Source organism: Mytilus galloprovincialis, chromosome 5 (genome assembly GCF_965363235.1).
Source record: "Mytilus galloprovincialis chromosome 5, xbMytGall1.hap1.1, whole genome shotgun sequence".
Lineage (NCBI taxonomy): Eukaryota > Metazoa > Mollusca > Bivalvia > Mytilida > Mytilidae > Mytilus > Mytilus galloprovincialis.
This window is the reverse complement of record NC_134842.1, coordinates 2,441,660-2,506,674: the sequence shown is the minus strand read 5'-3', so window position 1 is coordinate 2,506,674 and position 65,015 is coordinate 2,441,660. Positions and strand designations below refer to the sequence as shown.

The 65,015-nt window shown below is 32.6% G+C and overlaps 3 protein-coding genes and 1 long non-coding RNA gene across 4 annotated transcripts; 1 reads left to right on the top strand and 3 right to left on the bottom strand.

Annotated features, from left to right (window-relative positions):
* Nucleotides 1-10,169: 10,169 nt before the first annotated feature.
* LOC143074958 (LHFPL tetraspan subfamily member 6 protein-like) lies at nucleotides 10,170-23,526 on the top strand. The gene is made up of 3 exons (XM_076250160.1): nucleotides 10,170-10,308; nucleotides 16,904-17,328; nucleotides 22,801-23,526. Exons 2-3 carry the CDS (start codon nucleotides 16,959-16,961, stop codon nucleotides 23,013-23,015), a joined length of 585 nt encoding a protein of 194 aa, XP_076106275.1. The 5' UTR covers nucleotides 10,170-10,308; nucleotides 16,904-16,958; the 3' UTR covers nucleotides 23,016-23,526.
* An 11,908-nt stretch (nucleotides 23,527-35,434) lies between these two features.
* LOC143074957 (uncharacterized) lies at nucleotides 35,435-36,933 on the bottom strand. Its single transcript, XR_012978193.1, has 2 exons — nucleotides 36,837-36,933; nucleotides 35,435-36,139 (listed from the first exon to the last, which is right to left on the bottom strand). It is a non-coding gene; the product is annotated as an uncharacterized LOC143074957 (long non-coding RNA).
* Nucleotides 36,934-43,436: 6,503 nt separating this feature from the next.
* On the bottom strand, nucleotides 43,437-49,875 carry LOC143074956 (uncharacterized). Its single transcript, XM_076250159.1, has 10 exons — nucleotides 49,842-49,875; nucleotides 49,368-49,423; nucleotides 48,579-48,743; nucleotides 48,075-48,167; nucleotides 47,359-47,559; nucleotides 46,891-47,121; nucleotides 46,431-46,529; nucleotides 45,818-46,006; nucleotides 45,327-45,465; nucleotides 43,437-44,812 (listed from the first exon to the last, which is right to left on the bottom strand). Exons 2-10 carry the CDS (start codon nucleotides 49,420-49,422, stop codon nucleotides 44,740-44,742), a joined length of 1,245 nt encoding a protein of 414 aa, XP_076106274.1. The 5' UTR covers nucleotide 49,423; nucleotides 49,842-49,875; the 3' UTR covers nucleotides 43,437-44,739.
* Nucleotides 49,876-54,282: 4,407 nt separating this feature from the next.
* On the bottom strand, nucleotides 54,283-63,609 carry LOC143074955 (uncharacterized). The gene is made up of 17 exons (XM_076250158.1): nucleotides 63,520-63,609; nucleotides 62,943-62,994; nucleotides 62,218-62,307; nucleotides 61,619-61,717; nucleotides 61,008-61,094; nucleotides 60,517-60,561; nucleotides 60,030-60,116; nucleotides 58,859-58,939; nucleotides 58,461-58,523; nucleotides 57,919-58,005; nucleotides 57,598-57,678; nucleotides 57,042-57,104; nucleotides 56,375-56,419; nucleotides 55,865-55,933; nucleotides 55,562-55,597; nucleotides 54,905-55,043; nucleotides 54,283-54,524 (listed from the first exon to the last, which is right to left on the bottom strand). The coding sequence occupies exons 2-17, from the start codon at nucleotides 62,989-62,991 to the stop codon at nucleotides 54,386-54,388; spliced, it is 1,260 nt and encodes a 419-aa protein (XP_076106273.1). The 5' UTR covers nucleotides 62,992-62,994; nucleotides 63,520-63,609; the 3' UTR covers nucleotides 54,283-54,385.
* Nucleotides 63,610-65,015: the final 1,406 nt, after the last annotated feature.

Here is a 65,015-nt window from a genome sequence, read left to right as displayed (position 1 = left end):
TTATAAGGAGTTGTTGATTGATTGCCACGGAAACAAATATACGATAGATGCTTGTAATTCCTAAATGTTGGTGTCTTATAACTACTGAACAGGGATCGTCTCGACATTGCCCTTATCATGCTGTCGTTTCAGTTTTATAGTCTTGAAATTCATGAATATTATCTATTCTAGACATACAAATAATTGATACAATCGTATACTTTGATATTTGCATTTCTTGTTTTTGTTATTTAATCCATGTATAACATGTAGACTCCATAATTCTCTATAGACTGTCCCATTTCAAGTCACTACTTTCTATCCTCTTAGATCAGGTTGATTGATAGAGATTTTGTTTTAAATCATATTCTCATATATGTATTGTCCTTTTTCCGAGGTTGGGTTAAATTAATTAATTGAAAGAAGACCGTCTAAAAAAATACATAATTTGGTTTTTTCTGAAAGAGTAGTCACAGTACATTTTTTAACACAGATCATTTTTAAGGGTGATCGGAAACAAGACATAAATAAAGGAAAACTATAGAATGTCAAAAACGACAATATATACCTCCTAAAAAAAGAACGAAAACATATAGATTCTTTAAAAAAACGGGGAGTGATATCAGTATTCCGGAAGGGTAGGATGATACATTTTTTGTTTTAGATACTGGTGCTCCGGAAGGTTTAGTTGATACGGCTTGTATTTGAATACCGGTTGCCCGGAAAGGTTAGCTGATTCAGCTTGTCATGAAATTCAGGTGCTTCGGAATGTCGAGGTGATCCAGCTGGCAATCAGATGCTGCTGCTCTGGAGGGGTAAGCTAATGCAGTTTTTGCTTCAGATACTGTTGCTCCGGAAGGTAAAGTTGATACTGCTTGTCATTAAATACAGGTGCTCCGGAAGATTAAGCTGATACTGCTTATCATCAAATGTAGGTGCTCCGTGGGTTAAGCTTATCTCGCTCAGGGGCAGATACTGGTGCTCCGAATTGTAAGCTGCAACTGCTTTGCATCAGCTACAGGTACTTTGGAACAGTAAGTCGACACTGCTCAACTTCAAATGCTTGTCATAAAGAAGGATAAGCTTATACCACCAGACATTAGATTCGGTGGATGACATGAGACGACTGACAGCAGAGGAAGGTTATTAGGTTATGTATCATATACTGTAAATGCTCTGATACCGCTTGATATCATATTTAGGTGCTCCGGATAGTTAAACTAATACTGCTTGGCTTCATATGTATGTGCTCTTGAAGGGGATAAACGGGTACAAATTGGCACAACGAACAGGTTAGCTACCGCTTTGTAAAATAAATTGTTGTATAACGTAGTGACAAACCAATAAATAAAAATGATACCTATGTAAATAAAAGCAACAGTAGTATACCGCTGGTCGAAAGTCATAAATCGATTCAGAGAAAACAAATCACGGTTACAAATTAAACTTAAAACGAGTGAAACACACTAACTTTAAGAGGAAAACAACTAAACAACAGAAACACGGAAGTGCAACACAAAACAAACGACAATGTAACACGCACAGAAACGAACTAAAACATAGCAACTGTCATTTGCCTGACTTGGTATGAGATATTATAAGAAGAAAAAAATGGCTTTAACCTGGTTTTGTGGCTATCCAAAACCTCGCACTTTTATGGTAATGTTAAATTTAACACTAAAACGATATCATAACATGACAAGGCTACAAAAAAATGCAAGAACATTTAGGACAGATTCAATATAAATCAACAATACAATAATACATTTCGATATGCTAATTGTTATCAAAGGTACAAAGCTTATAATGTAATACACAAAACGTGCGCCCCGTCAACACAATGCCCACCAGTGACGCTCAAATCAAAATAGTTAGAAAGCCAAACAAGAACAAAGCCGAGGAGCACCGATGATTCAAAATTACAAACAGTAAACGTAAACATTGCTTGCAAGTCTATTGTTTTTAATGTCCTCTGCTTTGAATTATATATTTTCTTCCATTTTTTTTTTATATTTGTTGTTTTTGGTATTTTTACTTATTTATATCACATAATACTTTCTCAATCTGCGCTAACCTGTTTGTATCATCGCATACAAGTTTCTTAAGTCACTTTCTGTGTCACAATTAGTTAATGCAAATCGCTGATGGCTTGTTAGCTAAAAAGACCTAAAATTCCTCTAACGCATGATTAGATTAGAAGTAGCTTATTAAATCACATGAAACAAAAGTTCTAATATGAATTCCCTTTAATTGTCGACAGAATGCATATGAAGTTCTAATATGAATTCCCTTTAATTGTCGAAAGAATGCAGATGAAGTTCCAATAAGAATTCCCTTAAACTGTCGACAGAATGCAGATGAATTTCCAATATATGCTATGCTTCCTGATAGAGGTCGTAGATAGTTTAATTTACACAATCTAGATTTTGGAATGAAATGACAGAGAAAATATATTTTCCAGTCGATAATTGTAAAAATATTTGTATAAAAATACTAAAAGAGTATGAATGAAAAGGCATATGGGGCTTACTGTACTAAATCAAATGACAAATAATTAAGTTCGTCTTTAAACTATCCAACAAACATTTAATGATATTTAAAACTGTGTTTGTTAACATAAAACTTAAAAGATAAATAATTTCATATCACGATTATCTGACGCAAAACTATACAGAAAAGCAACCTAAATCCTTTTGACAAGGAGAATGAAAAGTAACATATATGTCAATTGGAAAAAATTCTGATAAAGACAAAATTAACAAAGACAATAAATTCATCAAATTGACAAACTAGTTAAATGACGTAGTTCCTTACATGAAGGGCAAATGAACTGAAGGTGTGGTACTATTTTTTATTTTTCTAAACGAGATCAATAATCTCAGAAATTATATTTGCAGTCAATCAGAAAAAATCAAAAAAATCATGGCTTTTAATTCACAGCTATGTATTTATATAGCCGATACAGTTGTTTGAACACGCTTAGATTCTTCAAAACATTGAATAACATAATGACAGCATGATCTCCGAAAATCATACACTTGCGACAGTTTTTGTGTTATTTTATCTCGATGACAGGCATTTCAGGAATGATTTACATTTACTGACCTTAAATCATGGCACGACTTTTCATTATTTATACAATTCTGTCTTTTCTATCATCAAGTTTATTTAGTCTACAAAATTTGTAATTGTTCTGCTAGAACAGGGAACCATTGGAAAGAGTGCATACTATGTAAAAAAAGTTATAGTTTGAAATTCATACAATATCCCCTAATTACCCTGTTTTTATCTGATTTGTTTCAATCAAGAAAAAAATCATGACGACGTCGTTATTGCGTTTAAGATTTCAATTCAATAAACTACATTCGGTTTAACCATTTTTAATTTTAAAATCAATTCCTTGAACCTCAGCAGTAGTATTGATATCAGTCAAATAAAGTTTCCTGATCAAATCCAAAGACGATATCCATTGTATTCCTCATAAGTCAACGAATATTAGCTTTCAATATTCCGTGTATTTAAACCACAGTTTCATATACGAATTATAATATGAACAAATCAACATAAGAACCATTCAGATTTAAAAGGCAAACGATGTTTCAAAAAAAAATCACAAAACAATAAAATTTTAGACAGCAAACAGTGATCTAACAAATTTTCCTAAGCAGTTTTTTCAAGGGGTGCATTGCAATTAGGTCAAACACATTCATTGGTCGAAGACGGAGTAAAATCAACATTGAATATTTTAGACAAAATTATACCGAAAGTTGAGTGAAGTCTACGCTAGACCAAAACATCTGCACAAATAATAGGAGGATTGATCGTTCATAATCACGTTTAACCCTTTTTAATTCTTTACCCATATATCTATTCCAAACAAAGTGTGTATTATCGATTCATATCTTCCCTATTGTTGTTAGCTGTATATTGCTATTACTAGTACACTTGTACCTTAAATCAGGTCGTTACTTTTCCTTTTGAATAGTTTCACATTTGTATCCAGGGGCTTTGTATATATTATATTACGCTACTGGTATGGCTAAATGTTGAAGGTCGAGCGTTGACCTGTAGTTGTTTAGAAGTTGTCTTAGGATAGTACTCTCATTGTTAATCATACCATGCTTCCATCTGATAAAACCTTTGTTCTATTCAATACTTAGATATGTTGTTTATAAAACTGTCCACTTAATACCAATAATTTAGGGAAAAAAACATATACAAATAAGTTTATATTTATAGCACAATTTAGTAGTTCTTAGATGTTATTTACATACATGGGGTGTCGGAGTCTTAATCAAGGAAAATGGATCCATTAATAACACAATTGTTTTTATATTTTAATTAAGTTAGCGCTTTATTTTTAGTAATGGTATTAACTTAACTGGTGTTGCGCCTTCTTATGTAGATAAATAATATTGAGAATTTCAATGGGGACTATATCAAAGACACAACAACCCGACCAAAGAGCAGACAACAAATTTTCTTAGTATTTCTCCAAACACGGACATTTTATTCTTATCCAATAAGAGTTGTTTTATTATTCATTTATTGTATTTCAATATCAAGTCGTACGAAAATGTGTGTTTAATAATCGAGCGTTAATGTATTTCTACTGAGCAGTTTTTACTGGGGCGATGAGTAGAGATTTATCATTCTAATAGAAGCCACATCTTTACTATTCAACCAATTATATGGTGTTTTAATATAGAAAAATAGTTTATTTTCGTCTCATAATATGGATGAGGTGTTATTTGATGAAATTGATTACAATTCTGAGAAATGGCGGCCTTTTAATAGAACTGTCAAGTTTCGATATCCCCTATGGAATAAAATATTAAGTTCCAATTAAATCAAATGCACGTTAATGATTATTTGTCTTACAAGGACTATTAAAAGAGAAAAGTAAACAAATACAAATCATTCGTTCTTTTAAGTTTTTTATGGAGAAGCTTTCAGTAAAAAATTGAATACCGGCCAGATTTGTGAGGCAAGGTTTGGACCATGGCCATCACTTATTTGTGGCCTTCCAACTTTTATTTCCATGATATTAGTTTACGTATATGAAACGCGAGTCTAGCATACAAAATGAAAGGCTACTTCATTTGCAGCTGTTATTCGGACTGTGGATTATTTCAAAGTAAGTTAGTATCCCCTTAAACTAAAGATGAAGGATAGTACTGTCTCATTGACTAAATAAATACTTAAGTTACATCCCGCATTAAATAAAAAACATATTGACAATTCGGATTGTTTGCGATATTAATCTTACGACAAAATAAATGATTTGAATATCCTAATGTTGAATTTCAATTTCTCTATAGATGCTTTCTTGCAGACCCTGTTTATTGGAGTATATCATTCTTTGGACAAAAGTGAGTTTTCACTCGAAAATGTCATATCATGTAAACTTAAAACGGTAATCTTTATAAAGTAGACACCATACGATGTAGAAATGTCTTAAGTTTTTTATTTGGCCATAACTTTCGTGTGGGTCTTTTCCGTTTCCTGATGGATTTAACATAAGTGCAAATTTTAATGATTTTAATTTGCTTAGAATACATAGAAAACTTTTCAAGAAATATTCACCACGTCAGAAAATTAAATTTAGCATGAATAATATCATGAACAAATGCATAATACAACTTTGAGCATTTCTGCAACTTATGGCATTTACTTGATATAAATCAGTCATGCAGTTATTTGGTAATATTGTTTTGAAATTATTAATTTTAGTTGAAATGATAGGACACTTTTTGAGAGCGAACTCACTTTTGAATAATGACTGTATCTCCGAAAAATGTGGCCATTTTGTTCTTCTTTCGATCAGTAGTAAATATTTTGTCAAAGTGGTTGCGATTGGTGTACGTTGCCACGTCTGGGTCTGGGAATTGAGACTTTTACAGATGACTCATCATTATACATGTAAAAGATAAATGTGGTCATTTTGATCTTCTTTCAACCAGTTGTAAATCTTTTGTCAAAGTGGTTGCAATGGATGTTTAAGTACGCAGCCACGTCTGGGTAGATTTGATACTATTCCAGATGGCTTATCATTATACATGTAAAAGACTTATAGAAAGAAAATTCGGGGTCAATGGGCAATTGTTTTTAAGACATTCAAATGGATAAACCAGAGGAATTTGAAAATCTGACAAAATTCCAATACATGACAACCGAACATCCTTAAAGAGAGTTTCACGATTTATGTGCGTTACAAACCCTTGTCCGTACGTTGCTTTAAAATCGCAAACATTTTTATCGTTATCCAATAAACCCTCGTTTTAAAAAATTTCCCAGTGGCAGTCGAATTTTACAAGACCGTCATCCCCCATACGATCTCTATTACAGAACATACCTATTGTATTTGTTGACAAGATTTGTTCGTCTTGAAAATGGACAAAAGCATTTGCAATAAACGTTAAGCAACCAACAATCGACTAATCAATCAATCTAGATATTACTATTGGTTCTCACTTTGGTATCTTTTCCATTACTTTAACTGTTAAGTCAGTTTTTGTTATATCTATTTTACGTGTCTGTATTTATTTATCCCGTCATACTTTGAACGACAAAATTATTTCATGTCTGCCTGTGCGAATTTCAAACGCGCAATTTTACACCAGTACTCAAAACCCGCCATCCTAGATGGGTGCATTTTACATAGACAAATAAAATCGTATAATATAAGCAAAATGAGGATGTTAATTTGGTGTATACCTGTGTGTGCTACTTCGTTACATTTGTTGTTTTTATAGTGATTAAGATGATAACACAATGTTGACTGCTGTACCCCTATTTTTGACATTTTACCTATTGTGTCTGCTTGTTTTGTTCTCGCATCGTTGACAATATAATGGAATTTGATGCGACTGTCATACAAGTGAGAGGTTAATCTAGCTATAAAACCAGGTTCAATCCACCATTTTCTACATTTGAAAATGCCTGTACCAAGTCAGGAATATGACAGTTCTTGTCCATTCGTTTTTGATGCGTTTTGTTATTTGATTTTGCCATGTGATTATGGACTTTCCGAATTGTTTTTCCTCTACGTTCAGTATTCTTGTGATTTTTCTTTTTTCCATCTTTTCATAAAATCTTACAAATTCTGTATATTAAATTATTTAAAACTTAAAATCTTACAAATTCTGTATATTAAATTGTTTAAAACTTAAAATCAATTCCAGTGATCCGATGTTAACGAAATGAAGAACTGTTTGAAGGAACTGTTAAAACACTACAACGATTTTGTTAATAAAAGTTAGATCAATTATTTTTGTTCATGTGAAAACCAAACACGACCGTAAATATAAAAACATCATCAGAATTATGTGTGCATGTCCGTTTTATAAGTTGTATCGTTATCATTTATATGGTGTTTTCAGACTGGACATTTATTTATCTTTGATAACATCATTTATCCATGTGTTAATGCAACTAAAAAGTGATAATGTTTTACAAAGTTTCACTTGAAAAGTGCTTACTTGTCAAATGAAGTGAAAATCCTTTCGAAGTTGACTTTGATTGAATCTTTTATCGTCCAGATATTTCAACAAATGGTTTTCCCGCGGATTTATTGATCCTCCTTCCGATATCATTTAATTCTCATGTTAAACTTCCTACTGAGAATAAAAGGCGGCAGGAACATGTTTAATGCATTCGGAACCATTCCCTTTGATTCCAAATGTAATCAGTTTTTGAATCTTATACGTGTTAACAGTGTAATATGATGATCACACATGTAAATGTCACGAGACATTTCTTCAACCATTAAATCAGATAACAACAGGGAATATATCATATCTCAATTTATCTTATTCTAAAAATATATCACGAAATATTAGACAATATAGAGCAATTTTATGAATAAAGATATGGACAAAACAGAAATTGAATACAGGTGGTTAATAGAATAGAAAGGGAGACATTTGGTTATATGAAAATGCAAGGTCCGATCTCATCTGATGTCACATAGTGCACATGATAGCAACAATATATAATAAAATTGAGAATGGAAATGGGGAATGTGCCAAAGAGACAACAACCCGATCATAGAAAAAAACAACAGCAGAAGGTCACCAACAGGTCCCTACATGTAAATCTTAAATCGTCCGGAACATGCATGAAATATTTACCACTGGGTGTTAAAAATCAATCAATCAATTAATCAATATAAAACTTTTAAAACTTAAAACTAGAAAACCCTCATCAGCATGAAAAGTCATCGACGCTATCACAGTAATGTTGTATCTCTATAATGCTAGAAAAGAGAATAGAGGTTTCAGAGAGAGAAAAACTCGAAATAACCGACAACACCGTAATGACAAAAAACTCGAAACGACGAAATGACAAACAACTATCAGCAATACTCTATATAGAAAACTCAAGACTGAGCGACAAAAAAATTCTCAAAACGGGGTTATGTTTTAAAATTAGGCCCTTACCTCAGGGAAATTTGTTCTTTTTTTGTTGTAATAATAACAATAGAAAAACAAAGGATATGGGGTATTCGTGATCCATGACATAAAATCAGTACATACACTGCAAATGAACAGCATTTTGATGGCTGTTCTTCATCTAAAAGTAAAATGGAGGGCTTCAACACGGAGCAAAAAACTACTACCTCACTGCAAGTTAAAGACGACTAAGCACCAGCTGGAGCGGAGATTTTTGCAAAAACATCTTCTTTATGTTCTTAATATTCATCTCATTCACTTTAACTTCTGTGTCATTGCAGTTGCATATAGCATTTACATGTTAAGAAATTATTATTGGTTTCTACAGCACCAGAAAATACTCACGAAATATACTTTGGTTCATAATTTGAAGATATATAGTTTTGGTAAAAGGCGATATTGAGAGATTAAATCTTTTTGAAGCGTGTCACAGACGAAATATCACCACTCCATATGACACCCAAAAGAATAGTCTTCCCGAGAGAAACTATTGGCGTTTGTGATCTAATCATATAATTTGTCATTGTTATACCCTGGATGTATTAATTCGTCCACCTTATCGTGTTAAGTTGATGCGGGTCCCTGAAAGGAAAAGCTCTTGACCTGTTGTTATATTGCTGAGCGCGTCAAAAGAATTTGTATCACAAAGTTTTTCAGTGTAAGGTCGTATATTTACCATATTTTCTACGAAATAAAATTTAATTTTGCCAGGCAGACATGCAATAACGGAGTCCGAATGTTGTGAAGGACGGCCAATCCGAACGTTTTGAAGGACGGCCATTCCTAACGTTGTGAAGGACGGCCCATCCGAACGTTATGAAGGACGACCAATCCGAACTGACCTTTTCGATTTTAACCTCCAAATACCCACCAAAAGATCTTGGAATGAACACATAATAAACTACAAAGGCATTACCCCTTTTGTTGTATCAAATAATATTCGTGGATTTTATGTGAAAGAAGAAAACGAAACACTTAATTTCAACTTTATTCATTTAGTATTATAGATTACACGATTTTTTCTTGATACAAAAAACTTTTAAACTATCCAAAAACGATCCATAGTATTTTTAAGTGACTCTCTTTCTTATTTCCGATATTCCTAATAGAGACATTAAATTAGCATGGTCAGTTATATGTTCATGTTAAATTGGAAAATCGTATTTTGTATTCGAAGTAAATTATCTTATAAACGAGTGTCTGTATAGAAATAATAATAGTTTTCATGTTTAGTTTATGGTTTGTATGAAATAAAAGACAGCAATGTCTGAATTAGATAAAAATTTGATTGCTGATAGTATTAAGTAAAGAGTAACTATTGAACTATTTAAATGTTATCTGTTTTTACATCTTGTACGTAACGTGTTTCTATTGAACGATTTGAATGTTAACTGTTTTTACATCTTGTATGATTGAGCATATGTCAATGAACGTTGTATTTCTTCACCTTTTGATTCAACTATTTCCTGCATCTCAATAAAGAAGTCGATCAAGAAGTTTCAAATGCAAATTTTACACGTTTATTATCAATTTATCAAATTTAATTGAAAATCTTTCAGCATTTAAAAGGCTATGATTGAAACCTTTACTTCTAAATGTTGCTACAAATGGTTTTCCCGCGGATTTATTGATTTGTCCTTAGCTACAATTCTCCTGTAAAACTTATTACTGGATATTAAAGGCTCTAAAACATGTTAGTTACATTCAAAGTCGCTTCTGTCATTTAAAACTTATTACTGGATATAAAAGGCTCGAAAAACATGTTAGCAACATTCAAAGTCGATTCTGTCGCTTTCAGGATATAATGATTATTTGGTACAACATATTGAAGGTTTTGTTCACAGCATCAATGGATCTGTATATCTGTCTATACAAGGTAGGATATTTCTAACAGATAAAACACGTATGTCTTTCTTCTTTCAAGAGTTGTGAAAAACGTTAGCTGTTTACTAATATAAAATAACATGCTTAAGCTCAAGTGCACAAGTTTGTTTTTCTGTGAACCTTGTAATTGTAAATTATTTGGCTGGAGTCACCTCGACTTTAACAGTACAAATTGTTTCTCCTTTATGTTTATTCCAAATATATCCGTTTATAAATTAATAATTGTTGTAAATCAATTTCCTATATCAATCAAAAATTAATAAAATATATCAAATCTAATTCTGTTATACATTTATCATTTCCTTTCCCTTATACTTTTCGGCCGTTGATTTATTCTTTAGAAGAAAGAAAAAATAAAGGCAAATACAATACCAAAAATTTCTGTTAATTGTGTTTGATATAAAAGAAACAGTTTATTACAGGAAGATGATTTAGTCACTTCTTCTCAATAGAGGCTAGGGAAACCATATAGGGTATTACTAGCTCAATATGTAACTCTTATTTGATGACATGGAATATAATTATAACGACCAATTCAAGAAAACTTTAAGGTTATAATTTGAATTATTCGAAACTTTCAGATTTTTCTATCTCTTGATTAAATTTAACTTTTAAGAAATGGATTTCATTGCTCTTTGCTGTCGTATTTAAACTTACCTTTCCATTGTTTTGATCAGAGGGGACTCTGATGGGTGTTGTGTAGACTATAAGCGTTTCTAAAGTACATTTTTAGTCTGGTATCGTTCACATGTTAGTATTATTATCCGTGTAGGATACATACATGTATCGAATTTCATTTTTATGATGTAGTTTTTCTTTCAGTATGGTAATTCGTGTAAAGGAAATCAAAGCGTTGAAGCGAACGTTCGGGCTCGAAACATAGAAAACAAACAACATATAGTCGATAGCAAAAGTAACATTTATACTTATTAAATTACATCATATCTTTATACCACATACATTTGTTAATGTTAACATATTATATATTGGCTTTCCATCAACAACTTACTTACTCAAAACCATTTTAATTGCTTTTTCTTGTACTCTAATCATTTAGAGTAAGATAGACTTTTTAACTACGTTCGGAATGTTTACACGAAGACAATTAAAAGTAGATATTGCTAATTGCATAAAACAATTATAGTATTCTATAGTTGAGTGATAAGGACATTTCTTTCGCTTTTCGAGAAAATAACATTCTAAAGTGTCAGGAACTAGAACACAGACTGCATAATTTTTCTAGATCTTTACATTCAATTGACATATCACGAAATATTCCTCTTGAGGGAGTTAAACATACATAGTATGATTTGCTATCTCTTTTTTCTTTTGACTATATCCCCATTTCCTCCAGAAATATTAAAAGTTCACTCCTTAGCATTTAAGAGAATTTTTCAGATGATAAAGAGCCATGGCTACAATTGTATTTAAACTTGATCTGTAGTGAATACAGTATCAATGATATACTATATCCCAATATCATACAACGGTTATGAATAATCATCCGTTTACATATGTCTTTTCTGGATAATATAATAATCGGAAAACTATAATAGTAAGTGCTCCTGTTTCCGGGCAGCTTATTTTTATTTCTGTGCGTCCTTTTTATGTTTAGCCATGGCGTTGTCAGTTTATTGTTGATATATGAGTTTGACTGTAACTCTGGTATCTATCTTCCTTCTTTTATAGAAGCACTCAATCTTTCTCAAATAAAAAACAGTTAAAAAGCCGAAACATCAAAAAAATACTGAACAGTGACCAATAGTCAGAAGTACAAATCTTTAATCATTTAATTAAACAGGGACTATTTGAAGATTCCCGTAAAATTATCGAACTGTCTTGGATTATACGACTTCAAACAGCTTATCGCCTGGGTCTAAATGACAATATACTTGGACAAGGGAACATATCTACTACTTCCTCTATTGATATCATGAATATTATTGATAAACAAAACAACGAAATAATAGGTCTCATGGGAAACGTATCAATCGAAATCAACGAGTTAAACATCATATAAATTATACACTTGATAATCTCCTATCTATATTTAAAAATAATGGTAGGCATCAATTATTATGTAAACTGGGTCAAATACCCATTAGTAAATTACACGATATTTTCAAAGAGTGTGACACCATCTCACTCTTCATCCCACTGTATAAATATTCTCGTATAATTACAGCTTTTTGCCATCATAGGCTGTTCCCGCGTATCGACAAACCTGAAGATCATAAACGTCATTTTTTTTAAATTAAATATATTAGCAAAGGTATTGATTTTATCAACTTATCTAATATATTTAATGACTCTACCGTTCACAACTTTATACCTAACTATTTTGATAATATAGAACCACCTATTATTTCATACACATACAAAAGACCCAGCAGAAGTTTAATTTTTAATTATACGTCGGTTACAGCAGACGTGACTATAGATAGTAATACTCCCTTAACTTGAAACTGTGAATCGTCGATGTTTAGATATGTTCCCTATGGCCATGTTATTACAGGGGACCTCAATATCGTCCAGGACAGAGAGGTTAAAAGCTTCTTTTTTTTAAAAGGACCAAAATATCGTCCTCCATCTAAAATAGATTGGAAAGAGTGTCGTCAAGTCACCAAAGATGCTCTTTCCTCGTTTTGTAAAATATGGTGTAAACGGGAAAAATCTGATAGATAATATCTTGATTCTTATTTAAATAAATGTATAAATGTGGTAGCAAGGCCGTAACTACCCTTGAGGCAAGTGAGGCAATTGCCTCACTAAAATTTCGACACTGTTTTTTTTTATACATATATATATATAAATATAATAGTCATTAGTTGTTCTGTCTCAACCTTAATTTCTATAACTTGTCATCCTTCCTTTTAAACTATTCTTCCTGGATATAACTCAGCATCTCAACGGGTGATGTTTCTCGATTACATTAACCTAGTAACGATAATCATCCTGGATCTCTAGTTAAAAATAGGCTCTTGCAGAAAAAGGAAAAGCGACACTGAAGGTAAAGAAGGAATAATTCTAGTAAACTAGTTTTTTGTGAACAGAGTCTGAGTATTGCATATAACTTCATTAGGATAAGTAGACTGACAAATCAAGTACTGGTCTTCGGAAGGGGGCAATCCTGTCTGCGTATTCATTTCACGAACTTTAATCTTTCTCTTTACAGATAAATGAAATATAAATAATATGAAACATGAATGCATGGATTAGCTTTTATCCATGATGATGTTTCTTTAACCTTAAAAATTGAAAGAATATTCCATATTCCAATTTGATATTATTGAGGAATGGTAGAACCTTTAACACAGGATTTTGTCTTTACTTATTCGGGACTACGGAATTTCGTTTCTTTATATTCGGGGTTTCGGAATCGGACACCCCCAACCCCTAACCCCTAAATTTATAGATTCTGGAACTAAAATACCACCAACTATTTCCAGAAATAATTTGAAATTACGGAACTACATGTAAACGTAAAAAACTCCATTCCAATTCCCCTGTACCCATATCATATATACTTACTCTATAGATAGAATCATATACATTTATCTTATCTCATTCTATTCCTACTTTGTCTACCCCTTGTCAGCATAAAAGCGAGTTTAATATTTAGTAACTGCGACTGTATGATGGTGCTTACAGGAAAGCTTAATTCCCTTTTGCAAACAGAACTGTTACTACCGATGCTGCTACCGAATTGCTGATGGAGAAGGAATTGGAAGAAGACATTGATCATTGTGTTGATGATAATGTGCTACCTTTAGAAACACAGACTGCCCTGAAACGACTGAAAACTTGGAAAAGAGCATGCATGAGTGGCGAGAGATTGTGCGGTCTTGCCATGCTCCATGTTCATCGCGATAAGGATATCAGTAGACCAAATTATGATTCTGAAACGATTTGACTGAACCGGCCATAGAAAAATTTGGCAAACTCTACTGAATCGATGTTTGTTCTATGTTCTAGCAGCAGACTCAAATCAGTGATATTTGGATGATTATCTTACATATAAATTTAAATAAAGTTGTTAAAAATTAGGTGTTAGTAATTAAAAGTCTTAAAATATGAAAAATTTATATAAAAAGTGTCCAAATTCAAAACATTATCAAACTCTCTAAAAATGCCTAGAATGCAGGATTTTGCACCATTCATTTCATACCCTCCAGAAAAAATTTTCGCCTCGCTTCGCTCGGCTCAATTATTTTGCCTCACTAAAATAAGATGCCCAGTTACGGCCTTGGGTAGATAAGAGAATATCACATTTTGAAAATAATTTAGAAGTAAATAATAGAGTACATAATAGACCAATTTCAAGAATAAGAAATAAACTTCAAATACTTTCAAAGCTTTTTGTGTTTGTACCGGCCGACAAAGCAGCCAACAATGTGGTGGTAGTATGGCGTAAATACTACACGGACGTTCTTAAAAATGAAATTTTAAATTCATCTACATTCAAGTCCATCCGCTCCACAAAGAGTCATATAGAAACAAGCATATCACAACCACATCAAAGCTTAAGGCTTCTTCTGGACATTTGAAGGTCCCTACTATGTATTGGCTACCTAAACTACATAAGAAACCATTTAAATATCGTTTCATCTCGGCCTCTAGTAAGTGTTTTACAACTAATCTTTCAATGATCTTAACTAGTTCATTAACTACTATTAAAGAGCTTATCATAAACTATTGTAATAAAATATATGAACATAGTGGTATATAAAAAAGAAGATGTGGTATGATTGCTAATGAGACAACTATCCACAAAAGACCAAAATGACACAGACACTAACAACTATAGGTCACCGTACGGCCTTCAACTATGAGCAAAGCCCATACCGCATAGTCAGCTATAAAAGGCCCCGATAAGACAATGTAAAACAATTCAAACGAGAAAACTAACGTATTGCATTTTTGCGCCTTTCCCAAGTCAGGAGCCTCTGGCCTTTTTTAGTCTTATATATATTTGTTTATGAGCAAGCTGAAGAACGCATCCGGGTGCGGGAATTTCTCGCTGCATTGAAGACCTGTTGGTGACTTTCTGCTGTTGTCTACTCTATAGTCGGGTTGTTGTCTCTTTGACACATTTCCCATTTCCATTCTCAATTTTATTTATATAGTTGATTTAATATGATTGAAGATTTACAGATCTCTAGACAAATCAAATTTCTTCTCAAGATGCCAATAAGAAACTTTATCAATGCGCCAATCAATACTGATAAAGAATCACTTGTAGATAGACGACCTCTGGGAAACTTGTTGACTGTTTTACTGTTATTCACGTAAATGCAATTACTGTTTATAGGTAGTTATTGCATTCTCCCAGGGACGTATAATTATTCTTCTTAATATAGCTGGAAATTATCAAAGTCAATTTACTTAGCACTGTTATGTGAAAACTAACTCTAATTTACAATACCATATGTGAAGGACTAGCAATTTAAATCAAATTAACACATAATGAAAAGGCTTAAATGTAAAAAAGTCCTAGAGTCAAATCAAATTGTAGGGATAAAGCCCAATATATCAAATGAAATCTTAGAATTGAAGAAAACGCCAACGATATTTAATATGGTATTGCCAATTAGAGGCGATCGATAAATGTTTGTGTCCGGCGGCAAATCAAATGCATATTCAGGACGAGAATATATTAACGCAATATGAACATTAAGGGCATACAATACAGTTACAGGGGAGGTAATGACGTTGCTAATGTAAATTGTTATTTTAGCGACGTCAAACTATGACTTATCGGGAAAAGATGCAGCTTTCGAATGATTTTTATCATTCACACTTATCTAACTTGAAAACGAGTTCATGGACCCCTCTGTTTAAAAATGCCATTTTGTTTGATTACGTATGAAGAATATGTGAACAAAACTTTTCGTTGCTAGACATTAGTCGCTAGAAAGCCCGCGACCTCTATTTACAGAATCATGCCGTCTATACAATCGCTTGGAGACTTTATCGAACTTTTAATTTAAGATTGCCTGATTACACAGACTTCGTTTTTCCCAGAATAATTGTATTTTAAAGCATATCAAACCATATATCTCCATTATAACTCAATCTGTCTATCAGATTGCTGAATTACCAAACAAGATATAACATTCTTATGCAAACGTAAAACATTTATCATTCTTTAATAATCCGTACTCTATACAATGTCTCTGTATTTAAAGTAGAAAACATGAGGCTGAAATAGCGATCTTTACTTTAGATTCCATTAATGCTATCATCTATTCCTCGTTGATAATCGAACACAGACTACATATAATGTGAATCAACAGCTAGGCTCAGGATTACTGGGGAAAATGTAACAATTGTATTGATCTGTAGTATGATTGGGGAATAAGCACGTGGGATGGTTGGGGAATCGTCACTTTGCTTTGTTTGATTTAACAATGACGTACTTTTTTTATTGTACAAATATGGCATATTAACATTATAATATTGTACATACAACATTTGATTCGTGTATTCAGAAAGATGCATTCTTAATACATACACTTTATAGACTATATACTAATTGCTCATTATACTTTGTTAGTGATGTAATAATTGCTCAATTTACTTTCTAGAATATGGAATAATTGTTCGATGATGTAACAAGCCAACGATGATCTTACTAAGGACATGATATCACCCGTTCTAATAATCTGGGCTTTTCTGTCAGTTCTGGTTTCCGGTTTAACTACGTATGCATTCGTTCAGCCTGTGTGGCTTGTTGGTTCCAATCTGTTAGATACGTTTGGAATGATAAGTTTGTGTTTATCACGAACAGTATTTCCCGGAGGAAACTTAAAACAGGAATGTGAGTTTTATGGTGGATATTTCAATTTGGGAAACTTACCGTCTGGAGCTTGGCAGGCGGCGTGTGTTTTATATGGAGCAGGATGTGTACTACTTTCATGTGGAGCATTCTTAGCTGTATGTACATCGTGTATACCATGTGATGTTGTTAGGACGGTTACAGTTATGGCGGGATATGTACAGTTTGTAGCAGGTAAGTTGTTAGGGCTGTTACAGTTATGGCAGGTGATGTACAGTCTGAAGAGACATGTATTGTCGAAATGCGCATCTGGTGCAAGAAAATTGGTACCGTTAATTTTATTGTACCAGGTAAGTTGCTAGGACTGTTACAGTTATGGCAGGATATGTACAGTTTGTAGCAGGTAAGTTATAAGGGCTGTTACAGTTATAGCAGGTTATGTACAATTTGTAGCAGGTTAGTTCTCAGTAACGTTTATAGTCATATGTCCTAGCTGAAGGTTGTCAGAATGGTTACAGATATGGCAGGATATATATAAACAAAATTAATATGGCATTATTGCTAATCAAACAACCAAATGACACAGTAGTTAACAAACATATGACAGTATGACCTTCAACAATGAGCAAAGCCCATACCGCGCTGTTAGCTATGAAATTCCCCAAAATGACAAATGAAAAAACCTCAAACTAGAAAAACTAACGGCCTTATGTATGTAAAAAAAATAATAAACGAAAACCAAATTTGTAACCCAAAAACAAACAACAATGGCCTGTTTGTATCAGAAAGGTTGCAAAACCGTTACTGTTATGGTTTATATATTGCTACAATGGTCACAGCTAATTACCGAATTATTGAATGTGTAGAAACCTATATGTGATTTGTGCTAAACATATTTAATACACATGCATTTTCTTTGTACCCATAAGCAGCACAATACTCTACAATCAGACTAACTAAAGAACATCACATTCTCGAAAATACGTTATAAGTAATCATTCAAATTACTTTTCACTGAGTAATCACTCAGTCTAGATCCAAAGTCCTATTCGAAGCCTAGGCATCAATTTTTCAATTGAATGTTACATTAAAGTAAAACAGGTCTGTTAGACAATTCACATGGTACCAGTTACACATTAACGTTGTAAACACCCAGACAAATAATGTAATCTTGTGGATGGAGTAAACATAACCCAAAACAATTACTCATGATATTACCACTGCTTTAAAGGAAAATTGGAGAGAAAGTCATAGAAACATCGGTTGACCTTAATAAGATCAAATAACTGCCATTTGATATTGTATATACATGTCAATATGTATCTAGTTTATCGGATTGCAAGAAAAACAAATAATATCTAGAAGATGTTACACAACGCATGAGATAACAATTTTATTAATGTAATATATTTTTTTCACAATATCGTTAACACAACAATTTGCTACAGCGAATTGTCTACGTTTTTGTCATTCAATTGTAACAGCAATTACTTAACTAGCTGTTAACATCAGCATTATGATATGTTTCTGTAATCATTGCCAAGGGAAGGTTTTCGTGGCAAAGTGTTGTAAAATTGTACCATTTGTTAAATTGGAAATGCAAAAACATTACCGGTATCTTATTAAGATTTGACAATATTGTAGAGTCTCGTGTAGATTAACGATTTTCATATGAAAATAATCAAATTTAATGGTTTTGAAATAAACACAATTAATGGAGAGGAGTTTTATGTTCTAACATTCTATGTTAAGACGATACTTACATACACAGTTCATTCGTATATAAGGAAACACCTTGTGCGTGAGATAGATACTGTCCTGAATAATAATTAATTTACACGTGTGGTAGATATTTACTGACACGAATTACACTTGGACTTTACTGACACAATTTACACATAAAGCAGATACTCACTGACAAAATTTACACGTAAGGTTAATAATTACTGACATTATTTACACGTTAAATTTATACTTACTGACACACTTTTCGTGTGAGGTTGATACTTACTGACACAATTGGTTCGTGTGGTAGATATTTACTGACACATTTTACGCGTGAGGTAGAAACTAACTGACACTTTTTGCAAGTGAGGTAGATGTTCACGGAACAATTTATACTTGAAGTAGATACTCACTGACACAATTTACACGTGAGGTAGATACTCACTGACACACGTGAGGTAGTCATGATATTTACTGACAACAATATGGCACACGAGGTATGTGCTTAATAACACAATAACACGTGCGGTAGATTTATGATAAATAGATTAACAATGTCTTGAATTTGGGATTTTTGAAACTTAAGAAAAAATAATATGATAAAAAAACAAAGATGAACTATAATTATACCTTTTTCACGGTGAAAATAGCACTTAATTTAAATGAAAAATGGTTATTGTCTTATCATCTGTTTGTTTTACACTCAATAGTGTTGTGTTTGAAAATAAGGCGCTGATTGAGTATGTGAGGTTAGTTGGTGTGCAACCTTAACTTCAGTAAACAGAATGAACCTTTTTTATTTCAGATTTTTTGTCTTATGCTTAGAAATGAGAATTTCCTACAATTTGAGTTTGGAGGAGGACATTTGGAGGGGATAATCTTTTGGGGGTCTCTCTCTTCTCCATTTAAAACCCAACGTGTGTGTGTAACAGTTCGCTGAGTTTTAATGGAATGATTAAATACTTTGATCACAAATGAGATGTCAGAATACAAGTGAACGTTGCATTGTTTTGTTTTGCTTATGAATTCTTTATATCCTGCTCCATTTTCCGTTATTACGACCTAAATCTATTAGTTAATCAATGTCATTACAGCGTTTTTACAATAATCTATTTATTTGTTTTACAATGGACTGAACTGTTTGATAAAGGAGTTTTAATAATTGGAGTCCTTTGAAATATAAAAGAGCTCTATCAATAGTAATTAGCAATTGAATTTCAAGCACGTAAAGATATAAAATAACGTTGTTACACAGTTCATAAAGTTAGGTTATAGTCAGCAAAAGGATTAAAGTTTGATTTATCGCCAATTAATTAAATCAACCGGAAGAATACAAGCTCCTGTCTCGTTTGACATATTTCATAGTTTTCACGTCGTGACATTTTATAGCCAACTTTACGGCCTGCGTGTTTATCATGGTTGAAGGCCGCACAGTGACCCATAATTGCTTATAATCACTTCAGATGAACTCTGTTGTCTCACAACGCATCACCTTATTTTCATAAAGATTATTGAATCCATCCCAAACGGCATCGATTTTGAGTCCCAATTCCGACTACACGTGGCTGCGCATTTATACATCCGACACACGTCAAGCAAATCAACCGTTTAGTTTTTGGCAATCTGTTACAGTATATATAAAAAAAAATATTCTAAAATTAATAATGATTTATGACAAATATGTGACAAACACACTTAAATCTCTCATGCATAAAGAAAAAATACATTCAATATTTTAACCACAACATTTGATTTGTTTTTCTCACCTCAGAAATGTTTAAAACATAGAGTAAGGAACCGAAGAACAAGTAAAGCCACAATATAAGCCTTTAAGTTGAGTCTTTGATAAATGATTTTTTAGTCGGTAAACAACACTTGGAACGGTGATTACTCTCAGTATTATGTAATCTAGATTTCTATAATAAGGTATATTTTTCATATTGTAATATTGCATGTCTTCTATGATTGATGTTTACTTGTTTGTTTGAGTGTTACATTATAAGAAAATGATTATAGATTGGTATTATATAACATGCAATATTTACATAGATAGTAACACCACAGTTACATCTTACTTAATATTGAGAATCGTTTTTACATTTACTCGCGAAAAAAGAACATTGACATTTGAAAGTTCATTGTCCCATTGGTATTCCCGCCTCTTTAAGTTTGATTTAATGCAAATAAGACAATACCTATTCAGAAGCTCATGGCAGACATGCATACCCTGCGTCAACAGTAATTCATACTTGTTCTGCTATCCATCTCGACAAAGTGTTTTTCAGATAGTTAAAATTTATCGCTTGTCAGAAAGATCAAAATGGCTCAAACAGAACATAGTGTCTGGGCTACTACAGATTATTTGTTAAAAAAAACCAACATTAAAAAACAAATACAACTTGACATGCAAAACCTTGCAACAGAGAATGGCAGTTATGTGAATATAAAAAAAAACATACATACTGCATCACTCAGTGACAGTTTTTTCACTCTCATCATTAACCCTCTTACGATCGCTGATTTATAACGTTTGAATGGTGTAACCCGTGTCAGTATTTACAAGATATTTAGTTTTATGTAAAACATATCTTATAGTTCATATATCATGTATCACACAGATAACGTTTTACTGGCAATGCTTGTTACACGTTATCAGACTATAGTTTTCATGATTGTATGAACATCAAATAGTAGAGAAAATAAATTTGACAATAGCATTATCTTGATCTTTACTATCTGCTATATAGATGATGACTCAGACTTTGTGACTTTATTGAACGCTTCTATTCAATAGAACTCGAAATAAAGGATAACCTAGATACATGTGACTTTGTTGAACGCATTTATCCAATAGAACTCGAAATAAAGGATACCCCATCTACATGTAACTTTGTTAAACGCATATATCGCAATAGAACTTGAAATAAAGGATTCCCCAGATACATGTGACTTTTTTAACGCATCTATCGCAATAGAACTTGAAATAAAGGATACCCCAGATACATGTGAATTTGTTGAACGCATCTATTCAAAAGAACTCTAAATAAAGGATACCTCAGATACATGTGACTTTGTTGAACGCATCTATCCAATAGAACTCTAAATAAAGTATACCCCAGATACATGCAGCAAAGTTTGATTCATATATTGGCGACTTGCACCTTGTCTCTAACATTTGGATTAAAACACATTGAGCCGATAAAATAGCTTTAAAGTCATTTAAATTTGGGTGTCGGTTGGAAGGGTGGTGGTGTAGGAAATGTGTGTTTTGAATTGGTTGAACAAAAGGGCTTAAAATTTTGCTAATTTAATAACAATACAACAAATGAACAGAAACATACACATCCGGGCACTATCAATTATTCTAATCAATAAAACAGAAACGGTAGATGCTGCATTGCTTCACAACCGGATATGAGAAATTCTATCTTGTGTAAAATTATTCATTTCCAAAATTTGGAAGGAAATTCAAATGAAGTCAAAACAAGCAATAAAACACATATATAAAAATGACAGGATCTCAGATTGTTAATGAATTAGAACAAACGTTCTGCTCTTGATTCGAATTTAACTGAAGTTAAATAAGCTCCAGTGACAAGAAACCAAATAACCAAGATTGGAGTCCTCGAGTGTTCACTTTTATGTTTGTGTTTTTGTTTCTGGATTTAAGATTTGCTTGTCTTCATATTAACGCACACACAGAAAAAAAAGACACCATATTAAATCCCAAATCAACTCAACATACAAATAAAAGAAAGAAAAAACAAAAGCAGGAAAACTACAATTGTACAACAACTAAAAGAAAGCCAATAAAACCTATTGAGAAATGAATAAAATAAGTCTAGAAACAACGAAAATTTAAAACAGACAAGGAAACATGTTAACTTAATGCTTATGTCTGTGATCAAATTTATATTTTGTATTGTCCATTATCCTGTCCTATTCCATATTGATAATGTGCTAATGTTTTCTCTATTTCAGTCCTAGTAATGATTGCAGGGTTATTTATTTACCCACTAGGGTTTGGGTCATCGTTTATAAGACAATACTGTGGATCTAAGTCCGTCATGTATCAGGCCTACGATTGCTCTATAGGCTGGAGTTTTGTACTCGCTGTAACAGGGACGTGCCTAGCCATGTTTTGTCCAGTTCTTTCACGATTTACAGACATGAAAAGTCGCGACATAATGCCGTAATCGATATACTCTCGGGCGTTATTAGGAAAGACTAAAGCATAAAACAAAAGACAACCGAACTCCAAATAACTAACCTTGAAGATGTTGAAATGGATGTAAGCTCTACTAGAGGGTATAAATGTGTATGAAAAATTGAGAAGTCATTCACATAGAATTCCGTATAAATTACTGCTGATGAGCTTATCAACTATAGTTATTTAGAATAGTTCAAATAGTAAAATTAGATCTAGAAATAGTAAAACCACCGTAACCATCTACACAAGTATACATAATGATACTTAGCTGCATAAAACCAGAAAATGTTTAATTAGTAGTGAGTAGTGTACAAGCTTGATATAGAATGATTTGTTGTATAATGATCTCAAGGGCTCTATATGCCTTAATCGTGTCAAAGCAATAATTAAATTAACAATTATCGTTGGTATTTGTCAAGTTGTTTTATTGTTTTGTTTTATTAATAAAATTTACTTATATATACTGTTTCGTTATATTAATAAAATTAAATTATAAATGCTGTTTTATTTCACTGAATTATCTTAACATACAAGATGTTGGTATGCTTCAAAGATACAGCACTGCAGCAACACTGTCAAATTAAAAAGTAATCTTCTTCTATTCTTGGTAATAAAAAGGAAAAAAAACAATAAAACACAGCGAGGAAAAAGTAAAATCACAAAAATACTGAACTCAGAGGAACATCAATTCGGAAAGTCCATAATAACATGGCAAAATCAAATAACAAAACGCATCAAAAACGAATGGACAAGAACTGTCATATTCCGGACTTGGTACAGCCATTTTCAAATGTAGAAAATGGTAGATTGAACCTGGTTTAAAAGCTAGCTAAACCTCTCACTTCTATGACAGTCGCATCAAATTCCATTATATTGACAACGATGTGTGAAAAAAACAATAGGTAAAAATGTCACAAATAGGGGTAAATAGTCTAATTTGGTAGGTCACATTCGTGAAAAGGGAACGGGATTGTAGTTACGACATAAGGAACATATCCGATATCATCTGTGAAACGGATATTCCATAACGGCCAAACAACTCGTGATGGCGTCCGTAAAATTTACAAAGTGATGATTTCAACTTCACCATTTGGAACTCTTGGATTAAAAATGAAAATTCACACAATTAGGAAGCTGAAATCATCTCTTTTGTCGTAAAGTTTTGTTTTCAACCGACCCTCATAGTCAATTTCTAGATATAAGTCATAATCAAATGGCAAAATCAAAAGCTCAAACACATCAAACGAATCGATAACAACTGTCATATTCCTGACTTGGTACAGGCATTTTCTTATGTAGTAAATGGTGGATTGATCCTGGTTTTATAGCTAGCTAAACCTCTCACTTGTATGACAGTCGTATCACATTCCTTTATATTGTCACCGATGCGTGAACAAAACAAACAGACACAATAGTTAAAAATGTCAAAAATAGGGGTACTGCAGTCAACATTGTGTTATCATCTTTATCACTGTAAAAACAGCAAATGTAACGAAGAAGCACAAAAAGGCATACATCAAATTAACATCCTCATTTTGATTATATTATACGATTTTATTTGTCTATGTAAAATGCACCTATCAAGGAAGGAGGGTTTTGAGTACTGGTGTAAAAATGCGCGTTTGAAATTCGCACAGGTAGACATGAATTGATGTTCAGTAGTTTTAGTTTAATTTTGATGTGGTTCATAAGTGTTTCTCGTTTTTTATATATATATATTATACAGTTGGTTTTCCCGTTTGAATGGTTTTACACTAGTGTTTTGGGGGACCTTCATAGCTTGCTCTGTGGTGTGAGCCAAAGCTCCGTGCTTGTACTTGGCCTATAATGGTTTACTTTACAAATTTCAATCTAATTAAAACTAGATCTCCGCACTCGCTCATTCTTAAATGCTAGGTTTTTTAGACTGTTTGAACCACAATAGATTAACAATAAGAATAAGAATATTTATCTTTCCAATCAAGGGGCATTGATTGGCAGCAAGACATGTACATGTACACATAAAACAAAACATCATGATTGTAACAGAAAAAAACATTTTATAAATATTGAAATGAAACATCAAAAGTTCAGACAGGTGATATCATCTCCATTCCCCAAATAAATCTTATCAATTTAATTCTTGGCAGGACCAGGACCATAAAATCATTACAATCATCATTGTTATTTCGTACATTTATAATTTAAATTTCGTCTAAATTTTAATTTAAGAATTTAATGTTTCTTTTCATTGGGTTGTAAAAGCGTTGACCGAAATACATTTTGTATGAAGTGCGGAAGTGCCTCATCCTTAATTAATACGCAAGGTGAACGCTTTAACACCCCTACGAAAACGTGTGTCATCATGTTTGTTACAGTTCATGCAATTCATTTTGAAATGAAGAATGACACGAAATTGCTGTTCAAAATAACGTAAAATGATGAAACATACATTTTCTTATCGGTGCCTATTATAGCTGACTATGCGGTATGGGTTTTGCTCATTGTTGAAGGCCGTACGGTGACCTATAGTTGTTAATGTCTGCGTCATTTTGGTCTTTTGTGGATAGTTGTCTCATTGGCAATCATATCACATCTTCTTTTTTATATCTTGTTAGTCTACTAATCAAATTTTACCTCATTTAAAAGATATGAAAAATTAGGTAAAATATTGTTTTAATCCTTTAAAAATATCTCCCTACCATCCTTGTATGCCGGCATCAATATTATTCTGATATTTCACATAAGAAAGTCTCTTTGCTTTTATTTTGTTTTGTTGTTGCAGATAATGGCGTATTATCCGAACAACGTATATACAAATGTCTTCAGAGAGGATGTTATAAAACTACATCAACAGATAGACGATTTAGAAAAAACTGGACAATGGTCAGATCTTATAAAATTGATTGAAAGTAGTGACGACCTTGTAAATTCAAGCAGACTTCCAGTGAAGGGAGATCATAAAGGTCCTACCTGGTATACGCCTCTTCATTACGCAGCTGACTAAGGTGCAACGGAAAACAAATTTAACGATTTAATACGACTTGGTGCGTCAAAATGTATGAAGAATTCTGAAGGTCAAACCGCTTATGACATTGCAAAAAGTAAAGGTCTTGATAAAGTTATATTGGACCAATTAATGATTCCAAGGACAATAAAAGAAAACGATGCTGCAATTAAGAAAATGGAAAAAGGTTTACACGAGGTTATCAATAGTAGATTTAAAGACTTGATCAAGGGAAATAGACCATTTGAAAACGGTCACCTTACTAACGATGGTGTCATATATGACAGATAAATGCGTTTACAGAATGAGTAACGAGTTATATTTTCCAATGGCTGCCTTTTGGGTTACAGATAACTAGCATGCATATTTTAATAGATTCCATAGGATATTATAGGAGTTTTCTCCTTCCATAGTACGTTGATAATGCATTCTAGAGAATACATCGTCTGTCCCTCTCGTATCTTTCGCCCCTCTTTTTCACACATGGCTATTCAATCACTTCAGGTCGTGCAAAATGTCAACAATAAAATTGAGAATAGAAATGGAGAATGTGTCAAAGAGACAACAACCCGAACATAAAACAGACAACAGCAGAAGGTCACCAACAGGTGACTACTTAAGCCGTCCGGATCGTTCATGATTTCAATAACCATGGCTACTAATCCGTTCCCTTCTGATAGAACACGGTATCAATAAGCATGTCTTCTAATATAGTTTTGGTCGTGCGCGATGTTAAATCCTTTGTTATCCATTCCCTTCCGATTGACAACCTTGGTTATTAATTCTTTCGTGTCGTGCACCATGTCAACAACATTGGCTAATAATCCCTTTCGGGTGTTGTGTGCTTTCAACAACATTGGCTTTTCATACCATTCGGGTCGTTGACGATTTTAACAGCATGGCTACCTATTATATTCGGTTCGTATATGCATTAAGATTGTTTAAAGATCAGAAATCAGTGACAACTGCTGTATGCATTAATGGTTCTTTATTCTGCAATCGACATTTCTACTATTCAAATAAATGGAAGCGATACGCTTGTAGTGCCCTGGTATTTATAGTCTTGTGGTATCTGCTGTGTGGCGAGCGAGTGTATGGTTATTTGCAAATCAATGTTTAAATAACAAATATATTTGGGGCCTCATTACGGTCTGCGTTTTAATGTTGTCAATTTCATTCAAATTCAATTGAACGGGGACAGTAGTATTTTCTGGCCCTTTAATGATAATGATAGCCTTTTTAAAATTTTCTCCACTTTCTAACACTGCCAAAAATTCTACATAAACAGTTAACAGAAGTACTTTTATTATATTATTCAGAAATGAATGTGAATATGTATCATGACCGTTCACTTTTTTTTTCTATCTTTAAAAAACCTACGATCACTAGTGCTTTTATGTCTTTTAAATGGTGAAGTTGAAATCATCCCTTCGTCAATTTTACGGACGCCATCACGAGTTGGTTGACCATTATGGAATAACCGTTTCACAAATGATATCGGATATGTTCCTTACGTCGTAACTACAATCCCCTTCTTTTTCATGAATGTGATCGACCGAATTATACTATTCACCGGATTTGTTACCAGATAAGCAACACGACGGGTGCCACATGTGGAGCAGGATCTACTTACCCTTCAGGAGCACCTGAGATCACCTCTAGTTTTTGGTGGGGTTCGTGTTGTTTATTCTCTAGTTTTCTATGTTGTGTTATGTGTACTATTGTTTGTCTTTTTCATTTTTTAGCCATGGCGTTGTCAGTTTATTTTCGATTTATGAGTTTGACTGTCCGTCTGGTATTTTTCGTCCCTCTTTTATCATGCAGTGAATATAAAATTCACTAAAATTCGCAAAACATCATTTTCACTTGTATGTAAAATTGTTTCATATTTTTCACCAGTTAGAAAAAGTCTGTTCAGTTGATACAGTATGTATCGTCCAATTTCACTGTTTAAATTCACTGACTTCAGTATGGTACACAAAAGAGCAACCTAAATACTGGAATTCAAATACTACCGTGCTAACTTAAATGATTTGAATTTGGAAAAATATACGTTAAAGTTCAATGTTAAATTGCATGATCAAACCAAATATCGCTCTGTACTGTCGATATACAAACAAAATGTTGCTCTGTTCTACGATATACAAAACAGAATTATTTCATGTATTATGTTCCGCCAAGCTTGTGATATTCATAGACAGGTACTTCTAAATGTTTTGAAGAAATTGTTTTGAGTTTTGGTGTAACCAGATGCTCCGCAGGGCGTAGCTTTATACGACCGCAGAGGTTGAACCCTGAACGGTTGGGGCAAGTATGGACACAACATTCAAGCTGGATTCAGCTCTAAATTTGGATTGTGATTAAATAGTTGACACAGCATAGGTTTCTGACACAGAATGAATGTGTTCTAATGAACTTAAAATTTTTGTTTTCTCTTAGAGCAATTCACTATGCTGTTGAATATTAATCCTCTCAAAACAAGAATGTGTCCTCAGTACACGAATGCCCCACTCGCACTATCATTTTCCATGTTCAGTAGACCGTGAAATTGGGGTAAAAACTCTAATTTGGCATTAAAATTAGAAAGATCATATCATAGGGGACATGTGTACTAAGTTTGAAGTCGATTGGACTTAAACTTCATCAAAAACTACCTTGACCAAAAACTTTAACCTGAAGCGGGACAGACGGACGGACGAACGGACGGACGAACGAACGGACAGACGGACGGACAGACGCACAGACCAGAAAACATAATGCCCCTCTACTATCGTAGGTGGGGCATAAAAATGTTTGAAGAAATTTTCTTTTTTATTTATGAAATTTCAAATGAGAAAAATTGAACCCAATTTTTTTAATCACATCCCCCTTTCCCTTATTCCAAAACTAATCTAAATTAAAATTTCTAATGGAGTTTGCAACAATAACTACTCATTTAAATACATCATAAAATATTAAGATGTAAAAAAAAACTGCTTGTTATCACTAAATGTTATTTATTATAATTTATCAGTTGGTAGTAAAAAGTGAATATACATTGTATATTGCATATAACAAAGATTTAAGTTGATTCTGGACAAAGAAAGATAACTCCAATTAATAAAAAAATCTTGCTATTGCACAATATTTTGCAATTAGATATTTCTTGCTTACTATTCTGGACAAAGAAAGATAACTCTAATTAAAAAAAATTTGCTATTTCACAATATTGTGCAATTAGATATTTCTTGCCATTGCGCAATACTGTGCAATTGAAAAGACTTGCTATTGCACAACACTTAATATAATAATTTTAGATCCTGATTTGGACCAACTTGAAAACTGGGCCCATAATAAATCAAAGAGCAGAATGCTCTGAGGGATACGATTGCCATATAGTTTTCATTGACACATGTATAGCAGTTCTGCCAACTTTTCATTAAGCAAATTCGTGAGATTTGGCCAAAATAGAAAAGATCAAATGGGAAAAAATTGATCCAAGGATACTGCTGCAAAAAAGCATGAACATGCGCGAGTCTCACGCATTTTTGGCAGCCCTGGCCTTGAAGGCATAAAACTTTGCTCAGTGCTTGGAGCACAAAAATCATGCTCGAAACAAGAAATCAAGCAATTTCATTGGTTGATTTTCGAGTATGAGTACAAAAAAACTGACTCGAAAGTTTTATGACCGCAAGGTACAGCTGGATAGTATTACTTTCAAAACTAATTCAACTGCACATGCAAAGGTAATATAAATCTGAATAGTCACTCAACTTTAAAAATAGCTAATCCTGGATACAAGTGTACGAGCAATGTACTTATTGTGTTTTATTTGTGTGCTATCAATTCCAAGTTTACTTTCCACAGCAGTCACTGATAACTGAGAGCTTCGTGCTAATTTCCCTGCAACTGATCTGGTACAGTTCAACTGTATGCAAATTTCGGTATCTGTACAGCTAAGGATATATGTACATGTATCATTGATGCTAACTTGTAATAAATTGCATAAAGTCTGAAAGGGAGAATGGGAGAAAGGCAAGGTTCTTCATGTTCATTGTGTGTCTCATTCACTGCAAATATCTCAATTACAAATGTATTGTGTAATCAGTTGCTCTGTGCCTTCCAGTGGTGCAAGAAAAAAATCAGCATGGCAATCAAATTCAAGCGTACATATTTTTTCATTCTCAAATGGCTGTTCTTTTGCTGCATAAGTGTGGTCTGAATGTTCATATAACAAGAGGTCTCCTTTGACTTCTTCTGATGTAATAGAAATTTCCTCAGAACGTACAAACTCGACCAGAGATGTGTCATAATTGGATGATCCTTTTCATCTTCAGTGTGGATTGAAACTGCAACAGATATCTCCTCCATTATGGTATCAACAGCTGTCCATGGTCGAGGATTACCTTTCTTTTCTTCTGTCGACATCTAACGAGTTAATTTTTCTTGACGATTTTGACGGGAAATACTTCTGAAAGGGAGACAACTCGAAACGATAATATGGAAGACTCCATTTCGGCTAAAGGGGTGTTATAGGTAAAACTTCATTGATTTTAATTTAAATGGTGCATATGATTTTAAATTATGCATCAACAATATTAAACCCTCAATAGCAGGCAGACATAGAAAAAATCCAATGAGTTTCAAATTAATTAATAAGCGGGGAATCCAGAACAACCACTCAATCTGATACCCCTTGAAATCAAAACTATACGCATGCGCATTAATACATAAACAAACCCGCGACGAGAACGTTTATTTAATTTATGATATGATGAATGAGTCTCAATTTCTTTATGAGAGTACAGTATCAGTTTCATAACGGTAAAATATAAAAAAAACTCCACTTCAGTTCTTATATGACAGAAATAGAATTATCGGAATTCAAAGAACTCTCGGATTTATCAAAACTGGGGAATTCCCTCTGACGTGTGTCTAAATTTATAAAAACACTAAATATAAATACTGCTTAATTCTGATTTTCCGTGTTGTTAAAAACACGCATATAAGTCAAGGGAAAAATCAAACATGAAGATTATGAGAAGAACATTACAGGAAAGTTGTTTATGTTCAATCCTTTTGCTTGTTTTTACCTTTTAAAGCAAGACAATCATCAGAATATGAGATGTTGCTGAATGTTTAGAATAAAACGGTTGACGTGAGGGAATGAGCCCTGAGTCAACGGTAAAAGTCTACAGATTGCTTAAAAGCAATCGTATCCCAAAAATCTAAGTACATTTTTGGATTCAGCATATCAAAGAACCCCAAGATTTCAATTTTTGTTGAAATCAGACTAAGTTTAATTTTGGACCCTTTGGACTTTAGTGTAGACCAATTTGAAAACAGGACCAAAAATGAAGAATCTACATACACAGTTAGATTTGGTATATCAAAGAACCCCATTTATTCAATTTTTGATGAAATCAAACAAAGTTTAATTTTGGACCCCGATTTGGACCAACTTGAAAACTGGGCCAATAATCAAGAATCTAAGTACATTTTTAGATTCAGCATATCAAAGAACCTAACTGATTCATTTTTTGTCAAAATCAAACTAAGTTTAATTTTGGACCCTTTGGACCTTAATGTAGACCAATTTGAAAACGGGACCAAAAGTTAAGAATCTACATACACAGTCATGACAGTTAGATTCGGCATATCAAAGAACCCCAATTATTCAATTTTGATGAAATCAAACAAAGTTTAATTTTGGACCCTTTGGGCCCCTTATTCTGTTGGGACCAAAACTCCCAAAATCAATACCAACCTTCCTTTTATGGTCATAAACCTTTTGTTTAAATTTCATAGATTTCTATTTACTTATACTAACGTTATGGTGCGAAAACCAAGAAAAATGCTTATTTGGGTCCCTTTTTGGCCCCTAATTCCGAAACTGTTAGGACCTTAATTCCCAAAATCAATACCAACCTTCCTTTTGTAGTCATTAACATTGTGTATAAATTTCATTGATTTCTATTTACTTAAACTAAAGTTATTGTGCGAAAACCAAGAATAATGCTTATTTGGGCCCTTTTTTGGCCCCTAATTCCTAAACTATTGAAACCTAAACTCCCAAAATCAATCCCAACCGTTCTTTTGTGGTCATAAACCTTGTGTCAAGATTTCATAGATTTCTATTAACTTAAACTAAAGTTATAGTGCTAAAACCAAGAAAATGCTTATTTGGGCCCTTTTTGGCCCCTAATTCCTAAAATGTTGGGACCAAAACTCCCAAAATCAATACCAACCTTCCTTTTGTGGTCATAAACCTTGTGTTAAAATTTCATAGATTTCCATTCACTTTTACTAAAGTTAGAGTGCGAAAACTAAAAGTATTCGGACGCCGGACGACGACGACGACGACGACGACGCCGACGCCAACGTGATAGCAATATACGACGAAACATTTTTCAAATTTTGCGGTCGTATAAAAATTATTCTTTGTGGTATGCTGTAAGGGCACATAACGGTCAACCTAGACAATTACATTGAAATAGTTCATTCCAATCACCTCGGTATAGAAATATATAATTCTGGTACGTAAAACATCAATCTAAAACATTTACTTTGTACTGTGTCATGTTTACCGCCTCTGTATAGCTTGTGTGCTTGTGTAAGGGCGTATAACATCAACCTAAACAATTACATTGTATTATTTCATGTGCGCCGCCTCAATATATCTTGTGTGTTGATGTAAGGGCGGTAACACAATCTAAATTATTTCTTTTTTATCTCCTCAATATAGAAACATATGATTATAACACCAACCCTTAACAATTATTATTCTAAATATATGTTCATCTTCAAAGTTCAGCTTTAACGTGCTGTTGGGAGTGTATAACATCAACCCAAACCGTTATATTGTATTATTTGTAAAACAGTTACAGCTCACGCATGTCATCTGACAAGTTATAATGATTGTAAAGAATTTTATGTTGACAACAATGAGACACAATTACCATTAGGCTCTGTATAGGTCTTAATTACTCTTCACAGTGCTGTTAGTACCAATAGGCTTTGTATAGATGTTAATTACTCTTCACAGGGTTGTTAGTATTAAACATCAATGTTTGTTGTCAGAGTTGATTCGATGTTTCCGGATCAGAAGTATATATTCTTATCTTTGACATTTCAGAGACGAACTTTCAATCATGTATTTGTTGAGCTAATAAACAACAAATCAAATAGTTATTTGGTATCTGACAATTGTAATTTAAGAATGTTAACAAGTTCTGTAAAGACATTTCTCTAGAGAAATATAAATTGTCAGACTTGACATGTAGTGCTCAAATGAATCCAAGGGTTAATGATGAACACGTAAAACTGGTAATTCCAGGATTGTGTTTCTATTTATCGAAAGTACCGAGCAACATTTTATTTTGTATATCGATAATACAGAGCGATATTTTGTTTTGTATATCGAAAGTACAGAGCAAAAGTTTGTTTTGTATATCGATAGTACAGAGTGATATTTTGTTTTGTATATTTAAAGTACAGAGCAACATTTTACATTCTGTTGCTTTTATCATGCAATTTAACATTGATCTTTAACGTATAGTCCCCCCCTTTCAAATCATTAAAGGTAGCAGCTGCACGGTAGTATTTTCATTCCAGTATTTAGGTTGCTCTTTTGTATACCCTACTGACGTCAGTGTATCTGAACAATGTGATTGGACAAAAAATATTGTGTCAATGGAACATACTTTTCCAAACTGAGGGATAAATGAGGGGGGATAGGACCTTTATCGGGACTCCGGGATCGGGTGTTTTTAAGTCGGGATTTCGGGATTGACCCTTTCGGGATCCGGGAATTCTTCTTTCGAATTTCGGGAACTCGGGATTTCGGAATTTGGTGTTTTTAAACCTGGGATTTCGGGATCGGGACCCCTCCTATCCCCTCTCATAAATTAGGTGTAGAAAAATATTTAATAATTTTATATACATGTGAAAATTTAATTTTTTTTAAATTTTGTATTTACTGCATAATAAAAGACGTAAAAGCACTAGTTGCCTTAGGTCTTTAAAAGATAGAAACAAAAATAAACGGTCATGATACATATTCAAATTCATTTCTGAATAGTATTATGAAAATTTTAGTTAACTGTTTATGCAAAATTTTTGACAGTGTTTGAAAGTGATGATTTTTTTTAAATGCTATCATTATCTCTTATATGTTCATTTGAATGAAACTGACAACACTAAAACGCAGACCGTAATAAGGACCCCAAATTGATCTGTTATGTAAACATTGATTTGAATATAACTGTTCATGCGCTTGCAACAGAAGCAGGATATCACGAGACTATAACTACCAGTGCACTACACGCGTATCGCTTCCATTTATTCGTATAGTAGAAATGTCGACTGCAGAATCATTAATGCATACAACGGTTGTCACTGATTTCGAATTTTGAAACAATCTTCATTCGTATACGAACCGAATGGAATAGGTAGCCATGCTGTTGACAATACCAAAATTATTGACATCACACAAGAACCGAAGGGGGTTATTAACCAAGGTTTTTGACATCGTGTACGACACAAAAAGAACTAACAGCCAAGTTTGTTGACCGGAAGGAAATGAATAGCAAAGGATTTAACATCGTGCACGACCAGAACTAGGTTAGAAGACATGTTTACTGAAACCGTGTTCGACCCAAGGGAAAATTAGTAGCCCTGTTATTTCATCGTGCACGACCCGGATGTGATAATAAGCTAAGGTTGCTGACATAGTGCACGACCCAAAGGGCATAAGTAGCCAAGGTTCTTGAAATCTTTCACGACCCGAAGGTCATAAGTAGCCGTGCTTGTTGACATTTTGCACTATATGAAGGGATGTAATAGCCATGCGTGAAAAAGAGGGGTGAAAGATACCATAGGGACAGTCAATATATTCTCAAGAATGCATTATCACAGTACTGTCGAAGGAGGAAACTCCTATACTATCCTATAGAATCTATCATGCCTGCCAGATATATGTAGTTCAAAGGCAGTTAAGGGGAAATAATGCTCGTTTCTCTTCCCGTAAACGCTTTTATCAATTGATACGTTATATCTAACGTCATCATCAGTTGGTTGACCGCTATTGAATATCTGTGTCACCGATGAACACAGATATGTCATAATTTTTAAGCTGTAACACCTTCTTCCTCTCTTCCTAGATTGTGACATAATCTAAATTGAACTAACAATGTGTTACATGACGGGTACCATATTTGTAACAGGAAATATCTACCCTTCTACTGAAGCATATGAGGTAACCTTTGGTTTGTTGGTTTTATTTGGTTCATGTTGATTAGTCTTGAGTTTTTCTTGTTTGTCATATTGTGTTGCATGTTAGATTGTTTTAATGTACCTTTAGTATCTTCCATCTTTTTTAAATGAGTTGCATCACAAAACTTGCATGCGTCTTAAATATGTATATATATTGACTACTACAATTAAAGAGGTAGGTATTTTATTTCATGTGCTAGTAATTAAAGAGGATTGTCATTTGGTAATAAAGTAACTTTGCCTTCCTTATTAACCACGTGATTTTGTTCACTTCCGCCACAAACACGAATCCAGCTATCTGCTTGGATGCCATCGTCGTGTTCACTAACACTAAAACCACCATACATTCCGGGTACAGGATAATAAAAACTTCCATGTTCAAATAATAGAGAAAGTTGAGGTAAAGCTTGTCCGTTTCCCTTTATCAAGTCTTTAACTCTACTATTGATGACCTCGTGTAAGCCTTTTTCCATTTTCTCAATTGCAGCGGCGTTTTGTTTTATTTTCTTTGGAATCACTAATTGGTCCAATATAACTTTATCAAGACCTTTACTTTTTGCAATGTCATAAGCGGTTTGACCTTCAGCATTCTTCATACTTTTCGATGCACCCAGTCGTATTAAATCTTTAAATATGTGTTCCGGTGCACCTAAGTCAGCTGCGTAATGAAGAGGCGTATACCAGGCAGGACCTTTATTATCTCCCTTCACTGGAAGTCTGCTTGAATTTACAAGCTCGCCGCTACTTTCCAACAATTCTACAAGTTCTGACCACTGTCCAGCTTTTCCTAAATCGTCTATCTGCTGATGTTGTTGAACAATATCGTCCTTGAAGACGGTTGTATAAACGTTGATGGGATAGTTCGCCATTATCTACAACAACAAAATAAATTAGGAGAAAGTTCACTTTCTTATGTGAAATGTTAGAATAATAGTGTCTGAAATTATCTTTATACGATTGGAGTGAAGAATTTTACGAGACTTTAACAAATACGATTTGTTCAGTATATCGAGATGAAATTAGTAGATTTCTGTCTGGAATATGTAAACAACACAAAAAGCTAGATTGTGATTGCAGATGGCTTTAAACTTTGGCAAAATGTTAAATTGAATGATTGTTGTTTGTTCGACGTCCAGTCACAAATATTTCATGGGTTATATCAGAACTATAACAATTAGTCAATTCACACAAACGAAAGAACGGCGAACGGTCTGAGTATGTACAAAAAAAATGTGTATTTGTACAATCCAACAGTCCAATACAAGCAATACCAGACGTTGTCTCAAAAGACTGAGACCAGTTATAAGTCTTCAGATTAACTGAAAGACAGAAAAAGACCAAAAAGCAAACAATTATAATGACAGAGCAACACGATCCCCACCACTAGAAACCATAATGAACATTTTGGTATTTACCTGTTTACCTGTTTACAGTAATGTTTAAAAATAGATATTAGGTATGCAGTACACAGTTCTACAGTTGTGTAAATAATATAAGAAACCATATTTAAATATTTGGGATATTGGTCACATCAAGAAAGAATATATAAGATTATTGGTGTAAAAATACCTTTGGTGCCGTAAAGTATATAGGAATCCACTGCCTAGATGCCAGCTGAAGTATTAACCAAAACTATTAATAGATTTAAAACAACATTGAAAGTAATTCATAAACAAGTACGGATAGAAAAAGGTTATACTCCGTATGAAAACAAGCTTTAAATAAAGAAACGCAACACGTGAACCTGAATGTTAGTTAACTTTGTGGTTTTATTTTTCTGTCAATTCACACTTATTTTTGATACAGGTAAATAATCTTATTTTGTTGGTTTTTTTTAAATTTATTTCGATTCTAACGACTGACTATGCAGTTTCTTCTTTTTGTTTTCTTTAATTTAGCATGCAGGTTAATCTTTCCGTGTCCATTATTGTTTAGCATGCAGGTACTTATATTCGTGTTAAAAGGCCCCGACATGACAAATGAGAAAAAAAAATATCCTACAACATTTCTTATTAACAAAAAAACAAATATGGCAGATAGCAACAGGCATATCCTATCAATTGTAGATTAAAGTAAAGACTTTTGATTTTCTGGAAAAGATAACAGTAAATAAATATAATATCAGGGCAATTATCTGTTTGGTTTGAACTCTGAGACGGATAAACGAAATTATTTTCAAATTTTATAAATATTAACTATTTTATTATAATTCAAAAACGATACTATCCGATAGTTCAAATGAAATGAAGTCAACAGTATGACTAGTATTTACCGCTGTTCAATAATCTTAAATCAATTAAGCGTAATTCATTCGGGTTACTAGAACTGAGGGAAACACCTCAACATTTAGAGGAAAACAACTGAACAACAGAAACATTGAAATGCAACAAAAAAACAAACGTTAACATACTAGTACATAGCAAATTGATATTATACAAATATAGCCTTTGTATGAGGTCGATACAAGGATATATTACCTGAAAGAAGTATATTGACTGAGGACGAAGTCCGAGGTCGATATACTTCTTTGGGTCGATATATCCTGTATTGACCTCATACAAAGGCTATATTTGTTATATTATTAATTTCTGACCATATTTGTACAAAAATGTATCAAAATCGTCATTTAGGTTTGTTGGAATTTTAAAGATATGACATTGTCTCCTTGACAATAACAAAATATTAGATGTTATTTCATTTACTTTTATTTTTTGACATCTTAAAATAGATATAGGAAGATGTGGTGTGAGTGCCAATGAGACAACTCTCCATACAAATAACAATTTAAAAAGTAAACCATTATAGGTTAAAGTACGGCCTTCAACACGGAGCCTTGGCTCACACCGAACAACAAGCTATAAAGGGCCCCAAAATTACTAGTGTAAAACCATTCAAACGGGAAAACCAACGGTCTAATCTATATAAACAAAACGAGAAACACGTATATATTACATAAACAAACGACAACTACTGTACATCAGATTCCTGACTTAGGACAGGTGCAAACATTTGCAGCGGGATTAAACGTTTTAATGGATCCAAACCTTCTCCCTTTTTCTGAAACAATAGCATAACATCACAACAAAGAAAAACATACGATAAAATATCAATTGGCAGACTTAACTCAATCAAAAAACGTATGATTAAACAATGAACGAATAAATTTGATCTGCGATATCTGAATACAAATGCACAGTTAATTAAATATTAGAGACAAACATTCATGACCAAAAAGCTAACAAACAAATTCAAACGCAGGACATGACTGAGAAATATTTAACCAATCAATGTTAACTTTAGAAAAAAAACGTTTTTTTTTTATAATCTTGAAGTTTATACAAATGTTGTAAGAATAAGTGAAAAATTGAAGATATTACAAATAATCAAAGCTGGTGTACAGACAAGATCCATATAAATAAAAAATAACAAAAAAGCATTATAAACAGTATCAACAGGTCGAATTAACAAGAAAATACAAATCTTATATGTATTTGAATATTTTTTTCGTCAAATAATCGATCACAGATATCATGTGTTTCAAAACGTTAAACAATATCCTAAAATTCATTACATGACGTCACAAAGTATATTGGTTTTTAGATATTCTAAAAATAACCGTGCAATATGCTTTTTGCAGGTCAATATGCGTTTTGCTATCCGCCGTTTTCTCTCTACCTTCGAAAATATAGTTTAAATGTGACTAACCCTTAACGAATCAAATTTGTTAAAATATACGAATTAATAATATATATATATATATATATAGACATCTTTGTATTAGAAGATGAAAGGTTTTGACCTGTATATCAGTTACTAGATATAGGAAGATTTGGTATGAATGCCATTCAAGTCACAATTTATAAAAGTAAACCATTATAGGTCAAGGTACTGTCTTCAACACGGAGCCTTGGCTCACACCGAACAACAAGCTATATAAAGGGCCCCAAAACTAGTGTAAAACCATTCAAACGGGAAAACCTATTTAAACTTTACAATGCATCCCATTGGTTATTTTGACATACAAAATTATGTAAAATTGTAAATATACTGGTAAAGGGAGTCTAACTCGTAAACGTAAGAGAATATCTTTCTATTCTAATTCTGTTAAGATGTTGGGATTTCATGTTCAAATCCGGCTGATACCATCAATGGATGTTTTACCTCAATGGTGTTTCAAGAAACTACTGGTACGGACTCTGGTCTGTAATAATTATTGTTTATGACAGTAATATGGAACGCCATCACTGCCTTATAAGAAGAAACTACTATGACATGATGCAAATGTTGCTTACATGATGTGAATTCTCCTTTATATGATGTGAATTCTTCATTACATGATGTGAATTCTTCTTTACATGATGTAAACTCTTCTTTACATGATGTGAATTCTTCATTACATGATGTGAATTCTTCTTTACATGATGTGAACTCTTCTTTCCATGATGTGAACTCTTCATTACATGATGTGAATTCTTCATTACATGATGTGAATAATTCATTACATGATGTGAATACTTCATTACATGATGTGAATTCTTCATTACATGATGTGAATTCTTCATTACATGATGTGAACTCTTCATTACATGATGTGAAAACTTCATTACATTACATGATGTGAAAACTTCATTACATTATGTGAAAACTTCATTGCATGATGTAAAAACGTCTTTACGTGATGTGGTTGTTTCATTACATGATGCGAAACTTTCCTTATGTGCTGTTAAAATAAAAACGCTTGTATATGATGCAAATACTTTAGTGTATGATGTGTATATTGCAGTACGTAATGCTAGAACTGCATTACCTGATGTGAACGTCACCTGATAATTTTATGTCATGTAAAGGGTTCAAAACTTGATAGAAGCGTGCTTTGTCTTTTTTATTATTAGGTTTGGCCGTTTACAGTATTATTGTGCTCCATAACTCCTTAACCCAAAATCTGTGCCCTATATATTTTCACTATAAACGTTTTGTTGCACAGTCCATAGGCTTGTTAAGGATATATAGGATTTAAGGTCATTCAAGGGTTCAAAACTTTATAGAAACGTTCTTGGTGGTGTATTTTTATGGTAGTGTTATTGTAACGGAGAGGGTCGGTGACGACACCTCCCGGGACGTGTAGTTGCCAGTATTGTGTCCCTATTCGACCATCGGGACACCTGACGTCAGATTATGGCGGAACAACAGACAATTAATCAAATGAAACTATGTTTAGTCACAAATGTACAATAATTGCCGACAAACAAGAATCAAAAAACTTTCTTAAATGAAGTTCAAAAATAGAGTAATTTCAAATGTAAAATGAAAAATAAAGTGTTCCCAAGAGTTAGTCTTTAGTAAATTAAATTGGCTTCGCGTTGTGTTTTAAGTAGTAAATTGCAACAAGAAGAGGTGACTAACTCTATCAAACTGCACCGAAGTGGTGACTAACTTGAAACTGAAGTGGACTGATACAGTCCGGTGAGTATTTGGAGGCCTGTACAAGGCCGACTCCGACTGAAAAAACCCAATTAAAATCCTTATATTGTCATTAAACCGGTTAACTTTTACATTAAAGGTACTGAAGACAAATTGAATAAACTAATATTCATAAAATATTACAGAAACATCAAAAGTTAAATACTAAAACAGTTAAATTAACAATCCTTACTTTTATCTCACTGTGGAGTTTAAATCAAATAAAACTTAAAATAAACATTTAATCATCAAATAATTAATCTATCCAAAAGTAAGGGGAATTAACTAGGCACATTTATTACACTATTATAAGGTTTATATTTTAGGAAACCTCAGTATTATATACTAAACGTTTATGGGTCCCTTACCAACGAAGTTGAAGGGGACTTTAGGTTTGCACTTTGTCCGTCTAGAAAATTAGCTTTCCGCATTTTTTAGTTTAAAACGTATTTATTTATAGTGGATTCGGTAACACGTTTTGCAACTTATATAAATCCCTTTCCACTTTGCAAATGCGAGTGCTGCCTTGTAGCGGCATTAGCCTACTCGGTTTCGAAATCTACAAGAATGTCTTTTACGTGCAAGAGATATGTCACTGTTGTTGGCCATGCTTGAAGATATTGATTTGATATTTAGTATATAATATACGCATGACAAGTTACAAATCAAGTTCAAGTTTTGTAACGGTTTGAGGATTTTTTGCAGAGTTATTGCCCTTGGACTTAGAAAATTCACTTTTATGTTTTTTAAAGACATTGACTTAAAATTTGACATAGAAATTATTAGTAAAACCATGACAAGTTACAGATCAAGTGCGAATTGTGTTTGCAATTTTATGGTCATCGAACTTAGAAAAATAATGCAAGAAATAAATTTTCCACTATTTTTTTTGTCATTAACTTACAGATTTAGATTTGAAATCTGTTTTATAGTTTTACCATTACAAGTTACAGATCAAGTTTAAATTTAGTTTTGATTTGATGATATTTTGCAAATTCAAATGATCCTTAGACCTAGAAAAATCAAACAATGTTCTGCACATGTTTTAGTCATGCTTGTCTAACTACCGTTATATTGATTTGATATTTGGTATCTACTTTTAACATTACAATTTACACATCAATTTCAAATTTTCTGTTTGAGAATAATGAATTTTAACTGGTAGGGGACTATGTTTTGCCATGCAATACTTTCAGAATGCTGGATACTACCCATACTGGTCTTCTTTGTCCACACTTTTTATGCTTGTGTATCACTTCTTAGCTATTTTTGTATGGATTTATTTTTTTAAGTTTAGATAAGTTAATAGATTTATTTATTTCAAAGTGAGATATGTAACAAAGTAACGTAAGTGAAACAATTGTACATGTACCGTATAGCTTCTGAATATACATGATATAGGAGAAGTATTTTCGAATATTTTTTGGAAGGGGTTTGCCAAAATTGCCTCTAAAAAGTAATATTTTCATATAAATTTCATTTGAATTAGGTTCCTAAATTTATATAAACATATAAAAAAAAATGACTTATACTTAAAAAAAAAATTTTTAAATATGACATGGCCATGCTTATAAGCTTTAAATGTATAGCATCACTCATAATTTACAGATATTTTATATTCAGCTCCCTTTAAATGCATTTAAGTATGTACTTAGTTGAAATTAAAAAAAAATTCAGAAATTAAAATTGATACTACATGTATAAGTCGAAAGAGCATCAGCGAAGGAAAAAAATAAGCTAAAAGATATTGATAGGTCATGGAGCTCCTTCTTGAGATATTTCAGTTTTAAAAAATGGCGGGAAAAGGATGAATTGGACTTTTACCTTGCATTTGCATTGGTATTAATTGGATCTCAAAATTAGCTATTGAAGATTTTTATGAAAATAAAAATAGGTGTTATGGGGCAAAATATTTTACCCTAAAGCTTTGGAAAAAATCAAAGGAGTCTGAATAACAATAATAACGTCCGAGAGGTCCCGTGTTCTTATAAAGATGTTTTGACATAATGAAGTGTTCACATAACGTCATATGTGTTTCTTACCTCGTAATACCAATTTGACATTACGATGTATATATTTTGGCATATTGTAATAGAAATACGACATAAAAGATTTTTTAACATAACGTAAAGAAATTTTCGCATCATGTAATAAAACTTTCACATCATATTAAGAGGAAACCACATCACGTAATGAAGTGTTCACATCATTTAAAGAAGTTTTCACATCATGTAATGAAGTTTTCACATCATGTAAAGAGGAAACCACATCATGTAATTAAGTTTTCACATCATGTAAAGAAGATTTTACATCATGTAAAGAAGAATTCACATCATGTAATGAAGAATTCACATCAGGTAAAGAAGAATTCACATCATGTAAAGAAGAATTCACATCATGTAAAGAAGAATTCACATCATATAAAGGAGAATTCACATCATGTGAGCAACATTTGCATCATGTCATAGTAGTTTCTTCTTATAAGGCAGTGATGGCGTTCCATACAGTAAAGTAGACATGTTCATGAGGTATCAAATGGTCATAACGATTACATTTTACTGACATTTTCGGTTTGGTTGCTGCTTTTAGAGAATTCGTTTTTGTTTTTTTTGGATTAGAATCCCGCTTGTACCAACCATTTAATTTTCATACAAAAAGTGACACTCTGATGAACTGGGATGGCGTGTGTATTATTATTCAAAACAAGTAATTTTTGGAACACTTTTATTGTACTATTGTTAATATCACACAATATATATACATGTAAGTAATCATGACAGACAAAAGCAAACAGTTCTTTTTCATTAAAGGTTTTATAGGCATAACCCTTGATAGATGTACAAATAAATTTGGCTCTATGGGTTCAACTATCAATTTTCTGCTGAAACCCATTATGTATGCACCAAAATGTCGAAAATCATTGTTTATGCACCAAATAAAAGTAGTTGCCATCTTTTAACCATTATAAAATAACTTATATAATATTGCTCGTTCCTAACTTATCACTGAGTTTAATGCAAGCATAGTTGATAATATCATCTAGAATGCTTAGAATCTATCATACAAGATACATGATGTTTCGCTTGCTTTACAGTGATCTATATTTACCAGATTAAATCGTCTCAGAGTTTATAAAATCGGTTATATGTATCGTCGATGAACTTATTACTATTTTTTTATAACAACATTAAAATCTCACGAACAGGCTTTGCAGATTTGGTTGAAATGCTTGTTACCAAATTGTATGTGAACTTCATATTTTTGTAAATGGATGTGACATAAAAACTTGGTTATTTCTGTTAATATTTTTACAGAAATAAGGAAATAAAGAAAAAAAGAAATGAACAATATTTTTTAAGCAAGCTCAACAAACAATTGGGATTATAGAAATTTTGTAACGTCTTTTTTTTTAAATGTTTTAATGGTTATGACATTTTGGAGTATTATAGTTTCCTCCCGCCCAGCACCAAACCCATTTATGTGAAAAGGTAATTTAAGCAAATAAAAATTCATATGCGACATTTTGGAAGCCATGCGAGGACGTGTATTTTAAAGATATCTGTATTTCAAATTTTAACAATTATATATGCATGTATGCTGAAAGTTAAATTACCCATTCTTCATCTAACGCCAGAGGTTTAAAGAAATATTATCACATTTTCACAATAAACTCTTATATCTTTGAATTTAGCAGCTTTTAAAATTGGAAGCATCTTAAAAGTTTGTTCATTTTCCAATTGATTTTTTTTTTTATTATTTTGCTTTAGTTCAAATGGTCAGCTGCATCCCAAAAACATTATTGAAAGAGAGAGTGTTTGAAGTTTGCAACCTATTATAATTTTAACAACATTATAAATATGAATTAAGTTCTTGTAATATCAAAATTACACCAATCTATAAGTTTCAAAGAGCACACATATCAATGCAACACTTTTGTTTTATGTAAAGTTCGTGGGTTTTGTAGAAGTAGTCTTTTCCCCCAATCACCATGGTTACGGCAACGTCTATTTCTTTACAACATAACATCGTAAAGTCTGTTTCTGAGCATCTGGTTCTTGGCCATCAGAACACGGGCTTCAAGACGACTGGAAAAAGAGAAAAAAATGAATGTGTTAATCATAGCACAATTTACCCTGCATTCTTCATTGGTTTATACAAGGAATTGTAATACATAGTAGTACCAAATAACATTGTTAGCTCGGTGGTCTTCGTGTAATACATAGTAGTACCAAATAACATTGTTAGCTAGGTGGTCTTCGATTGCACAAAGAGTCAGACTAACCACGAATTACTTGTGCAGTTTTCAATGAAGACAATATCATACTGAAAACATGGATTGCTGCTTTTAAGATCTTTAGTAACTAATTATAATTTCAAAAATACTTATTTTAATGATAGAAATCAAAATGTCTAGATAGTTTTATATTTTGATTAATTTGAAGGAGAAAAAAGGAAACCATTTCAGTTATTTACACAACTTGTGTACTAAGCAAGAATAGATAAACAAAGTTTCTTAACGAAGTTAATTTCTTGGGAATTTATATTCGAGTCAATCATATAAATATATTATACAAAGAACTAATAAAAAAAATTTCTTACTAGTGCATGAGATCTCTGAGAATTTCGTGGAGATCACTTTCCATGACAGTTCCGGTTTCAGCTCCGTACTTGACTGCCATCACGTGTCTAACAACGTCAGAGTCATCACCAAGAGCGTGCAAAAGAGCATCTTCGGCTCCTGAAAGTATAACAAACATAACATGAGTTACAACCATGCATAATGGTAAGATATTGACAAACAGAAGCACATTGTAATATCACAAATATGACTTTAATCAAGTTAATGATAGTGATGCCAACTTTATTTTAAACTTTTGTCATTTGAGAACAAACTTTTATCTTCGACTTTTTGCTTTTATTTACAGCGCTTTCGTGCATAATACCACATATGCTTAGAAAAAGTCAGAAATGTGATTAGACATATGGTTTCCCAAAAGTAATTCTATAGATTGTACTCTAAAACATTTACACTGACAGTTCTCTGTAATCTGGTTAAGAAAACGTTTAAAGAATGAAAAATTGTGAATTACCTTGAACGTAGCCTGGGGTTACGACTGGAGTCTGTGGTCTCTGATTGATATCGATGTCAAGATTCAGGTTCATTCCTCTCATTCCCATTGGTGGCCTCATTGGACCTTCCATAGGTGGTCTCATTCCCATAGGTGGACCTTGCATCATTGGTGGTCCCATTGGTCCCATTGGTCCCATCATTGGTGGACCTGTAAAATCAAATCAACCAATGAAAGATTCTTATGTAACTCGTTTGTAACGATGATTATGATTGGACGATAGTATATATACTTTGTTAACGTGAAATCCTCGGCTTTGTTATTGCTATGTCTAAAATGTCTTAAATGTCTTGATTTATATTAATTCTCTTCTAAAAATTTACGTTTTCCTTCAAACAAGAACTACAGTATACATACATTTTACACATCAGAACCATTTATTTTTTTTCCAGAATTTGCAAATAATTTTATATGAATAGATTATTTAGATACAGATACACTAATAATTGATCACTTTATGGTAAAAGCATGAAACTTGACATAGTGAAAGATTAAAGGGTATAAACAAAATAAAAATATGGAGCCACGAAAAAAAATCCGATATTGCTGCCGATATAAAGATCTGACTAAATACCTTGCATCATTGGGGCGACCATTCCCATCATCATTTGGGGGTTGAACTTTCCACTCTTCATCATTTTCTTCATCATTTCTGGGAGGTTGGACACATCTTCTGCAAAGTAAAAGTAATTCTATGAAAACATATATATATATATTTCTGTTACTTATTAAATACAATATTTGATGTTTTGAAAATATAGAATAATAAGCCGAATTGACAATGGTCTTGTGCTTCTTTATGAATCAGGCTTAAGTGTATTTTTTAAGAAATGAGACAATTTTTTAATGTTTTTTTTTTCTTTCTTTCTTTTTTTAAAAATATTAAAACATACAAGTGAATGTCTTGATTTTTTTGAGGAATGGTTTTGTATTTTCTATTCCCGAAATAGCTTATTGTGTGTTGTTTGCCATTAACCCTCCTTTCCCATTTTGACTTAAGTGCTTAAAGTGCATAAAATATATATATATATTACCATCTTCAATCTCGAATCCCATATCTTTAAGCTCATCAACGATTTGTTTCTTGAGTTCCTGGAATCCTTCAGCCATATCATCCGATTTGATCTCGAAGCCATTTTGTTTCATTTCTTCAAGGAATCCCTTCATGAACTTTTCCTTGACTTGTTCATCAGTATCATCTTCATCAGCTCCGGCGAACTCACGCATCTGTTTACGTACTTCTTCGTTCAATTTTTCACGATCATCTGAAAAAGATTCGGGTTAGGTTTACATAAATATTTTACCTCAGACAGAATCATTTTTTTTAAATATTTGTTTACATTTTGAAATGTCAATCAGATATACACATTTCAGAATATGATAAGGATGATATTTGTTTTCTCTTTGCTTTTATACAAAAAAGTTTCGTAGATACAACCTCAGTAGATAGATTTAAAAGTTGACATCACGTGATTTAATTATTTTCTATAGCTGGTACTCACCAGTGTCGATTCCTTCGGCCCTAAGTTTTTCTCCGAACATTTCTGTGATTTCTGGTATCATCTGAGACATGAGACCGCTGACGCCACCGGACAAGTCAATACCTGCTTCTTCAAGTTCTTTCCTTTTTTCTTCCTTTATTTCGCTAAGTTCGTTTGACAGCTGGCTTTTCATTTCGTCTTTGCTTTTGTCAACGAGATCTCCTGAGAAAAAATTAAACGAAAATAATAAAACTTCGAAATCTAACAAAAAAGAATGGATTTTTTTATCGCACTGTTGACCTGTTGACAAGCAAATGATGGTAACCGAAGTTACCACGATCTCAAAATTCGGAGGGGAATCCCAGTAAGATCTTTCCCTCTTGATTTCTTTATTTTTACAATAATTGACTAACTTCATTAAGCCGTCGTTTGTATCGAGAGCCCAATCTTATTTTGTGTGTTACTTTGTTGTTTGTTTTTTCGGACGTTTGTCTTTTTACCTTGGTATAATATTTTTTTCTTTGTTTACTGCTTTTTTTTTATTCCTTGGTATATCTTTTTCTACTTTTTAAGGTGTCTGAGTCATTTGAATGGAAGAATAGAATTTCAATTAAGTAAAGAATGTAAATTAGGTTGGAACCCCTTTTCTTTGGTATTAATTAAGCGGAGGAAATCCAAACAGCAATTGAATACATAGATTAGATTTGCAAAAAGGCAGATTTTAGATTAATTCTTACCCATTTTGTCTTTAGCCTGGTCGAACATGGCGGCCATGTCCATATCTTCTGGCATGTTGTTGACGGCTTCTTTAATCTGATCTTCAGAGATTCCTAAAACAATTATATACGGTGATATAGTTTGGAGAATCTACACTAATCAAGATCACACAAAATATCATAAGTCAGGGGTATGAATACATATAAAGGGGATAGAAACAGACGGACTTCAGAGTGAAATCAGTAGTTCAACTGTTCGGCTGTTAGAAAGTTACGGTACCTTAAAAAACCAACAATAATGGTAATCTTGGTTTATATGAATTATAAAGTATCTAATGAGATGAGAAATTGCGATTTTGAATAATTAAAATTAGAGCGAGTGAGTATAAAACTGTGAATATATAGTTCTAATTTTTTATATAATTGTTTGAGTGAATCGTCCATTTGGCGCAATTTATCATATCAGCAATCCCCGTATCATGTGCCCGTATCATGTGACCCGTGAATATGATGATGATGACTTACCCATTCCCTTGAGCATGTCACCCATTCCTGGTGGCATATTTTTGATGGCTTCTTTGATATCCTCTGGTTTCATGTTTTTTATCATATCGAATGTACCTTCTGGGATCATGCTCTCAATGTTTTTCAGGTCCATGCCACCGAATCCTCCCATACCCATCATTGGGACTGTAAACAGAAAAGGAGAAATCATTATCTACATGAATAAAACCCATCATTGGGACTGTAAACAGAAAGGGAGAAATCATTATCTACATGAATAAAACCCATCATTGGGACTGTAAACAGAAAAGGAGAAATCATTATCTACATGAATAAAACCCATCATTGGGACTGTAAACAGAAAGGGAGAAATCATTATCTACATGAATAAAACCCATCATTGGGACTGTAAACAGAAAAGGAGAAATCATTATCTACATGAATAAAACCCATCATTGGGACTGTAAACAGAAAAGGAGAAATCATTATCTACACGAATAAAACCCATCATTAGGACTGTAAACAGAAAATAAACTCATTTACATGAAATGAACAGAGGGTATCTTTACTGATGTCAGAATAAAATAAAAATGTTCATTTTTGCAAATGTATAAACTTGCTATTTTATAACATATTTTAACTCTTGAAATGTATACTTAATTTGTTTTGGCTGCCAAAATGTTAAAAAAACAATGCAACAACAACGTAACAAAAAACTTAGTCACACAAGAAAAGACTTAAGGACTGAAAATGACAATTTAAAAAAATAAATCTATAGTACAGGGAAAACTTAAGACTGTGTTTACTTACATTGTGCCATGGCGCATGCGGCCAACATGCCTAGGACTACTAATTTAATCATCATTCTGTAAAGACAAATTCAGATTTTACTAATACATGCATGTGAACTGTATTTTGTTTTTTGTATTTTTATTATTTTTAATTTAGTTTACCGAGTAGATTCCATTTTAATTTAGTTTACCGAGTAGATTTCATTTTTCCTTTTATCAGTACTTTCAATATGAAAAATAAATTTTATATATCGTTTTCACATTTTATATATCGTTTTCACATTTTATATTTATCGTTTTCACATTTTTGTCATAATTTTAACTTTTTTTCTCGAATGGAATAATTTATATATTTATCATTTTTATCATATACTGATTATTCAACTATACATTTATGAAAATATTTATATATAAGAATGTTGAAAATTAATGATACCTAAATTAAAAGATATAAAAGAATATATATAGATAGAATTAAACGACAACTACTTACTTGTGTTGTTTTTGACTTTATGTGACGACATTGATACATATCAGACCTTATATACTACCCTCGGTAGATATCATGTCATTTTTACAACGTCCGCGTATTACATTGTGTTATATAACATAGCCGTCGGAACTGCACATTTTACAAGTGTTGTTTTTGACGGTAATTTAATCAGATATGCACCGTCATATATATTTTTTTTTTTTTTTTTTTTGAAAGAGACATTTTCTCATTCATTTTTCATTTGATTTTATTCATTTTTTTTTTTACATATGTTTTGTAAAATATGTTTCTTAATGCATTTTAATTTATGAGACATAACGATATGAGCAGACTTTATTCGGATTTAATAGAATTTTATAAATAAGAACATAATCGAATTAAACATTTTGAGGGAATATTCTTTCTTGGTATGTATGTCTATACATATGCAGTTTTGAGGTATGCTGTATATAAAAGGAGTTTTCTTTTCGTTTGATTTTTTCCCCAATGTTTAGTAAATTCTTAAGAAAATAAAGCATTTCACATGCTGTTCATGTCTGCAATTTTACAGTCCGTATCACATGTTTATTTAGAACATTTACTTGAAATTCACATATATGCACTGTGAAAACTGGCGATCTAACGCGAATAAAAAAATTCTTTGTATAGGAATTATGTACCTTAATATTTTGGACCTAAATGGCGATGCTTTGATAAGATCTGATAAGTATTATAATAATATGATATGTGTGAAACAGGCATAAAATGAGACTTGGTGTATATTCCATAAAACAGTAAGTAAGAAAAAACACCTTAAACGAATTGACTGACTGATTTGTAGATATTGCCTCGGTAATCATTTTTGCTTTATTCATCCTTTTTTATTTCCTATTATTATTATAATAGTTTTCTTCTAAAATTCCGTAAATGCTTAAAAATCATTCTAAAAGCGCAATAACTCCAATGACAATTTTGTTTATAGACCTTGTCCTGATTGGCTCTATTATCCATATCTCTTATAGTTCCAAGATAATAGAAAACAGAAACAAAATTGAAAAAAAATGCCATTTAGGACAAAATCTCCTGTTGGGCCAGAAGGAGTTGGCTAACATTTTTTGTTTAAATGACAAAAGGTTGATCTAACCCATTTTTTGTCCATTACATGTCTTTATTTTTTATGGTTTTCAAAGTATTAGACCATGCCTAAATAATGTACCATCTTCTTAATACTTTATACATAATGTTTATTTTATCTATTTTTATTTTTGATTGTCTCTTGCATAGTGATCTAAGTGATTTAAGACTTTTTATATCCATATTGGAAAGTATGGTTATAAAGGAAAAGTCAGGGATGTTTGGTAACTGAAATGTTTAAACCCTTTACTTTCTTCTTTTATAGGTACAAAGATGACGACACGGGACGTTTGCGCTTTTTTATATGACATTTCCGCTTTTTATTTTGGACACTTCCGCTTCAAATCATTGGACATTTGCGCTTTTTAAGAAAAGACATTTGCGCCTTTTGCAATATTTGTTTTTTATGACCGACTTTCTCTTTTATACGGGCTTGGGACAGGCAGGTTTGACCTTGCAGAGTAAAAGTAATATTTTTCTAAATGGATATCTGAAGCATAAGGAGTGAAAACTAGAGGCTCTTGAGAGCCTTTGTCGCTCACCTTGGTCTATGTGCATATGAAACAAAGAACACAGATGAATTCATTACAAAATTGTGTTTTGGTGATGATGATGTGTTTGTAGATCTTACTTTACTAAACATTCTTGCTACTTACAATTTTCTCTATCTATAATAAACTTGGCCCTTCAGTTACACAGGAAAATTTTTTGTAAAAATTACAAACATTTACCAAATTAATGAAAATTGTTACAAAATAACTATAAAGCGCAATAACTCCTTAAGGGATCAACTGACCATTTTGGTCATGTTGACTTATTTGGAGATCTTACTTTGCTGAACATTATTGCTGTTTACAGTTTATCTCTATCTATAATAATATTTAAGATAATACCCAAAACCGGCAAAATTTCCTTAAAATTACCAAAAAGGGGTAGAAACCCAACATTGTCCGATTCATCTGAAAATTTCAGGGCAGATAGAAATTGACTTGATTAACAGATGATGTGTGTGAAGAGATCTGTCAGGTGTGCAATAATGTGCATGTGTAAGACTGTAAATGGATTTTTATTTGTGCACATGCGAATCAGATTTACGTTTGTTTGCATTTCTCTTTTTCAAACTTTTATTTAGTTTGGGTTTTTTAAACTGCAAACTGAAAATCCGATTGAAATAGATCTTGTGTCAACGCTTCTCCTGAAAGGCATTTGAAGGAAGCTAAGCGTGAACACGGAATCTACATCATATAAATTGCGTGTTTAAAAATAAATCGCTATCAATTTAATTTATTTTTTAAATCAGAATAATTTTGATTTGTTCAATGGTTGTAATACTGAAATAATCTTGCCCTTCACAGTAAATACAGATGGAAAAATTTCAAAGCATAAAACAAGATTTTTTTTAACTTATTCGATACTTGTTAAAATAGTACTGTCAATGAGGTTAGTTTCTTCCGTTTACATGTTTACGACAAGTTTAAGATTTCTAACTGTTAATCGATTAATGCATGGTTTTTATAAAGTTGCCTTAAGCTATAAGTTTACTTCCTTCACATGTAATGTCTTAATCTAAACTTCCTTAAATAATTACCTTATATTTATGTGTCTTAGGTTATATAAGTACTATCGAAATACTTTCATGACTGAAGTTTCTGTACCATAGCCATGTTAGCTTATTTTAAGATTTAGTATGAATTCTATTTCAAGCATTCTACAAATTTTTCAAATATATTGTTATATTTAAGAAGACGGCATATCTTTGTGAATAAGAATGTTAAATAATTTCTGAGAAACAACACGACCTCCAAATTAAATATATATTGAATATTAATTTTGTAATTTATGGGTTTCGTGACAGCTTTACGAAGAATCATCGAAGATTACGGGATTATTCTTCACAGTTGACCACGGACATGCTTGATTTGTCGTACCATAAATCCCGTCCATCGGTCAGTTTTCCTTGTTCATCACCTAATACGACCACGTGTCATTGATGGAGCAGGAATTGCTTTCCCATCCGTTGCACCTGCATTCATCCCGAGGGTTTTAAGAGGCTCGTGTTATTCTATTTCATTTCAACGATATTGTTTTTGTCTGTACGGTAAGGGTCACGTGGGTTCTTTGTATAGTCAGAATTCTACATTGTGTTATGCGCTATATATCTTCTTAATATTATCAGTAAGTCGAGTTGTCATTAACTGCTACGCTTTAAATTGCAACCTATATTTTGGACATCATATGGGATTTTGAAATGAAAAGCATGTTTGCGCATTGATCTTGCGTGATGTATTCATATACTCACTATCCCTTTTCTCCATTTTGTGTCAGATTTGAAACCCACCTAGAGATTTGCAGAATAGATGCGTTATTGGCAATTAGTTCAGTCAGCATGATTACAGGGTTAAATGCATGCTTATAATCTAAACACATGAGATTGAAAAGTAGAGCTCTTGATACAATTGGTTTTTTTTTATTCAAGCGCAATTATAAGAACTCGCCACCTTAACGTCAAAATGATATTCACTATATATAATCCACACCATTTGAAATAAAATGAATGGTGGTCTCATTGGCAAATATATCACATTTCCTTATTTTTGTACGAATCAAGAATCGTACTGTTTCTGATTATGTTTTTAAATCAAATGCTCCATTTGAGATATGATAAATACTGTGCTCTCATCTTATATAAATACGTCATCGGGTGAGGTGATCGAATATTCAAGTAACTAAACTTCAGTTCGAGTTATAGACTTTGACATCTTTGTGTTTTTTGTGTGTGTTTTTTTTTTTGTTAATGTTTTTGTTAATCTTTTTTGTTTTGTTTTTTGGGGGATGGGGGCGGTTGGGGGAGGCTGAAGGCTAATTGATTGTCTTCTTTTTATTCGACCTAAACGCGTAATTAATTAAATTCAGATCAAAGATCCTTATTAAAACCTTTCTTCGCAATGTTGGATAATACAAGGTTCAAATATATGAAAATTGGTTGGTTGATGAACAATTCTTCGCCAGTCATCTTCTCATTTGATCGAGGGCTGTTTTGGGTTTAAAAAAAACCAATTGGTTGCCACTTTGTTGTGTTTTAGCTTTTATGTTTCCAAAGGTTTTTACGTTTAGAACTTAAAGGTTGTATTTTTAGTGAGCTCTTTTTTTAGTCCACATGCAGTGATTCTTATGGCGCTCTGTTTGAAAATAAACGTATCCTGTATAGAATAATTAACAGTCTAACATCAGTGAATCCACTCGTTTTTTATTGAGTCTACAGTAATGTGGCACACAAACAAAGATAATTAATACATAACATCAATTAAAAGAAAAGGAAAGACAACTGTAATGTTTGACAGTAAGATTTTGAAACCTGATGTTTATTGGTATCACAACAAAGCATAGAGTGGAACACAGATTCTAGAGCAGCAGCAGTTTGTATCGCCCGTTTAATGGTGGTGTCTACATCCAAGAACTCTCAGACCGAATGGGCTTCTGGCAAATGGTGGCATGGCGTGGAATTGGGATGCAGCTACTTTCTCTTCAAGGATTCTGTTCTGGGCAATGAGAACACGGGCCTCTAGACGGCTGAAATATAATAGTGTTTATATTAATAGAGGTTTCAATGTTTCCAAAACAAAATTAGCAATTTGTAATTCAATGGATAGTGACTTCCATGCATTCTGTTACTTGTTTTGGCAATATGCAAAAAAAAATAGGATTAATGTTGAGTAGTTCCTTATTGATGAAAGCTCATAATACTTAAATCTTAAACCTACATGTTTGTTTTGTAAAGCTTTTGTTTTTTGTTGTTCTTGACATTTACTGCAGTAGAGTCCCGTCACAGACATTGGCACATACATTTCAGACAACATGCAATCCAGAGTATTTCCTTTTAAACACGTATATTATCAAATTGTTTCATACTAAGAATATAATGATTTTCATCTTATGATAAATCTACATACTAGTGCATCAGGTCCTTCATCAGTCTGAAGAGTGCTTGTTCTGGGAGGACACCTCTCATTGCTCCGGCTTTAATCTCCAACAGATTCTGGATAACATCATCATCATCTCCGAACACATGAACCAAAGCATCCTCGGCACCTTATCAAAGTGAGAATACATATTTTGTTATTGAGATTTCACAGGTAATACATATTACAGTAGTAACCATATACATTTAAAAAAAGTCCCTGAATGTAAGTTTTTATACATATTAATGGAAGATGGGGATGTATTCCGGATTTTCACTATAAATGAATGGTTTTCATACAAATGATTGCGCTACAAGCGCATTTAGAGAGTGTCCACCAATTAGACGTCCAGTGAATACTCAGAACTTAAGACTGCAAAGAACTTTGTATAAGGGAGGGGACCCGCTACAGTCTTGCTTTAGTGACTCCCTATATAATCAACCATTTTTCCCTACGAAAGGGGGGGGGGGGCTGGATCCGCATATTAACTGTAAAACACGACAAAGGCATTACCGTATTTAAACCGGTCTATTAAACAGTAAATATATTTTAGGTCAACGATATACATATGTAATCTTTTCGACTTTCTTGAGCTGCTCTCTAATATTTGTAAGTGATCAATAGAAAACTTCGTGCTGATTATCGTACCTTCAACGTATGAGTTAAGTGGCTGCCTTCTGTATACTGAAAAATAAAATTGAAATCATCAAACGTGCATCTGGGCATGTGAAAAGATGAAAATTATAGAGGGGGATATTTACCCTGCATTTAATTATTCGTGCTGAATTTGTATCTTGTATAATTTGACAGTATAAGTTTGAGAAAAATTACCAAATACATTTTTCAGCAGGACTCAAAAATAAAAAGTCTGTATTCATTATAATATAGAGTTTTAGAATATTGATAGAAAGAAAATAACATTTATTTAAATGTAAATAAACTAATATCTACCTGGGTGTAGCATTTCTTGTGGCATCATCATTGGTGGTGGCATTGGACCTCCATGTGGGATTTCTCCGCCTGAAAAAATGTGTGATTAAAACAATTACATATAGTTTTAGACAATGATAGCAGATAACTAAACCGTGTGTTCTCAAGCTATTCAATCATTAAAAGTTATTACATGTTGACTGTTGAGATGTGCGGGAAATAGTCAACAGATTTTTAAATAATCATCAATCTATTTATTCATAATTGAGAAAAAAGCGTTATGATTTTTTTTCCTTTTCCTCATTTCTCTGGAGTTTTTGTTATTTATCTAATGGTATTTGTGAACCAGCACAGTCAACATTGTGATCATGGCGGCGTTCTAGTACAGTCGATTGATTGGTGATTTATGTACGTCATGTATGTAATATGCTTGTTATAGTTGCCACTGGACGTGTATCAGCAATCTTTCACCCTCCTCCAGACTTACAAACTAGACCAAATAAGATAGAACAATTTACTATTAATACTTACTGCTGAAAGTAGCCATGGCAGACATCATTAAATGCATTGGGTTTCCTTAAAAAGAAAACAAACAGTGTAACCATGTGTTTGTGTGTGTTTTTTTTTTATTTATTTCTTTCGTGTCGATATGATATCCATCGAGAATATCCCTTATAATTCAATTGATTGGGACATTAGCAGCTATATAGGTCATAGCACGGCCTTCTGCAATTAGCAAATTCAATATCGTATAGTCAGCTACAATAGCAACGTCATGACAAATTGGAAACAATTCAAACTAGAAAAAACAGCCTGATATATAACAAAACAATAAATGAAAACAAAAGACACATTTGCACTGATCTAAGGGAACTCGCAGTTACTGAAAGATGTACTACGTTTCAACCAGTTACAACCTGTTCTGCCAAACATATTAGTTTGCACGGCTCGTGTGACCCTTTAACCCGAACTCCTTCGGTCACACGAGCCGTGCAGATTAAATCCCCTTTACCGACTTGCTTGGTCAATAACTATAACATAATATCATTGATATAATATGTGATAAATAGGTTTTACAAATTTATCAATCTTTTTATAGAAAATTGTGCATTTCGCTGTTCTGTTCTGTTCTTTTTTTCTTTCTTTTTTACTTATAGAGTAAGAGGTAGCTTATTCAACAATTTTAAAAACAACTTACCGACTTTGCCACTGGCGACAAGTTTCTGTAAAATGGCTTTGAAATCATTGGCTTTAAGGTCCTCTGAAAGTCAAATATGAAAAATTAGGCAGCTGGTTTAACGCGCATTTTAATTATCTAAATATTCTCTACTCTAAAATGCATTTAAATCAATGAAAAAATGTATTCCTTTAAACTTACAGAAGGCAAGCTATGTAAATAATATACGGAAAAGGTATGATTTACAAGGTTTAAAAGCAGGAGGAAAAGTGAGGATCGCTGACATTATTCATTCTATTGTAGAGAGGTAAAAAAAAGTATTTTGGACATTGTATAGTCGTATCTCTTTGATGCTCTCTGCTATAGCGTGCATCTATATCTGTATTGAGCTCATCTTCCCTGTGGGCGGAGTTACCAGAGGGGCGGAATTATCGGACACGACTGTACTCCAAAACTACACATCTTTGTCGTCCTGAACCTGCATGAAATATTTGCCACGGGACGTTAAGCAATCAACAATCAATCAACATTTATTATTAACTATTAGAAGCGGAATTATCTTCTAAATATAATTCACCCTCATCAACATCAATGTCCATGGCTTTCAGTTGGCTTTTCAATTCTGTTTTCAATTTCTCCATTGATTCTTGTGGTTTTTCTGAATAAAATAAAAAAAAAATCTTCATTTACAGTACTAGTAGAATATGGCTAAGGGAAATGTTCGATAGTTTGCATCAAGCTTTGTAAGGACGTAAGTTACTTTATAATTCATTTTAATCTAAAAACGGATATGATTATTTAAAGTAAAAAAAACAATAAATAGTGGTTAAACGTCATACAGACAGCATCCTAACAAAATAAGGTAAAATCAATTAGTAAATAGTTATATAAATCTTACCTGGGTCGACATCATGTCCATCTTCTTTCATTTGTTTGAGGAGATCCTTGGCGACTTTGATCTTAACTTCCTCGTCACTCTCATCAGCTAGCGAAAGGAAGAAAGAAGACATTAAATACTTATGAGGCCTCGCAAGAGGTGTCCAAGTAATCACATAATCACAATTTTCTTTCCAATATAATCACATACTCTTTAATTTATTTTTTAACAAGACAATTAAATTATCAAAACTGCAGTCCTAGATTATCACATAATCAAATAATCATGAAATATTTGGTATGGTAATCAAATGATCACTATAAAAACAGCCAAGTAATCATATAGCAATTAACACAACGAGGAGGCAGGCTTATAACCGAAAAATGTTTAATGTGGCATAATGAAAACGAAATACTAGTAAGTCAATGAAATAATCATGATTTTTTAAGTTGCAAAATATAAATTATGTTGATAAACAAGATGATTTGATAAGATTGATTTTCTTTAACATCGTGAACACCGTCAAATATTTCCTGCTTATTCAAAGCGAGACTAAGACTCACGTTTTGCGTTGGTGATTTTTCTCATCTCAGCCATCATCTTGGCTTGCATACCTTCTGGGTCATCTGGAAAAGAACAAAACGAAATTTAAACAATTGTTAGAATAGAAAAAGGAACAGTATTAATTTAAGGTTTCATATTTTTCTTTCTCCATTTCTTACCTAAAACGTGGTCCTTTAATTGTTTTAGAATGGCATACTTAACTTTCTTGTTTACTTATCAAAATCAATCCTTCCATTCCCACCCCCAGCATTTAGTTGATTAAGATGACAGACACACAGCTGTTACTTTTTGTGTTATTCTGTCTCTTGTGGAGAGTTGTCTCATTGGCAATCGTACCAATATACTTTTAATATACACGACAGTTTTATATTTTATAGTAGCTTTCTCTATTACTTACCGATATCGAATCCCTCCTCTTTCAATTTTTTTGAGATGGCAGTCCTTGCTTTGTCCATGACAGAGGACATATCTTCGTCTTCTGTGTAATATAAATGAAATATTTGCCACTGAACATTATCAACCAATAATAAAGTAATATTATGAATGACAGTGTATGTACATATCCCCATATTGTACTGGGGGTGTATACGTTTCTTATTTGTTTTCCTGTGTTATGACAGGAAATTGTATTCATACATTAAAACTTTAAATAAAACTTAAACGCATCAGGAGCACTTTTCTGGACAACCTTCATCGGTCCGCTCAAAACCAAATATTTGAAAACTAGGGATGTATAAGTACCGAAAAATCTGAAGAGCTATATCCCCAAAGGGGAAACCAATAATAACCAAATCCACCTAAGTTAATTCATCTTTGTCTGAGGAAGTTAGAACCTAAGGTTTTTTTAATAATTAAATCATGACCAAGCATACAGATAGATATAAAAAGATGTGGTGTGAGTGCCAATAAGACAAATCTCCATTCAAGTAAAAAAAAATAATAGTAAACCATTATAGGGCAAATACGGTAGCCATTTTCAGTTAATCTTTTTTTATTTTAATATGTAACATATATGGGTGTTGTCAGCGTTGATGTGAAGAAATAACGATTTCTACTTGGCAGGGTTCATAGTTTATTTTGCACATATATATATATATATGTTGATCAAACAAAGCTAAAAAGGGGAAATATTGAAAAGACTAGGGGGAGTGCCTTAAATCAACAGCTAATTCATCGAACCCTTATAATGCAATACTAATACCTTAACAAAAAATTTCTCAAGAAGTAATTCATTATTAACCGAGTACTTATAAATGATCCAAATAGATATACGAAGTTGTGGTATGAGTACAAATGAAAAAAACTCTCCATTGAAGTCACAATTTGTAAAAGTAAACCATTACCAAATACTTATAATATAAAAAGAAGAAGACGTAGTATGCTTGCCAATGAGACAACTCTCCACAAGAGACCAAAATGACACAGAAATTAACAACTAGACGTCACCGTACGGCCTTCAACAATGAGCAAAACCCATACCGCATAGTCAGCTATAAAATGTCCCGAAATGAAAATGAAAAACAATTCAAACGAGAACACTAACTAATATAATATACTAGTATATTAACCTTTGATGTCCATGCCCATCTCTTGCATTTGTCCCTTGAGAATATCGATAGCAGATTCTTTCATGTCTCCTTGCATTTCTCTTGGAACTGTAATATAGGTTTCTCATCAGATTATTTATCAATATACAGCAATGATGAGTTCTTTAACCGACTCAATAGTGTTAATTTGTCATGTATTTGTATACTAATTCATCGTTATTTCTTTCTTGTTCTTATTCAACAAGTGTGGACACAGAGTTGTGTTGTCTGAAGAGTAATTTTTTTTCTTATTCAACAAACTGAGTTTGAACTTGAGCGTCGACAATGTTATTTTTATGTGTATGATACGCGATTTCTTTTCTATTTTAAATCCTTCTTATCTGTTTAAACAATATTGAATTGCGAAAATAAAAACATAAAAATTAGAAATATAAGAGTTTTATTATGCTTTGAAATCACGTGACTTGTCACTTTTAGTAATTCCTGTAGCTCTTGACGAGATACGTACGTTCAACTTTGGCCATGACTTTTTCTACTTCCTCTGGGTGATTTTCTGAAACAAAAATCATACTCCACATGGTAATCTTGAACAACTATGATATATAGTTTTTAAAATCTGTTTTAGTACAAAATCTGAAAGAAGCCGGCACACACTTTCTTTCTCAACACAGATTTTAGCATGCCAACTATTTTAAGTTCTTTTTAAAGTTTAAAAAAATCATATGTAATGCAATAGTTCTCAATTTTAAACCTACTAACACTTTTTCACTCTTTGTTGGTTTGTTGGATTATTTTTTATTTCTTATTGATTCCTTTAATTACTTTCTTGCTATTTTGTTTGTGCAATGTATTGTTTTCTTTTTCTTTCTTTGTATGTTAGTGCGTTTTTTTTGTAATTTTATAGGTTTATTTATTAGTTATATTTCATTTGCATTATGATTTTGTTATCCTGCATGATACGAACGACTTTTCTCTAGACTCTTATCTATAATGTATTACCTAGTTTTTCTTTCATTTGTTCAACAAGAGGAGTTAAATCTTCTGGAAGGCTTTTGACGGCTTCGTTTATTTGATCTTCAGAGATTCCTAAAATAAAATAGAATCAAATATATTGACCCACTATATCTATTTATCTATAGTACATCCCAACCGAGTCATTTTCTAGATTTATCATCCTTGCTTATAAGGTGCATTCAACGCAACAATGAAAAGTTCGAAAAGATTCGAAAAGATTTTTGTAAGTTGACAATATTTGTTTTGGTACTTTTGTACCATTTTTACACTTTTTACACACTGTAACTCAATTAGAAGAAAAAAGTGTGAAACTCTGTGAGGAGAAGAAAAAGGTGTGTAACTCTCCGAGAAGAAGAAAGGGAATGTAACTCAAACGGAAGAAGAAAGAGGGTGTAACTCAATGGATGTCTCTCATTTTAAAAAAAATTAAAAGGGAATGTAACTCAATAAAAAGAGAAGAATGATAAGAAGAAAAGGGACGTAATTCAATAAGAAGAAGAAAGGCGGTGTAACTCAATAAAATGAAGAAAAGAACGTAACTCAATGAGAAAAACAAAGGGGACGTAACTCAATAAGAAGAGGATGTTATAACGTACCCATTCCCTTCATCATGCTCCTCATTTGTGGTGGCATATTTTTGATGGCTTCTTTGATGTCGTCTGGTTTAAGGTCCTTCAGCATGTCCAAAGCTTCAGCTGTAATTAATAAGATATTCAATTAGAGATATACGACCGTGTATGGTCCTTCAGCATGTCCAGTGCTTCAGCTGTAAATATAATAACATAATCAATAAATGTCAGACTTTTTTTTACGTCACGTCGTTTTTTTTTTTGCGTCACTTGCTAGACATGAGGAAAAAATTAAAACACAAGCGTAAATGAAACATGCCCCATACTGTTTGATGTGAAATTTGAAACACTGGTCAAAACCCTTTTAGTAATTTAATTTTATCTAGCAACATCACATTATTGTGCAAAGTCTGACGGTTTTCAGGTGTAACATCCATGTGAGATTTATTCTAAACCTAGACTAGTCAGTATATCTAGCGCGCATTCAATTGCTCAACTATGTACAAGACTAATACAACTTAGGACACCAGCTTACAAAAGAAGTTATGTTTGTTTCTGGGTCTTTAAAATGAAAATGATACTTTAAACTTAAAGTAAACTTTAACAATCAAAGAGGGACAACTTACGTGGCAACATACCGCCCATCATCATGGGTGGCATCATCATAGGTGGCATTCCCATTCCCATGCCCATACCCATACCCCTCATAGGGGGAGCTACAACATAATCAAATTAATTATTAATATTTGATAAATAATATCAAAGTATCAACACACAACCTATTGGATTTTCTATACAAGTTATTTATATGAATTAAAATATATTGGATATCAAGAACATATCTTATAAGATGAATGAACCCTTTATCGTATTTCAGGTTTTATCATTGTTGAAGGCCGTGCTATGATCTATAGCTGCTAACATACTAGTCTTTTGAACTCTTTTAGATTACTTTTTCATTTGCAATCATATCACATTAAAAAAAATCTCAAAGATATATATATTTTTTCGAGATAAATTCATTGCTTTAGTAACTGTCGTGTGTATATTAAAATACTCCTACATACATTCAAATAGTGCAAACATTAGCGAACGGATCTAATCGACACTATGTAAATAACACATAGCTGAGAGGGTGATAGAGGAGATTGTTACCCCGTGAAAACATTGTCAACCGCGGCGAAGCCAAGGTTGACAATGTTTTTTTGAGGGTACGCTCTTAGAATTGTGAAGTGCATTTAATTTCGCTGTAACTTAAATAAAGCACATAACTAGCACTGTTCCTATGTTCAGTGCTTGTAGTGATTTTGTTTATCATAAATCAACAAAAATATACTTTCTTAATCCTTACCTGCATATGCCATTGCGGCCATAAGGCCTAGGATAACTATTTTCATCATTTTCTGTAACATACAAATAATAAACTTGAAAAACAAGCGGTATAATATAATGTCTTAACCTTAAAACCGGGGTATTTTGTCAATTCTTTTTCATAAGTCTATACGCTTGTTTTGAGCATATAATCCGAAGAAGTAGTTCTGATATGCTAAAATTTCTTCTTAAAAAGAAAAGTACAAATGTGCCCCGATATATTTTCGTTTTACATATACTTGTATACCAATAATTAATTCAATTAGGTTGTGCTGCAATGCTTGGTCAGTTATATTGCAGAAATATTCTGGATATAATTTATAAAATCTACATTAATTTTAGTTGTTAATAAAAAGCAAATATAATTCAAAGTTTTACCTTTATTTTGAGAACTTTTAAACATTCCAAATCCTAAAACAATATAAGCTAAACAAATTGATATACAGTTGCTTAAATCCGCTTCATTTGAACTATATGTATGTTGGGTAGTTGTCTCATTGGCAATTATACTCCATCTCCCTATTATTTTAGAAAGAAACAAAATCTTTAATATTCACCTGTTTGCTGTACCGAAATCAACTGTCTGCGCTTCTGTCGGCGGCAAACACCACTCTTATATACCCTAAGTACCTACCACCATCCATCACCCAGGCCTCTAATATGGTTGGTTAGTTTAGGATTACGTGTAGTCCTCTGGTACCTTGATTCTACAAGGAAGATGGAATAGCTAGCAGCAAACTTTGTAGTCACGAAGGTTGAATATGACACATCTAACTTGTCCTTCCATAATGTCTTATTTAACTATTATATTTGTACACAGATATATAGATATGTACATGTTTTTCATCATTTCTATATTTGCATGGATGAAAATTAATCATGTTAGATAAACACTGCGTTTTTATAGCGTTTTAAGCACTTTTCTTGGATTTACTTTCATTTGGATCGCTTATTGCTATAAAGCAAAGACACAGAAATACATGGGAAGCATATTAATGAAATTGCAGGCCAACTTTGACTGGGGGAAAACCGTCCGACGACATTATGTGACTTTCCGGCAACCCGAAACATATACATACAAGCTTCTTTTTTAAAAGGGGGAGATGTTCTTTGTTAAGTTTGTCAGATGTGTGTTTTTCTTTGGAGGAGGACAAAACTCAAAATTTTACAAAAAAAGAATTGAAAAAATATTTGCTTCAACAATTTTTATAAATTATTTGGTAACGGTTTTACGTTCAGGATTTTTTTAACGTGAATAGTTGAGATCAAAACAGTTTATGACTTAGATGCCAAAAAGATCAGAGATTCGAGCGTTAATTTAGATGAGACAGCAACCAGCACAAAGACGTGAAGTTAACACAACCGATAACTCGCGATTCTCTGCCAAGACTATAGTTCGCAAAAACGAAAACTTGAAATTCTCTGACAAGACTATAGTTCGCAAAAACGATAACTTGATATTCTCTGCCATTACTATAGTTCGCAAAAAACGATAACTTGATATTCTCTGCCAAAACTATAGTTTGCAAAAACGATAACTCGCGATTCTCTGCTAATACTATAGTTCGCAAAAACAATAACTTGATATTCTCTGCCAAGACTATAGTTCGCAAAAACGATAACTTGAAATTCTCTGCCAAGACTATAGTTCGCAAAAACGATAACTTGGAATTCTCTGTCAAAACAATAGAAATACATTTCAATTTAATTAAACTGCGTGCACTTTATAGCTTTCGTGACAGTTGATACTGTGAACACCGAAAACAAGGAGAAGAACACGTAAAGTTGGCAGAAACTATGGCAGGTCTTGAAATTACTCGAACCCTGATAAGTCGAAGATTATAATAAGATACAGTTTCCGTATAAAAATACAAATAAAACGGTAAATTCACAATTTATCGAAAAAGGAAAAAAAATGCAAGTACATCAAAAATACAATACTCAGCAGCATTGTATTTGCATTTACTGAAATCGTGTTCAAAGTACTAGTTTAAGCTCTCATCAATTATTCTATCACCATCTCATTTTGTCTGATAATCACAAATCAGCCGTT

Excerpts from the sequence above, each read along its gene's own strand:
- LOC143074958 (XM_076250160.1), top strand. The coding sequence starts at position 16,959 with ATGATATCACCCGTTCTAATAATCTGGGCTTTTCTGTCAGTTCTGGTT. Across the intron at positions 17,329-22,800 it reads ATATGTACAGTTTGTAGCAG|TCCTAGTAATGATTGCAGGG; the intron begins GTAAGTTGTTAG and ends TCTCTATTTCAG.
- LOC143074956 (XM_076250159.1), bottom strand. The coding sequence starts at position 49,422 with ATGATGATTAAATTAGTAGTCCTAGGCATGTTGGCCGCATGCGCCATG. Across the intron at positions 47,560-48,074 it reads CCAGGCTAAAGACAAAATGG|GAGATCTCGTTGACAAAAGC; the intron begins GTAAGAATTAAT and ends ATTTTTTCTCAG. Across the intron at positions 45,466-45,817 it reads AACCCCAGGCTACGTTCAAG|GAGCCGAAGATGCTCTTTTG; the intron begins GTAATTCACAAT and ends TTATACTTTCAG.
- LOC143074955 (XM_076250158.1), bottom strand. The coding sequence starts at position 62,991 with ATGATGAAAATAGTTATCCTAGGCCTTATGGCCGCAATGGCATATGCA. Across the intron at positions 56,420-57,041 it reads TGTCGCCAGTGGCAAAGTCG|GAAACCCAATGCATTTAATG; the intron begins GTAAGTTGTTTT and ends TTTCTTTTTAAG. Across the intron at positions 54,525-54,904 it reads ATGAAGGACCTGATGCACTA|CCGTCTAGAGGCCCGTGTTC; the intron begins GTATGTAGATTT and ends ATTATATTTCAG.